The sequence below is a fragment of the Zingiber officinale genome, chromosome 4A (assembly GCF_018446385.1).
Source record: "Zingiber officinale cultivar Zhangliang chromosome 4A, Zo_v1.1, whole genome shotgun sequence".
NCBI classification, from domain to species: domain Eukaryota; kingdom Viridiplantae; phylum Streptophyta; class Magnoliopsida; order Zingiberales; family Zingiberaceae; genus Zingiber; species Zingiber officinale.
In genome coordinates, this window is record NC_055992.1 from 3,427,490 (window position 1) to 3,497,641 (window position 70,152).

General features: G+C 39.2%; 8 protein-coding genes across 10 annotated transcripts; 5 read left to right on the plus strand and 3 right to left on the minus strand.

The window, feature by feature from the left end:
• The first annotated feature begins 10,613 nt into the window (after positions 1-10,613).
• Positions 10,614-12,648, plus strand: LOC121973066 (cationic amino acid transporter 1-like). Its single transcript, XM_042524662.1, has 2 exons — positions 10,614-11,187; positions 11,264-12,648. Exons 1-2 carry the CDS (start codon positions 10,770-10,772, stop codon positions 12,592-12,594), a joined length of 1,749 nt encoding a protein of 582 aa, XP_042380596.1. The 5' UTR covers positions 10,614-10,769; the 3' UTR covers positions 12,595-12,648.
• A 3,689-nt stretch (positions 12,649-16,337) lies between these two features.
• Positions 16,338-18,544, plus strand: LOC121969307 (protein NOI4-like). Its single transcript, XM_042519328.1, has 3 exons — positions 16,338-16,507; positions 18,051-18,245; positions 18,331-18,544. The coding sequence occupies exons 1-3, from the start codon at positions 16,499-16,501 to the stop codon at positions 18,352-18,354; spliced, it is 228 nt and encodes a 75-aa protein (XP_042375262.1). The 5' UTR covers positions 16,338-16,498; the 3' UTR covers positions 18,355-18,544.
• On the minus strand, positions 18,498-19,550 carry LOC121969305. Its single transcript, XM_042519325.1, has 2 exons — positions 19,344-19,550; positions 18,498-19,148 (listed from the first exon to the last, which is right to left on the minus strand). The coding sequence occupies exon 2, from the start codon at positions 19,105-19,107 to the stop codon at positions 18,661-18,663; it is 447 nt and encodes a 148-aa protein (XP_042375259.1). The 5' UTR covers positions 19,108-19,148; positions 19,344-19,550; the 3' UTR covers positions 18,498-18,660.
• A 36-nt stretch (positions 19,551-19,586) lies between these two features.
• LOC121969304 (WPP domain-associated protein-like) lies at positions 19,587-25,676 on the plus strand. 2 transcript variants are annotated; one of them, XM_042519324.1, is made up of 7 exons: positions 19,606-19,743; positions 19,827-19,871; positions 20,320-22,466; positions 24,134-24,260; positions 24,332-24,433; positions 25,242-25,324; positions 25,441-25,676. In XM_042519324.1, exons 3-6 carry the CDS (start codon positions 20,335-20,337, stop codon positions 25,293-25,295), a joined length of 2,415 nt encoding a protein of 804 aa, XP_042375258.1. In that variant the 5' UTR covers positions 19,606-19,743; positions 19,827-19,871; positions 20,320-20,334; the 3' UTR covers positions 25,296-25,324; positions 25,441-25,676. The 2 variants fall into 2 exon arrangements, with proteins under 2 accessions (XP_042375257.1, XP_042375258.1); XM_042519323.1 differs by lacking the exon at positions 19,827-19,871 and having other exon boundaries at positions 19,587-19,743.
• An 89-nt stretch (positions 25,677-25,765) lies between these two features.
• LOC121969306 (photosystem II 10 kDa polypeptide, chloroplastic-like) lies at positions 25,766-26,697 on the minus strand. Its single transcript, XM_042519327.1, has 4 exons — positions 26,472-26,697; positions 26,341-26,399; positions 26,191-26,246; positions 25,766-26,102 (listed from the first exon to the last, which is right to left on the minus strand). Exons 1-4 carry the CDS (start codon positions 26,635-26,637, stop codon positions 25,955-25,957), a joined length of 429 nt encoding a protein of 142 aa, XP_042375261.1. The 5' UTR covers positions 26,638-26,697; the 3' UTR covers positions 25,766-25,954.
• Positions 26,698-43,380: 16,683 nt separating this feature from the next.
• LOC121969308 (lysine-specific demethylase JMJ18-like) lies at positions 43,381-52,141 on the plus strand. 2 transcript variants are annotated; one of them, XM_042519330.1, is made up of 12 exons: positions 43,381-43,628; positions 45,157-45,386; positions 45,806-45,877; positions 45,956-46,036; positions 46,165-46,668; positions 46,741-46,962; positions 47,433-47,594; positions 48,148-48,513; positions 48,592-49,969; positions 50,059-50,162; positions 50,724-50,921; positions 51,367-52,141. In XM_042519330.1, the coding sequence occupies exons 1-12, from the start codon at positions 43,619-43,621 to the stop codon at positions 51,760-51,762; spliced, it is 3,723 nt and encodes a 1,240-aa protein (XP_042375264.1). In that variant the 5' UTR covers positions 43,381-43,618; the 3' UTR covers positions 51,763-52,141. The 2 variants fall into 2 exon arrangements, with proteins under 2 accessions (XP_042375264.1, XP_042375263.1); XM_042519329.1 differs by having other exon boundaries at positions 43,382-43,628; positions 45,074-45,386.
• A 1,928-nt stretch (positions 52,142-54,069) lies between these two features.
• LOC121969110 lies at positions 54,070-55,242 on the plus strand. The gene has a single exon (XM_042519034.1). The coding sequence runs from the start codon at positions 54,070-54,072 to the stop codon at positions 55,240-55,242; it is 1,173 nt and encodes a 390-aa protein (XP_042374968.1).
• Positions 55,243-56,732: 1,490 nt separating this feature from the next.
• Positions 56,733-60,563, minus strand: LOC121969309 (3-isopropylmalate dehydrogenase 2, chloroplastic-like). The gene is made up of 11 exons (XM_042519331.1): positions 60,274-60,563; positions 60,034-60,163; positions 59,827-59,938; positions 58,820-58,895; positions 58,656-58,744; positions 58,263-58,349; positions 57,883-57,999; positions 57,689-57,796; positions 57,551-57,604; positions 57,310-57,462; positions 56,733-56,997 (listed from the first exon to the last, which is right to left on the minus strand). The coding sequence occupies exons 1-11, from the start codon at positions 60,488-60,490 to the stop codon at positions 56,914-56,916; spliced, it is 1,227 nt and encodes a 408-aa protein (XP_042375265.1). The 5' UTR covers positions 60,491-60,563; the 3' UTR covers positions 56,733-56,913.
• Between the last annotated feature and the right edge of the window lie 9,589 nt (positions 60,564-70,152).

Here is a 70,152-nt window from a genome sequence, read left to right on the forward strand (position 1 = left end):
GGAAGGCCTCACATTTCCAAGCGACTGGCGGACGCCCATCATAGAGTTCCTCCGCTCGGGCGCCACACCATCCAATGAGTATGAAGCCCAGCTGCTAAGGAGGAGAGCCGGTCGGTTCACACTCATCGGCGATCAGCTTTATAAAAAGGCTTTCTCACGCCCGTTGTTGAAATGCGTGAGCTCGGAGACCTCGGCTTACATCCTCTAAGAAGTAAATCAAGGATCATGCGGAGGACATCCGGGCGGACGAGCACTAGCTAAGAAGATCCTGCTAGCTGGATACTTCTGGCCGACTTTACAAGCAGATGTCGCTCGGACAGTGTCAACATGCCTTTCATGCCAGAAGTACAATAATTCAACCACCGACTGGCAGAAGAAATGAAGGCATCAACAGTTTCATGTCCGTTCGATCAATGGGGAATGGATATTGTTGGTCCATTCCCGATGGCGACCGGGCAGCGAAAATTTTTGCTAGTGGCGGTTGATTATTTTTCCAAGTGGGTGGAGGCCGAGCCGCTAGCCAAGATTACCGAACAGATGGTCAAAAAAATTATCTGGCAGCACATCATCTGTCGGTTCGGCATCCCTCGCCGATTGGTCTCAGACAATGGGCGGCAATTCACAGGGAAGATGCTAGAGGATTGGTGCAAAAGCTACGGCATCGAGCAACACTTCACGTCCGTGGCTTATCCTCAAAGTAACGGTCAAGCCGAAGTAGCCAATCGGGAAATTCTTCGTATTCTGCGCGCTCGGCTCGACCATTTGGGAGGAAGTTGGCCGGATGAAGTGCCGGGCGTCTTATGGGCCATCCGAACGACTCCGAAGGAAGGGACAGGTGTCACACCGTTCCATTTGGTGTATGGCGGCGAGGCGGTCATTCCGGTTGAAGTCGGTGTTGAGTCCGTCCGGAGGATGAGCTATGATGATGGCAACGCCGAACGGAGGAATATGGAGCTGGATTTGGTTGACGAGGAACGAGCCAAGGCGTCCGTTCGGCTGATGCCGTACCGGCAGCGGATGAAGCAAAACTATAACCGTCGCGTAATCCCCAGATCATTCCAGGTCGGCGATCTCGTCTGGAAGAAAGTCAAGCCGGTCGGCGACGTCGGCAAACTGGAGGCACCGTGGGCGGGCCCCTTCAAGGTTATTGAAAAACTCCGCTCGGGCGCTTACTACTTGGAGGATGAAGGCGGGCGGCAGCTGGACCGACCGTGGAGTGCAAATCATCTCCAGCCTTATCGAGCTGGATGAAAGGTGCACGAATGTAATTCATTGTTGTGTATATGCTAGTCGCCTATGTACTTGTAATACAGGAAGCAAAAAGATGAAAACACATTGAGCATTCTCGGCCGAACGGCTTACTGCGTGAAGACCCCTTGCCGTTTGGCCGGGGCATATAAATGTACGAGCCGAACGCTCGATATCGAAGGCCTCGGACCGTTAGGCCGGAGGTATATTGTACGAGCCGCACGCTCGATAACGAAGGCCCCTCGCCCCTCGGCAGGGCGTATATAATCAGTTAAAGTTAGCCGTAAAGGCCGTCGAGCTCCGACGTTAAATATCGAGAGACGAGCCGGCGTCTATAAACGTCCGAGCGGAAGACCGTCGAGCTCCGACGTTAAATATCGAGAGACGAGCCGGCGTCTATAAACGTCCGAGCGGAAGACCGTCGAGCTCCGACGTTAAATATCGAGAGACGAGCCGGCGTCTATAAATGTCCGAGCAGAAGACCGTCGAGCTCCGACGTTAAATATCGAGAGATGAGTCGGCGTCTATAAACGTCCGAGCGGAAGACCGTCGAGCTCCGACGTTAAATATCGAGAGACGATCCAGCGTCTATAAACGTTCGAGCGAAAGGCCGTCGAGCTCCGACGTTAAATATCGAGAGACGAGCCGGCGTCTATAAACGTCCGAGCGAAAGGCCGTCGAGCTCCGACGTTAAATATCGAGAGGCGAGCCGGCGTCTATAAACGTCCGAGCGGATAGCCAGTCACATGATACAATCAACGATAGCCTGGTTATACGGCTGAGCGGCTCGCTCATCAAAAATGTACGGAAAACCCCTTTGGGCGTAAGGCACAAAGAAAAAGTTGGTCAGTGAAAGTTAGGGATATTAGCATGTAAATGCCGAGCGGCTACGTTCGAAAGCCTAGCGGCTGCGTGGTCGCATGATAGATGTCATTAAGACGATCGAATTGAGCCGGACAGAATCGTGGTGCCGAGCGGAAAGGATATAAAGAACACTTTGGCGTGACGAGGGAAAAATGCCTTGCTAAAACAGAAGTGAAAGGAGCAGAAGGTCATCTATTACTCATTAGGTAAATCAAACAAGTCATTACAGAAATAAGTTGGGCCGAACGGCGAGAATACAAAAAAGTTCATGAAAACGCTCCTCACACATCAAAATCAAAAAGAGCGTCGGGGATGGAGTCCATCACGCTCGCGAGGTCCTGGGGGGGGGGGGGGGATGGTCAGCTCGGCAGGCAGGTGGCCTTTGGTCTTCAGATAGCCCACCGCCGCCTTGATCGCCTCCTCGAAAGTGAGGGATATCTTGTCGGTAAACTTCTCTCCGAAGTCTTCCGAGTGGAGGAACGCCTTCCTCCCTTCTTCGGAGCGAGCCGACTCCCCCTCTTGATATTCTTTGAGCGCGGCGTGGGCAGCGTCGCTGGCGGCCTGAAGATCCTTCAAATCTCCATCAAATCTTTGGAGATCGGCCGAGCGGCTCTCTTTCTCGGTGGCTAGCAGGGCGTCCAAATCTTTGATGCGTTGTTCCAGCCCCCTGATCTCCACCTTCATGCGGTCCATATCATTGATGGTCTGTTGCTTCCGAGTGATCGCCGTTTTGATCTCCTTATCTCGTTGCTTGATCATCGTTTCAAGCCGAATGACCTTGCTCGCCAGATCGGAAGCCCTTTTCCGTTCGGCATCCAGTAGTTTTTTGGTCTTCTCCAGAGCGGTCGTCGACTGCTCGGTACCCCCCGCAGCTTTTTGTTTTTTCAACTCGTCCTCCAGTTCGACCAATCGATCGCTAATGGCGATCTGCTCCACCCAGTTCTGCTAGCAAATGTGGACAGGTTAAAAACATAATTTAAATACGCAAACAAAGAAACAGAGCATACCCCGGTGGCCTGTTGTAGATTGCTGTCGCCGAGCTGCCAGGGAGTCAGCCTGGCTATTCGACGCCGAGCGTCCACCCAAGCTTGGGCCAGAGGGTCTGTCAAGGTAATCTGCTGCTCGGGGACCACAGGCCGATCAGCAGCAGCCATGTACGCCTCCGAAGGAAGGCGCAGAACGGTTTTAATTAAATTCGGGCCGCTCGGCTCGCTCTTGGAAGCGTCGGCCTTACCGGACGGCCCACCGGTGGACCAGGAGGGAAGCTCGCCCAAGCGCCTGATACGGCGCAAAGTTCTTGAAGGGCTGGACGGCGGCACCTCAGAGCTGGCCCTCGGAGAACCACGAGGGGTCGGAGTACTCTCGAGGGAAACCGTCCCGGACAGCACCGGTGCATCCGTGCCCCGCTCGGGCTGTGACTCATCAAGTGTAGTTGAGGCAGATGCGGATTCCGGTCGTCGGCGCTTCCGAGTGCGTAGCGGCACGTCATCGGCCGAACGACCCTCCACCTCGGCTTCGGTAGGAGGTTCTATGTCGCCCGCGGCCTCATCGTGAGAGGCAGGGGCGTCTGAGGCTTCGGGGACAGTTGGTGTCCCCTCACCTTCTTCGCCGGCCGGATCAGCTGGAGCAAGGCCCCGTTCGGCGGCCTCCTTGTTCGTCACCGCCTCGATCTGAGCGGCCTTCAATTTGAGCTTCTCGGTAGCTTTGGCGCGCCACATGACTTCAGCTGCAGAAGCAAAAAATAAATCAGTTAGAACAAAACAAACGGGAAGATAAGGGAACTTACTCATGCTGCAGGGCAGGTCGGCTGTGATAGAGGACAAGCCGAATATGTGCATTACTCCCGAGAGGAGTAGCTTGTCAATATGATAGCGCTGGCCAATTAGCCGTTCGGCTGCATAAAGGTAGGCCGCGTCGCCTCTAAACTTGCCGAGCTCCGGTTGCGCTGGCATAGCCGTCTGCCACTTGGTGCGAAAAGTTGGCCGCTCGGGAAAACGTATATAGAAAAAATGCTCATTCCAATGTTTGTTGGAGCTCGGCATGTTATCGAAGAGTACGAAACATATCCTAGATTGAAAAACAAAAGTACCCCACTCGGCCTGCTTGGGATAAAAAAAGTAGTGGAAAATTTTTGGTTCTAAGGGGATGCCGTTCAGTTTGAATAAAACTATCACTCCGCTCAGCAGCCTAATAGAGTTGGGAACTACCTGGCCGAGCGGAATGCGAAAATAATTGCAAACTTCTAAGAAAAACTTGTGGGGAGGAAAACGCAGTCCGGCCAGAAATTGGTCTCGGAAGAAAAGAACAGTGCCGGACGGCGGTTCGTGAGGCCGATCGGCCGGTGTGGCTAACACTATTTGGTGGTCGGTCGGCAGGTCATAGGCTCGAGTGAGGCGCAAGGCGTCCTCTTCGTCGAACCGGCTTTCCATGTTCGAATACCAAAGACCCGGAGCACCGTCGGTCGACTGCGAGGTGCTAGTCATGGTCGACAGACAAGGATACGGGACTAAAAGGGAAGGTTCAAGCAAGGAATGGAGGAAAACCGACTGAAGGAAATGATTAACAGAAAGAAGAAAACGTTGGGAACGAGAAGGAGGGTCTTACGAGCAAGAAAGATGATCGACGGGGGCCTGGGGGTTGCCGAAGAATCGAGGGGCGAGGTCGTCGGAGAAAAAAAAACGAGCAGAGGAGTGCCGGATGAAGACGAAGCAACAAGGCGGCGGAAACGGAGTCGCGGGCTTTATATCGCCGCCCGGGAGCAACCTCCACCGTCCGATCCAGGTCGTCGATAACGAGGTCATCATCCAGCCGTCCATTTCAAACGGCGGCTGTCCCATCGGAAGTGACGCCACCGCCATACGCTGACAAACGCATGATCACCACGTGTCAGCGGGATACTGGCCGCATTTAATAAGCTCCCCTTACCGTGCGCAGTGCACGTGATGAACAGTAGGGGAGAGCATAGGACATGGAGTTCAAGAGACCACAAGGCACGGACCAGATATCGCCGAACGGACGAGCATCATTAGGCCTGGCCGAGCGGCCCAATGCAATGATCGTTGTTCTATCAGATCGGCAGTCCAGTCAGTCGGACTTCACCTCCTTCGACTAGACTCGAGGGGAAGGCAAGTGATCCAGTGGTAAGAGCCCGGGACCCCCTAACGAGGGGTCAACGCCACGTGGAGGTCAAATGGCCAGGGAGCCCGCAGGAGAAGGGTGAGCCGACCGGACTTGGAAGAAATGGATAAGACCGATCGGCCGACCAATGGACATTCGGTAGTAAAAGGCGCCCTGACCGGGTTGGGGTTCCGACGCTCAATGAAATAATGTCTCAGAGCCGAGTGGAAATCACTCGCCTAGAAGTCTCCCCGGCATCTCAGCGCGAGTCGACAGGCGAGACGTGAGGGGCATGCCGTCCGGCCGGCGGAGGGGATGAAGGTCGTCCGGACGATGTTCTCCATCCAGCCGGCCGGACGTACGTCCCGGCTGACGGTGAAGGAGAACAGGAACATCTTCTGACAGCCGTCAAGTCATATGACTAAGTCATACTCCTAGTCTGACAACGGGCTGTCTTGCTGTCCCATCGAAGGCGCGATGGGACTGTTGCAGTATAGCGTCAGGTAAGTTTTCTGACAAGCACACACCGAGGCATGGGCTGCGGATACGCACGCGCCTCGATAGGCGTGCAGGAGCTTTTTCAGCGCCCTATATAAAAAGCCGTAGACTTCGCCGGAGGTACGCATTCTACAAGCTTGGGAGCTCCTTTTTCCACTACTTACCTGACTTGAGCGTCGGAGGGTCGCCGCCGGGAACCCCTGCCCGGCCCGACTTCTGTGCAGGATCGCCGGAGCTTCGGAGGCCTATGTCATCGACTAGAGAGCGCCACGTGCCCAGCGTCCTTTGGTTCGGCGATTCGGACAGGATCAGAATACTTTCTTCGTTAGAATTTAAATGTCTCTCTTAGATCAGAAGGGGTCAATGACATTCTTGAAACTAGCACTTTTATGACCCGCATTACTTTCAATGAGAATTTGTTCTTTCGAAATATAGTTTTCGAGCCTTGTCATGATTAATCTAATGTCATTGAATAATCCAAGAGAATGATCTATGTTCCACACCAGTATACTGTTGGAACCGTAAGGTTGTTTTGATGTGATCAAACAAGTTAAATTATGTCTTATTGATTTTTGATCCCTGTATCTAAGTGTGTAGGAGCTTAGGAGCACAAGAAGTTGAGCGGAAGACGCGGCTAGCGAGAAGGACGACACGGGAAGGGAATCGACAGGCTCGGTGCATCCGAGGGACGGAAGGGTTGTGGAAGAGTACACTGGTGGACGAGAAGAACGTGCACGACGTTCGAGGGATGAGAAGTCGAAGCGGAAGTCTGTTCGAGGAGAAGGCCGAAATTGAACTCTGGTGAGCCTTATTTCGGTTAGCCGAAATCACCTAAGTGAGCGGAGCCAGAGCGGAAGACCCGGACCGAGACGAGCAACACCGGAGCAGAGGGCCCGGACAAAAAAAGTCAACAATGTTGACTTTAAGGGTTCGAGCGCCCATAATCAGTCCGGGCTCTTGGATTAACAACCTCCCCGGCCCGGTTGTAACCAAGTAAATCCCTTGAGCCTATGTTTTTTTGTTTATTCTAATTTTATTTATGCAAGTGTTCATTTAAGTACGAGAAAAGTATTTTCTGTTTTACTTTGTGAAGGACTATTCAATCTCCTCTAGCCGACCAACTGGGGACCATCACATACCTTTAAGTTTAACTCGTGATTCGGTACTTCAAGATATTTGGTTTAGAGATATCATGTATTCATTTATGGATTGAACGATATCAAGAGTCAGCACCAAAAATAACCCTCTGTTGAAAATATACAGTATTGTGTTGGACCCTTGGGTGACCAGCTAGAGGGGGGTGAATAACCCTGCAATCAAAAATCGAACCTTTCTCGAACTTTTATAGCTTAATTAAAATGAACACTTGCATAAATAAAAATAAAAGATTAAAAGAAGAAGCACAAGAGATTTACTTGATTACAACCGGGGAGGTTGTTAATCTAAGGAAGTTGAAAACGCACTAATCTTTTCTTTAGGCGGAGAAGCCTCTTTACAGCAGTTAACACATTCAATTACATACCAGAACTCAAGGGGATTCAATTACAAGTGCTGTGTTTCATTTCATAGGTCTAGGAATATTTTTATAGTCCCTTGAAAAATCTTATCCTAGGCTGGAAGGTGCCTCCAACATGCTAGAAGGTGCCTCCATTGGTATGGATAAAAAATAAGCTAATTCAGTAGCTTTTTGTTCAATTTCTCGTGGAATCAAATTCTCATCAGTACAAGTCAAGGGAATGACTCCTTGGCCCCTGATTTCCATATACAGGGCACGACGAGTATAAAGACCCTCTTTAACCTCTATTCTGATTGATTGAATATCTCTCATAAGGAATCGAAGGAAGATTCGACGATTTATTCTAGAAAATCCCTAACGAAAAATACACTCTTCCCTCTTTTCTATTGAATCGGTCATAACAGCTACCTATATTCCACGAAATAGTGCATCACAAATAGAAGCTAATGAACAGACATGCGATCCCATAGAAAGACATCACAACTCCCTAAGTAAAAAAAAATGTTTTGCTGAGATGAAAATACAGAGATTAAATTCCTACTAAGACAACTAGAAGTTCCAACCACTAAGAATTCTAGTAAACCTAAAAAAAGGATACAAGCCAGCAAAAATTACTAGTTTTCGAGATTTCGTTATAAGTTCTATCCATGTATGTTTTGATCGCCAATTCATACTATATTGCATTCAGTTGCATTCGACTGGAATTGAGTGAATAACCCAAATAAATTTAACTTTACCTTTTTTTTTTTTTTTTTTTTTTTTTGACCCTCAAGTAACTTTCACCAACTAGCACTATTATTATGTGAAACATCGGGAGTAATTAGTTAGATACATTGATTTTTCATTTTTTATGTTCGCTAATTCATTTTGAACCAGCTATATATATATATATATATATATATCCGCATAAAAATTATTTCACTTATGTGTTTGGCAAAAGACATATATCATACCATATTACACGAAATAAATATTATCATACAATGTTAAAATTACTTGCTAAAATTCATTATCCTTGGATCTAGATAATCTTATTTTTTTAACATGAAGAAATAAAGAAATCATTGCAATTATCAGAAATACTAGACCCTCTATAGGTAAAAAATGGAGGATAAGTTAAAATATGTCATAGAATAGATATTCTATGCCTCGAAAAAATTAAAAAGATATCCTCTTATGTTTATTTAGGATATACCTATAGTAAGTAATATCATGTTATTATTATTTTATAAATAATATTATTTATAAGTGGTAAATAATATAAACTAGAATTCTATTAGCTATATGATTAGATTATATATATATATATATAAAATGACAATTTCTATTTTTAGCCGCCAATGTTTTTAATAGACTCTGCTTTTATTTAGACTAGTCAAGGCGCATATGAATGTATATGTAAATGATAATGAAAATCACTTTTATATATATATATATATATATATGATAATGAAAATAATAAGTGATGTGGCAATAGAGGGAGGTTTACTTGACATGAGGTCAACTGCCAAGTTAGAAGTCAAAGTCAATATGGTGAACGCCCAGATATCAAAGAGTCGAACAGAGGACAATTACAATCGTCGATCGGGCGGTTAAGCCCCGACCGGTAAGAGATGTGTCCGAGTCAATCCCCATTCCAGCTCGGGATGATACACAGAACAACTGACGCTCAATATGGAGCAGCAGGACGTCGAAGGAGACCGCATAGTTGGTTTGAACGGGAGAAGATATGTTATTACACAGTCACCGCATAGAAAAACCACGGAGGCCGACAGAGCGGAGGAGTCCCAGTCAAGCGGCCATCCTCGCTCTACCAAGCAACGAGACCTGGCCATGGACGGAGTGAAGTCCCGGTTGAGCGGCTACCCCGCTCGATCAAGCAACAGGACCACTGTATTATCTCTCGATATTTTTTTTGGAGATAGTGCCGTTGACACGAGACATTGTCAACAGGCGGATCGTACGATAGAAACTTATACTGTCACATTAGGGATATGAATGTCCTGTTGAAGTATGGTGCCAGAGGTATTTTCCTGACAAGATCCTTTCATGGGACACATGGAAGAGCGTGTCCATACCTCGAGAAGCTCGTATGCTGTCCACCGAGGCTCTATATAAAGGGGGTTTATCACCGACAGAGGTATGCGTTTTTCTTGAGTTCTACTAGTGCTATTGTTGCTCTACTTTTCTCCATACTCCGTTGATTAACTTGAGTATCCGAGGGTAACAATGTCAGAGACCCCTTCTCTGACTCTATACTAACATCATATATTTTACAAAGTGGAATGAAGTCCACATATGATTAGTGAAATTGCCATATACCAACTTTTCAACTTCACTCTTCTAGATAGAATCAATAAGTATCATATTTTTAATCCAATTAGGTTTATTTTTGAGTTGCCATAATAACCTAAATTAATATTTTTCTTAACTTAAGTTTTTAATTTGGTTACGTTACTTTTGGTTAATTATTATTTTTTAGCTAAGTATCAATCAATTTGTATTACCTAATATATCACTAGCTATCTTACCCACGCGAATATTTATGTCAAATAATTAAAAAATATTATTACGATTTATTCTATAAAAATTTTAATTTAAAAACAAAATAGAAAGGAAGTTATTAATTATACCTCCAATGAATAGATGCAATTATAATTTTTCTAATAGATTAATGTAGTTATATTGATATATTGAAGACTTAAAATAGATGAATTGATGTGTTATAATATAAAAAGAATAATAAGTTAGAGAGAGTGAGAGGAGAGAATGATAGAGAATAAATAAGAATTAAGATGAAAAAAAAAAAGTAATGCAGATAATAAAAATTAGACTATACCTTTGTGTTTTGTGAATAAGAAAAAATTAAAATAAATAATAAATTTTAAAATTATTTTTATATAAAAAAATATTAACATAAATAATTTTTGTATTGATTTTTAATTAAATATCTAAGATATATACAGATATATAGATGAAATAAACATTGGAACACTTTTTTTAATATATTTTTAAACAAATAATCCATTCATGATTATGACAGATTATGGCAACAGACCATAATTGACTGACCGAGAGCTGGCGCCTGGCGGCCTAGGGCCAGAATTAGTAGGGCTCATATTTTATGTTAACTATTAAATACGAACAAAAATGATCTTAATTAATAATTAATTCATAAAAAAAGTTATGAATTGATTTTCGAATCTCATCGGATTAATTCTATCCAGGTTTGACCAGCTGCCCTTTGAACCGGGGCGGAATCTCCAATTTCTATTTTTGCCCCGTGAACCGCTGCTCCACCCTTACTTAACCTATCCCTCACCCCTTCTGTATTTATATCAGCAAATTGACCCTTGCCGTTTCCGATCGGCTCCTGAAGCCGCCGTCGTGCTCCCGTTCGGTCTCCTCTCCTCTCCCCATTTCCTCCCTTGTGTTCTTCGTCAATCGCTCTTCTGCATGTCTGTTTGATTTTAATTTTCGTGAGTAGTTTTCTACGATTTGCCTGTGACTGAGAAGTATTTTGGCAATGGGAAGTGTTTCGGAAACCGAGGGGGGCGGAAAGATGAAGAGGCGGTGGTGCTCTTGCAGCAAGGAAGACTTCCTGCCGGAGGAGTCGTTCCAGAGCTGGGCCAACTACAGAAAGGCCCTCGGCGAGACGGGCCTCCGCCTCAAGGATCGGATCACCGCTCGCTCCGTCGACAAGTTCGAGATCACCGAGATCAAGGCCCGAAGCGGAAACGAGATGAAGAAAAGCCTCTCCTGGTGGGATCTCATTTGGTTCGGGATCGGCGCGGTCATCGGCTCCGGCATCTTCGTCCTCACCGGCCAGGAGGCTCGTGATGAAGCTGGACCCGCCGTCATCCTCTCCTACGTCGTCTCCGGTGTCTCCGCGATGCTTTCTGTGTTCTGCTACACCGAGTTCGCCATCGAGATCCCCGTCGCCGGTAAGACGCCGCTCTTCCTCACCTGGGAATCGACCCTGTTTTGAAGTTGAACATAGATTGAAAAAACTGTGGTCAGGTGGTTCCTTCGCGTACTTGCGGGTGGAGCTCGGTGACTTCGTGGCCTTCGTGACGGCCGGGAACATCATCCTCGAGTACGTAATCGGAGGCGCTGCCGTCGCTCGTTCGTGGACGTCCTATTTCGCCACGCTCCTCAACCACCACCCGAACGATTTCCGTATCCACGCCACCGGCCTCGCCGCCGATTACAGCCGTCTCGACCCTATCGCCGTCGTTGTAATCACCGTGATCTGCATCGCTGCCGTGATGTCCACAAAGGCGTCCTCCCGCTTCAACTACGTGGCCTCCATTGTCCACCTCCTCATCATCCTCTTCATCATCATCGCCGGTCTCATTCAGGCTGACACCGAGAACCTCACCGCCGACTTCGCACCTTATGGCGCCCGCGGCATCTTCGCGGCCGCCTCCGTGCTTTTCTTCGCATACATCGGCTTCGACGCAGTCTCCACCATGGCGGAGGAGACCAAGAACCCGGCGAAGGATATTCCGCTGGGGCTCGTGGGGTCGATGGTCATCGTCACGTTGTGCTATTGCTTGATGGCGGTCACGCTCTGTCTGATGGTGCCCTACAACCATATCGACCCCGATGCCCCTTTCTCGGTGGCGTTCTCCGCCATCGGTATGGATTGGGCCAAATACATCGTCGCCTTCGGCGCGCTCAAGGGGATGACGACGGTGCTACTGGTGTCAGCCGTCGGCCAGGCACGCTACCTAACCCACATCGCGCGTACTCACATGGTGCCCCCATGGTTGGCCCAGGTGCACGGCTCCACCGGCACCCCCATCAATGCCACCGTAGTTATGCTCGTCGCCACTGCCGTCATCGCCTTCTTCACCTCCCTCGGCATCCTTGCCAATCTCCTCTCGATTTCCACGTTATTCATCTTCATGCTCGTCGCCGTTGCCCTCGTCGTCCGCCGCTACTACGTCGCCGGTGAAACGACTGAGGCCAACCGGAAAAAGCTCGTGGCCTCCATCGCGGCGATCCTGGCGGCCTCCTTGGCGTTGGCGTTGCTGTGGGCGACGGGAGTCGAGTTGTGGGTCTGGTACGTGGTGGCGCTCGTCGTGTGGCTGGCGGCGACGGGGTACTTGTGGTGGGCAGTCCCGCAGGCGAGGACGCCGGAAAAATGGGGCGTTCCTCTGGTTCCGTGGCTGCCTTCTGCGTCCATCGCGATCAACATCTTCCTGCTCGGGTCGATTGACGGGCCCTCGTACGTGAGGTTTTCGATATGGACCCTACTGCTGCTCGTCTACTACTTCTTCTTCGGCCTTCACGCGTCCTACGACACGGCGAAATCCTCCGCTGCCGCCACCGGAGTGGGCGTTTAGTCATTATAGTAGGGATTGCCTCCAGCGAATTTGGAGCTGAATAATTTATCTAGGATCTCAAGATTATTGCTAAGTGTTTATAGACATCTATTTTACTGTGAAATTTATTTAAAATTTTGAAAATAAATAATGATGCAAATAATTTCACAAATATTTATTACTAATATTCAATTATCAGTAATGTACATTGATCCTGTCCGAACATGACTCAACGGACGCTGGGCATGTAGCGTTCTTCAAACTGCTGACGTGGATCTCCGACCGGTCACACGGGTCTTCGATGAACCTGCAAAAAAGTCGGGCCGGGAAGGGGTTCCCGGCGACGACCCTCCGACGCTCAAGTCAGGCAAGAGGAAATGTAGAAGTGGCTTCGAATACGAGAGAGAATGCGTACCTCCGGTGAAGTATGAGAACTCTTATATAGGGCTGTGGAGAAGCGAGTGCACACATACCTAGGTGAATATGTGTTCTCTATCCATACCTCAGTATGGGCTTGTCAGAGGAGCTTGCCTGACCCCATACTGCTACAGTCTGAGCATCTCTTTGATGGGACAACAGAACCTTCCATTGTACGATTCTGCGTATGACCTAGCCGTCGAACATGCCTGCTATTAGAAGATGTTTCCCGATGTCCCTTAATCCTTGTCTTTTCTGTTCCTGCGCCAAGCGTTCGGCCGCTCGGCAGGTACCTTTGGTCTGACAGGATCGACTCCCTGTCGTGCGCTCGGTGGAAACTGTTCGCAGTATTGCTACTTTATGCCTTCGGCTGAGCAGGCTACCCGCTTGGCCATACGACCCTGTTCAACGAGCGTCGGAACCCGACTCCCCGTCGGGGTTTCTTTGCTTCCGTTCGGAACATTCGGCCGGTCGCCCCAATCTTTATCCGCTCGGCCAAACCTTTGGTTGACCTTTTACCTTTCAATCTCCACGTGGCGTTGTCTGCTTAAAGGGGGGGGGTCCCCCCTCCTCACTGCCGGATCATACATAATTTTTAGTGGGTGGATTTCCTTTAGAGAAAAGGAGTATGTATTCCTCCTAAATGAAATAGGAAAGGAATACAATCAGTATTCTTTATTTAGGTTTAATAGAATATAATTAATTATATTTGATGGATACAAACATTAAAAGTTGATCATGTTCAAAAATGGTAAAAATGGTTAACTGAGAATATGACTCTTTGGTTGAATATATGAAGACTTTGTTCTATTCTATAACACAAAGAATGTTCGGATCAGAAAAGGGGTCCTCGGTGTTGATCCTTTAATGTTAAAGTTAGTCATCATAATAATAAAAACACGGCGGAGAAATGTAATAACAACGAGAGCACAAACTCAAATAACATATAACACAACACATATCTTGGCCAGTACATGGATGTCCCTTTATATAGTGTTCTAGTAGGCGATGTGCATGCTTCTCTAGGCACGGACACATTTTCACAATTGTCCTATGATAAGATATGTCAAGAAAGTTTCTCTAAAACCATACCTTAACAAAGCGTGCAAATTCTTAACATGATACTAAAAACTTTTGTCGTACGATTTGATCAGAGCTTCATGGGTGGAGGGGTGTAGAGGCTGTAACCGTAAGAGGGCGCATAGCTTTATGATGGAGGGTGCAGAGCTTATAGTAATATACTATACTGAGGAGCTGAGTTCATAATCCTTGATCGAAGAGCGATACCCTTAGTCTATGATTCGACAGCTAGGCCCCTATATCCTTATCGAGGTGTTGTATCGCTAATCTCTGATCGAGGAGTTGTGCCCCTAATCTATGATCGGGGAGTTGTGCCCTTACTCTCCGATCGAGAAGTCTCAGCGAATCCTACAATTGAAAGGAAAAATATAATAAAAAAATTGACCTGCTGACCGACTGAGGATTTGAATCAATCTCTCAATTCCTGAATACCCGTGAAGTGAGGAGAGAATATAATATGTTTGTCGAAATCTTTTGAGACCATGACGATGACAAAGAATTTCTTGATATCATTCATCTTCACATTCCAGATCTGGCAGAGATTTCCACATACGGTGCTAAATATGATCCTGTTTGAAAACGACAAAGACGATTGGCTGGGGATATGCCTCCTTGATTGACCACGTGAAGACTTCCCAGAGAACGTCAATGCGGGGGCAGGGAAGGGGTCCCGGGTGTTGGCCCTCCGATGCTCAAGTCAATTATCGAAATAGTATAAAGAGGCGGAGTAATGTAACATCAACGAGAGCACAAGCATAAAAAACATATAGCACATACTCCGTCGGTACATCCCCTTTATATAGTGCTCTAGTAGGTGACGTGCACGGTTCTTCAGGCACGAGCATGTTTTTTTCCAACAACCCTATGAAAATACATGTTAAGAAAGTGTCTCTGACACCATATCTTAACAGGACGTATAAATACTTGATACGACAGTAGAAGCTTCCATTGTACAATTTGCCTATTGATCCCTATTGTCGGTGGTACTACATCCCAGAAGGATATGACGAGATATAGGAGGGGTCCCACTGTTTGCCCAAGTGGGTGAGCTGCTTTGTCAGGATTCCCATGCCCGGTCGCTCAAGGTTGTTCTCCATAGTCCCTCAGCTCAATAGGCTATTTCGTGCTCGACCGGACAAGCGGTTCAGTCTGCCTAGCATTCACTTGATCAGTTTTGAGCATCTAATGTTCTCTTTGTAGTGACCCCGCCTGGACGAGCGTTCTACTCAAATGAGTCTCCTTGTTGATTAGACCCTTCAAACTCGATCGGAAGTTAGCACCCGCTTGGCCAACTTTGATAAGCCCATTTGTTCCTTGATGTTGATCATCTTGATTTTAACCTCCACATCGGTCACATTTCTTGTCTCTGACTCATCCTTAGTATGCCCCTTTTACCGTCGTAAGTAATTTTTAAAGAAATAAGATTTAGGTTCATAATAAATTCGGTGTAAATATTTTATTGGACTTAATGATATAATTTATCAAATTTAATGTTATTGGACTGCCGAGTGAATAGGGGTTGGCGGATGATTTTTTTAGATTGGCCGTGTTTTTTTTTTAAGACTATTCATATCAACTTCATTATTCAAAATCTATAATTTAAGATAAAAAATTTATTTTATTAAATTTAAATATTTATTTTTAAAAAGTATATAATACATCCTTATTTTTTTAAGTTTATATAATTTTTTTTAGTTAATCTATTTAAAATTTAGAATAAAATTCTTAGATGAGACAACTGTGCGATGTGATGCTGTAACAAATTAACAGGAGCGCTATTGGATTTCTAAGAAATTTTTTTATTAAATATATTTTTTTTAGAAAAATAGGGACCTTTATAATAGATTTGGAATATTCACAATGGCAGATGTTTTGAACTGTACGATAAAATGGAAGAGTCCTTAACATAACTTATGGAAGGTCATTTTCCACTGCACGATCTGGCCAATTTTAAATCGTAGCCATTAATTTGTTGTGAAAAAGGAGCAATTGATTTTTTTAATCGATCGAATTAACGGCCAAATCCTCCGCACCATGCATTCCACGAGACAGCCAACGCAACACGAAATGACGGTGGACCCGCCTCATCGTGATCTGGGACACGTTAATTTGGAGTGCACTTCGTACCCGCATGGTAGACCCGGTGTGAGTTGGCGGCTTTTTCCAAATACTGGAAGGTACTCAGTGGGTAAATTAGATTTTTGTACCGGGATTAATTTATTAATATAGAACTGCCGGGGGGTTTTACGCAATAAAGCAAACGGTTCGCTGCTTCATCATTCTCGTTGCCTTCTTTTTTCTCCAATCGCGAAACTTGCTCTCGTCCTTCTCCTTTCTCCCGACTTCCCGATCTCGCTCGGACGATTGATTCGGTGTAACTCTCTTCCGCCTCCGTCTCCGGTCGTCGCTGCTTCTTCTTGGCCCGATCATGGCGTCGGTAATATTGTCTCCCTTTTTCTAGCATCCTCATATTTTCTTTCCCCCTGTCGGATGCCCTTATTTCGGCGACTTGTGAGGGTTGGTAAATCTGCGGCTCTTATTCTATGAATCAAGTTATTTCCCCCTTTTATAGATGCAATTTTATTAGATTTTGGTGGATCATGGCTTGTGGTTGTCAAATGCGTGCCTTCGTTCTCTTTTCCAGTATAGGAATACAATTTCATGTGTTCCTGGCGGTCACCGCCGATGAGTGAGCCATTGGTGAACTGTATTTGTGTTGATTGAGTCGAACTTCAAAAACGAGCAAGAAAGAGAGAGTTGAATTAATTGGAGTGCGAATTAGCCTGAGAGGAAAGAGAGAGTTAGAATAGAAGTCAAGGGTGTCTCGGCTTAACCAATCGGATACTCAAATCAAAGTTTCCGGCGAAAGAGAATGAAGAAGAATAGTGAAAATAGATGTAGATGTGAGTGAGTGTGCGCAGATACCTCCATCCGCATGAGTTAACTCCTTTTATATCATAGATATATCCCTTTCCTCGTATTCTGTCCTACTTATGTAAGGAAAGTGTCAAGGTCATGCCGTCCATATTTTATGTTATGGAATGCATATTGGCAGATGGAGTCGGGGGATCTGAGCATATTTACGTTGCAGAGCGTTAGACTATCAAAATCGAGTCTAGTCTAAGTGTTGGTTGGTAAGAGTTGAGTTGAACAGGACTGTATGTCGGTCGGTGAAGGCTAGTCGAGTGGTGTCGGCCTATCGGATCGGTAGGATCGAATGAAGATGAGCAGAGCATTAAGCTAGTGGAAACTAGTCGAGTAACATTTGAATTGTCGGATCGGTAGGCTCGAATGGAGATGAGTAGTGCATTAGGTCGATGGAGACTTGCCGAATAGCATTGGATTGTCGGATTGACAGGACCAAATGAAGATGAGCAAATCATCGGGTCGGTGGAGACTAGCCTAGTGACATTGTGTCAAGTTGATGGAACTGAGCCGAGCGGAGTGGTGTGCCAGATCTTTCTATGTGCAATTGCAAAAACTAGATGTGTTTACACATTTTATCTTTGGAGTTGCTTTGCAGCTGATGTAATTGTGCTCCAATTATCTATTTTTCCGAAAGTTTTTTTTTATATGAAAAACAAGGGTTTTGAAGCACAGAAATAATTGCTTTTCATCTTCCTGAAAATCCTTGAATAACTCCTCCACCCTCACCATAGTAGTAGCTAAACTAAATAATTTCTCTGTTTTCTATTTGCTTATCTTACTATGAGTTCTCCATGATACTTACCTGGAAGAAACATTAGTTTGTCTAGCATCACGCATTGGCGAAGCTGTGGAAACAGGAATAAATTTGGTGCATGTTCCTTTTTGAAGATTAAGAAATTGTTCAGCCACTTTTAATTGAATTTCTAGTAGGAGAGATGCTTAACTTGTACCATAAAATTGTTGTTCCTTGTTTCTGAACGAGTTCAGCAATGACATGCTCGATCCATTATTCACTCATCTGTTTCTCCCCATAATCTTTTGGCATGCAACAGGGTAATGTTCATCCACTGCCCAAGTTCGGAGAATGGGATGTCAACAATCCTGCCTCAGCCGAAGGGTTCACTGTCATATTCACCAAAGCTCGGAATGAAAAGAAGACCAGCAATTCTAATCCCCCACTAGCCCCAATAAGAGACGATGTAAATGATCTCAAAACAGAATCACCCCACCAGAGTCCGAGAAAGAGTGTATGCATCCTCATGCTTGTTTTTACCTCAAAAATGTCTTATTGCACAAAGTTATCTAACTATTTCCTTGCAAACTTGAATCCAGAAGAAATTGTTTTGCTGTTGTTGACTTCTGCTGTTGCTGGAGCACTGTACGTGCACATCTGCTGCCTTGTGGGGATGTCAAGTCCTTAATTTATCTGTTTATTGTGGTGTGAAGCATTTTAATTGAGATCTTTTAGCTCTTCTGTGTATGTCGAGTAATTGTCTGTATAGGCTAACAAGGATTAACATAATTTATAGTTCTTCCTGTTTGTTTATTGCTTGATTCATGACGAATGAGTAAAAATTAAACGATAACAACAGAGGCTTTCGACTTAGCTCTGGACATAAAACAACGAACGAGATTTGCTCAGTTCATAATCCAACGGCGCGACTACGGAGTTCCCAACCGGACCTCCGGGCCGCTCCTTCTACGGGCTGAGCCCATCGCCCAAGCGGGCCCGCTCCCTGAACCGCACCGGCGGGCGTGGGCGGCGTACGCCGCCGCCGCCGCCGCCACGGCGAGAATTGCGGCACCGACCGCACCGAAAGCCAGGCCGGCGGCAAGGAGGCCCGTCCTCGGATGGCGCCGCTCTTGCGGCCCCGGAGGAGTCACCTTCCACGTCACGTTCTGCGCCTCCGGGAGCGCCTCCTCCTCCGGCCGGGCACGGAAGAAGGCAATCATGGCGGGCGACGCCGGCCCTGGGTCCTTCTGGTTCGCGAGGCCGTGCTCCGACGGACGCACGTCGTTATCCGCCGTTCCGGAAGCGCAGATCGCCAGAAGACACAGAACCAAGCGCTGTGTGCGGCCTCGTTGGCTCCCCTGGTTCTTCGGCGCCATCCCTCTTCCTCCTGCTTCCTCTGCTTCTCGTCTATTAACACCTAGCAATACCCAAATCCAAAACGAATTTTCCTTCCAGAACGCCAAATTTCAGCTAAGATTTCGGTTAAATCTTCAAAATTACTCTTCGACACAGATCTATCGTGCAAAATTGCAACTTTCCAAGCGAAGAGCGATCCTAGTAAACTCAGACTCCTGAAAGGAAAACAGATTCTGAAAATTAAATTGCACTATACCTTTATGTCTTCTGCTTTCTGAGATGTCAGCGACTGTGGAACAGGCGAAAGTCCCTTCTCGGCGAGGTGTAAATTTTAGTATTAATTGTCGTCGCGAAATGATAAGTTGTATTTTGAAAAGAAGATGAAGTAGTGCGGGCGAGGTGTAAATTTAATGTTTTTATGGACTTATTTGACAAAGGCACACAAGGGCATAACATAAGCTCGCTACTCCCGCTCTATTTACTTTATCGCTTTCTCTCCGTCGCCGAAAGGTGTACTGTTTTTTTCCTTTCATCTTCTCGTCCCCTTTCTCTCTCTCCTTTTACAGCCGGGGAGATCGATCAAGCTTTCTTAAAGGATCAAGCTTCTCGTCGTGGACCACTTCCGGAGTTCCTACGCTAGGGTTTCGTAAGAATCGGTATGCGCCTTTTTTTTTTTTTTTTTCTAATGCATTCATTATCGCCGTGTAATTTATTTAGGTTTTGGATGACTTGTGTGCAGCTAGTGGATTCCATTGTTGGGGTCTCAAGCTGGGTGATTCATATTGTAGGTCTCGATGTTGGAAACTAATTTTTTACTAGTTAGTTTTGATGATATTGGCGTTTTGGTTGGAGCAATGTGTTCATCAGTCATTCATTTATTATTGAAACTTGTTTTTTTCCGCTCTCTAGGAACCTGGCGGATTAGGTATGTTAATAAATATAGTTTTCAGTTAATTAATGCATAATAGCAACCATATTCTTGTCGGTGTGATTTAAATTTGTTTCTCTGTACATGAGATGGACATTTTCCCTCCATGGATGTGGTTTTCTGAATCATTGGTTTTCCTTGACTAGCACAATTTTCTTTTATAGTCTGTCGAGTTCTACAATAAACTTGATCTTTGGTACAAAAAAATAAAACAAAATCTTGAACTAAGCTCAGCAGCATCTTATTTTCTTATATAAAATTTCTGAATATTAAGTGTTCTTCTAAGTTCATCTACCATTTTCAGCCTGTACTAGGTTCCATGGAGAATAAATTTTTGGAGTTAGAGAATGAGCTTTCAGTTGATCATGACGTTGCATCGTTGTGTGAGAAATTTCTACTTGAGGAGTCAGATTCTTATTTTGATGACGTGTATGCTCGTCTTACCGTCTCAAGAATGGTAAGTGATTCTGTCATCAGAGGGATAGTCCGTGCAATAGAAGCAGAGGCAGCTGAGAGAGTTGCCTTGAAGGAAGCAGAGATATTGGCTATGGAAAAGAAGTTGCAATTATGTAAATCAAATATGATTGAAGAGAACTGGCTAGACATGAAGATTAGGAAAGAAACATCAATCATAGATAAATTAGGTTTCTATCAAAACTATTTGGGTGAAAGAGTGGGACCGGATTGTGTTGCTTGTCTTAGTGAATTAAAGTTAGCGCTACAAGATCATCTTACGAGGCTCAAGGAGGAAATTAAGGACTTGATAGATTCCCACATTTTACCTAGACCAGAAGTTTGTCCAGCAGATAAGGAGTTCTGTAACATTCTTGTGCATAAGTTGAATGTTATGGATGGATTTGCTGATGCATTGAAAACATTAACTGTTTCAGTGCAACAGCAAATTGATACATTCCTCTTTTTGAAGGATATCATAAGTGAGCAGGAGTTGGAAAAGAAGTTTCAACAAGAAGTCATTGCCACTGTGCTCCAGAGTCTAATAAAGGAACAACAAGATGATTTTGAAGCAAATCTGTCTAAGCGAAATGTTCTTGTAGACACATTTATAGATAAGTGGAAGAAAACTATGGATCGCCTTTCCACTATGCGCCAAGAGCTTGATGCTATTTCTGCATCATTACTGAGCTCAGAGCCGGCGTTAGCATTCTCACACCATAGTCCTGCTGTAGATCTGTCAAAAGTAATAATTGCTGACTCCCCAGAGCTGAAGCATCGGAGCAAGGATGATCAAATTGCCTATTATAAAACTGAAATAGCCAAAATGAAACTACAGCATGAGTTGGCATTGCGAGACAAGACAGAAGAATTGTTCAGACTTAAGCGTGACTACCTTAATGAAAAGGGATCCCATGCTCATTTTAAGAGAGACAAAGAGAATGAACGGTTAAAGAAGAATCTCCTTAGATTTATATCGACATTGGATAATGTTCTTTTAGAGAATGATGAATTGTCACTTGTTCAGATTCATGAGAACATTTTACTTGCTTTAAATCAGAGGTTTGATTATGAAAATCGACAACTAATAAGCTTGTTAGCAGACAAGAAAAAGGAATTAATGTGCATTACAGCACAAGTTCCCAATGACATGAATCAATCAGCAACATTTTCAAAGATAGACAGAGACTTCTTGGAGCAGAGAACAATGGTGAAGTTGGATGCAGAAGATGTGAAATTAGACAGCATAATCAGAGAAGAAATACAAAAGATTGTATTTAAAGATTTATCTAGTAAACTTGAAGTTGAAATGATGCATTTAGACTTGGAATTCAAGATAGCACAGGACATAACACAGGACATCTGTTTCAGCTCGTGTAGAGAGTTTCTAAAAGATGTTATTTCTAGTGTTAATCCATTGATGGAGAAACATCACAAAGAGAAAGATTATTTTGCAGCAGCAGTTCTGGAAAAGGAGAAGACATTATCTTTGAAGATGGAAGAGAATAAAAAATTGAAACAAGATAAAGAAAGGTTATCGACATTGATTAAGGAAAAAGAGGAACTTTTGTTGAGCTCTGAGATAAATATAATGAGGCAAAAGGGGGAATTGGACAAGGTATGCAGTGAGATCAATATACTAAGAGGCCAACTTAGCGATCAATCACTTTGTCTTACAGCTATAAAGGAAGAAAATGACTCATTGAAAGAAACATTGGCCAAGACATTGAAGCAAGTTCAACAGTATGAAAATGAGTTGAAAGATGTGACTCAGAACCATAAGAATGCATCTCATATTATAAAGGAACTAGAGAAACAAAGGAAATTCCTCCAAGACCTTGTTGCAGAAAATCAAATGAAACTAGCAACATTTGGTGCTAGAGAACAAGAACATTTGAAGTTCATGACGATTGTAACTAGTTCTATAACAGTGTTATCAGAAAATGTCTTGCAACTTGAATGCAGATTGGCAGACAAGCTAGGGTTTTATAAATCAAGGTGATTTTTACTTTAATTTTTGCTAGGATATAACATATCTTTTTTTAAAAAAATAGTAGCTGTAGGAAGCGTGAAATGTTGTCCTGCTCCTTGTGGGTCAATAGTGAACAAGAGATCTTGAATCATCAGTATTTAGGATTATCCCAATTCTTTAGAACTGATTGCATGGATTTTATTCCTCCATTGAGCTTCATGCAAGACTGTCTTACTAGAGTTTCTTCAGTTTCTATCTTTTACACTTTCCATTCTAATTGATTCAACTTGCCTAACCATTTTTTTTCCCTTTAAACATGTTAATCCAATCTCAACCCATTTTCACTTATTTTTTCTTCAATTAGAAATTCAGAATTATATATAATTTATCTTTTAATAAGATGTTTTTATTTTTTTATAGTAACTATGGAAATCTATCTTGGCATTCTCATGTTTGTTTTATCAATTTTGTATACATATTTTGTTTTCATAATTGGTCTACACTTTAATCCATCAGGTAATATAAGTGTTGTATCATGGTCTTATAATTTTTTTTTTCTTTTAATGATTATCACACAATACTCTGGAACCTCCTCCGTTTCAACCACCGAATTTTATTCTATTAATGATATCTTCATTAATATTTCCTTTTAGTTAAATTATGGATTCAAGATATTGAAAACTCTTTCTTTAGAGTTTGTATATCCATCATAATTATTCCCTTGATTCTTTATATTTTATTGAAATTAGATTTTTTATATTTAGTCTTTGTTCTAAGTAGCTTAAATCTTTAGTTTCTAAAGTTATTCTCCAAAATTCAAATTTTAGTTTAATCTATTTCCATTCTTCAATTAATGCATCATCAAAATAACATACAAAAGGAGGAGGTTTATTTGGATGATTGGTTCCTTATTTTAACCTTCTCTAAAGCTCACCACAACACTTGTCTAGTGACTATCATATTATTGCACATGTTGCTGTTCTTATGCACATGCAACCGGGTTAATTATTAGAAATGTTTATCTCATCTTCTTTTCTCTGCTCATGAATACTTTTTAAAGGTTTTATGGTATGCCTCATTTATTAGAAAATTTGACTCCTTTTGGCATCTGCTAAATTCAATTTTATTTTTGAATAACTTTGCCAATTGAACTCAGGACATCTCAATAGGAATAACATCTAAACTTGCACTTTTACATTTTTTTTTCATTTTCTGCGCTGTTTGTTTAACCTAATTTGAATTATTCATAAACAAATATATTATTCCTTAATTTATCATAATTTTAGCCCACAAAATCTGAATATGTGAAGAGTACTCATTAAATGGCTTATAAAACTAAATGTTTCCATTTTTTTAATTGCCTTATCATCAATAAGAACCTTTTGATACTCTGCATTATTTATTTAGCTATTTGCTGTAATACTCTAATCTAAGCTTTAGATCACCGAATAATAACACAATTGTGAACATGACTTGTTCAGGAAGTCCATTTCCTGGACATTTCTAGTTCATCCAATCTTCATGTTTTATCATAGCCACCTGTAGTTCAAGCTATTATGTACCTTTGGTCAGCTAGCTGCATCAGACTAAAAAGTTAGGCAATACATATTAGATTCTTCCAATGATCGATCTGATTTTGCTTGTGAATGCAATCCTATGATACGAGAATGTAACATTCTTTTGTTGACTGTAGGTTGGAGTTTATCATCCATCAATTCAGCGACCTATTTCAGCTGGCTAACATCCTTAAAAATAGTGCTTTCTGGTACAAGCAAGGATTTGAAAGAAAATGTTCTGACCTTCAGAAAGCAGAAACTGAGGTATTGAACTAGAGAGTGCTAATTAAGTATACTTAAGAGAACCTGCTTGATATTTTTTGCCTGCAACACAGGTTGATCTTTTGGGTGATGATGTTGAGATTCTCTTACGTCTTCTTGAGAAGATATACGTTGCACTTGAACATTACTCTCCTGTTTTACAACACTATCCTGGGGTAAGAGGAATAATTATCCTATCTGTTTCTTCTGATTGATTTGATGCTCTGATAATTCTTACAAGTTCTGTCCTGCATGCATTTTGAATCTTAGCAGAAATTACACCACTTCCTCTTGTAGTCTTGTGGTTGGGATTAATACTAACATTGTTTGTTTTGTTAATAATGATATTGGTTAATATCTTAAGCTTACTCTTAACCTTCATTTATTTATGCAAACTCATATTTAAGCTTAAGTTATCCGACTATACTTTCTAATGAATTACTGCACTTACTGCTCTGTCCATGTAGATTTGTGTTAATATCATTTACTGCATGTTGAACTCATACATGATTATTTCTATATTCTGGCTAATGCTTTCTTGCTTTTCTCATATATGAAATAGAATAAAGTATACACCTATCTTACTCAGCTCAATGATCAAATAGTGCTTTCTGGTTCTTTTTGCACTATCACTGCTATTGAGCTATGATGACATTAAAGAAATGCATGTCGTCAATACACCTTTTTTTGCAAATTTTTTGAATTATTTTGTAAGATGGTTTAAATTAGCGACATATAAAAATGCTGCTATTGTTAAATATCATTATAGAATTACTGATGCAATAAAGCATTACTCTCTAGATTAGGACTGATAATGTGACCTTCAAGTGCACTGAAGGAACTGTCTCTTCTATGTAGTCTCAGAGAATAGGATCGATCTTTTGGCTGTAGAAACCCATGAGTCCATTTAAGAAGTTAATCTCTCATTTTTGTTTTTCCTGTTTGTTAACCTTTGACTAACCAGAAGTATCTTCTTTCTAACAGGTAGTCGAGATTCTGAAATTAATCAGAAGAGAAATGAAAAGTAATCCCATCTGACGGACTCGTCTATTCCCTTATTTTAGACGGTGAGTGTGCAATCCTTCTTCTATTAAGTTGATATCAGAGCAAATCGATCTAGCTCTTCTGAAGCTAACACTTGATCATCAAAGTACTTTCTCCAATTTCACTTTGAATTATGTAGGTAACTTTTGACACCGAAGACAATCTCTGCTGGTTTCTTTGCGAGTGAAAAAAGTGCTTGGATTTTCCATGTATGAAGCTGTAAAGCAAAAGTCAATTACCAGACCGTAGACCTCTAGAAGTCAATTTCCGAGTAAATATACTGATCGAACAATTATTATCTTTAACATGATATTGCAACAAAAGATCATGCCTGAATTGTACATTTATTGGCTATGCATTTTCCCCAGTTTATCATGTCTTTGGATAAATGGCCCTTAGCCATATAATATAAATATTTTGATTGTTCATAAAAGCTGACAACTGGGGCATGCGTACTCATTAAATGAATTTGTAATAGATTTAGGTAAAGTGGTTGATATCCATGATGAGAAATAACCAAAAAAAAAAAACAAGATTTTTTTTTTAAACTTTTAAACTTATATTAGGCAAAGGAGACTTGTTACATTGATATACAGTGGATGAGCGAAGTCTATTGGAGAAGCATAATACAACCCATTTATTTATAATTATTTTTACTGCGCGAGAGCACTGGTGTTGTACACGAGCAAAGCGCCGCCGGCGAGAATTCCGGCGAGAGTCACCGCCCAGATCAACAGCCCCGTCGATCCTCCAACGTAGACATCGCCACTGGGAGACCAGTCATCTGTGTTGTAGATTGGGCTGCAATAACATAAGAATCTTCAAAAAAACTAGCACCATTTTGTTAGAGCAAGACATGAAGAAGAAGAAGAAGATTAGAATAGAAGACCTGTAGCCGTCGACGTTGGCACCATACTTGTCCACAAACTGGTAAACACCCTTTCCCTGGACCGAGATTCATCATCAAGATCAGATTTTTTTTTTTTTTTCTTTCATACTTAATACAGGGAGGAGTTAACTCTATCTAGCTAGCTTTCACCTTTTGCTTTCTCCCAGATGCATCGAGGCCACTAGGCAGAGCCATTCCTCCATTGATCCCTGCAAGGTTTGGTCTCCGAGTCAGTAAAAAGTTTACTCAAAGCTGCTACTGAACACAGGGCGATCACTGACCGTAGGGCTTGTCAGTCTTGAGCTTCCCTCCCTTGGCTTCGACCTTGAGGCGAGAGGAAGATGATGACCTGCTTACGAGAGCAGGGACGCCGTTGACTCGGAGCCTCTCGAGCGACGCTGGAGCAGGAGGCTTCAAGGCCGAGGAAGACATCAAGGAGGCCGCCATTGATCTGCAAGCTCGCAGGCTGGGTCTACTCTACTCCCGTCTCTCTGTTTCTGATGTCCTCTGTGGAATAAAAGATCTGGAATGAGAGGTAGATTATGTATGCCACGTGGCGCCTTCATATTCGTGGATGGTGGATTTGCCAACGTTATCTGGTGAGGATAAGGATGAAAAAAAAACCAAGACAAAAAACAAAAATAATGCGGCATTTTTTGTTTGTGGGGAGGATAGATTTGCATTCCAAATTTGGAATTGGTTGGGATATATATCACTATTTTTCTAGAATTAAAAAAAAATATTTATTTATTTTAGAAATGTCAAAATTAAATTTGATCCATTCGAACTGAATCGATATGAAAAAAAATCATATTTGAATTAGGAGTTTTTGAGTTCAGATTGTGAATTTTTAGGTTGATTTAATTTCAGGATAGGATTAGGATTGGATTCATCCCATTTGATTTAAATTTAGGATCTATGAGTTTTTTTAGTTTAAATTAAATTTTATTTTAAAAATTAAAATATTTTATATAAAAAAAATGAAAGAATATATAGTATAAGAGCAACCACAACGTTGTGTTATAGCCGCGTTATAATGATATTGTAGCTTTAACGCGACGTTACATATGGTCGCGTTAATGTTCATCGCTTGAACGCGTTTAGAACGCGTTCAAGTCTGCATGGGGTGGGCCAGGGTTGGCCCACCCCATGTTATATATATAATTTTTTAATTTTATTTATTAAAAAATTTATAAATTTTAAAATTAAAATTAACAAATTTATAAATTTTAAAATTAAAAAGGTAATAAAACGGTTAGTTTTGTAACGGCTATTTTTTAACGTCTAATTCGAAATTTCATCTATAAATATCCATCAATATGTACACATATTTCATTCCAACTCACCACTCTTTCAATTCTACTCTCTAAATTCTCTTCCCATCTATTTTTTCAAGTTTCTACCATCTTATTTTCTATCTGAAATGGATGAAAATAATAGAGTATTTTTTACAAATTTCTTGAATTCTACAAACAACTCGCAAGAATATTCATCTTCCCAAAATCCACAAATTCCACCAAATTATCAATACTCACATTCATTTCCCAATATGTCGTTTCCTCCACAAAATCTTCAAAATTTCCAAGGTTTTGGAAATTCTATTAATCATCTGAATTATGCCCCTCGAGGTCCATATCAACCGCTTCCAACCAAATATTGGCAAAACATGCGTCATCCGTATTTCACGCTGTCGGTTGTTCATGGATATGGTACCCTACTCACAATTGGTATGTCTTTCACTCCTTCGATGTCGAATGAACCTGTAACTCCGACTTTTGTCCCAGAGACTCAACTTTCCGACCGTTAATCCCCAATTGAGGTGGTCAATTTAGAAAAGGTGGTTTCAAATGCTGAGGGTATACGAAAGCGTTCAAGTTGGACAAAGGTTGAAGACGAGGTCTTAGCAAGAAGTTTTGTTACTATCAGTGATGCTCCAATAATCGGCAGTGATCAAAAGGCGGATGCTTTTTGGGGGCGGGTTGCAAGCTACTATAATGAGAATCTTCCCCTAGGTTCAAACACCAGAAGTGCAAATGTTATACGATCACATTGACACAATACAATCCAAAAGAAGGTATATCGATTTAACGCAAATTACAATAGTGTTTATAGTTCATATCGAAGTGGTCACAGTGATGAAGATATATTGAGGTTTGCATACAAAAAATATCGATCCGAAAACAATGGCGTTGCATTCAATCTCGAACATGTGTGGAGAATTGTCAAAGATCGTCCAATGTTTACTCTACAGTTCGCTGATCACTTTGTGGCCACAAAGAAGACGAGGACATCAAAGTCGGGAGCAAGCAACACTTCTTCCAACCAAGATGTGAGTATAGACTAGGATTATGAAGATACTCGTCCAATGGGGCAAAGACAGCAAAAAGAAAGGGAAAAGATAATAAAATCGACCATGGAGGATCTGACAGTAAATTCACTACAAAAAATAAAGCCTTTTGGGACGAATTTTAAAAAAATATTCGTTGCAAAATTTTTTGGGACGAATTCAGGGACGAAAATTTTTTCGTCCCAAAATGTTTGATGCTAACTTTTGGAACGAATTATGGTTTGTTGCAAATTTGATAATGAATTTGGGGACGAAATTGGCGACGAATAAAATTTTCGTCCCCAAATTCGTCGCAAAAAAGCATACAAATTTGGAACGAATAATTTTTTTGTTGCAAACTTAGCAACGAATTTGGGGCAGAATTCAGTGACGAAATAATTTTTTTTTGCCAAATTTGCCATATTTTTGCAACAAATTTGGGGACGAATTCGGTGACAAATTATTTTTTGTTGTCAAGTTTGTCCCTAATATTGCAACGAATTTGGGGACGAATTCGGTGACAAATTTTTTTTTGTTACCAATTTTGTCCCTACTTTTGCAACGAATAATAAATTTGTTGTAAAATTGCCAACGAATTTGGCAACGACTTAAATTTTCGTTGCCAAATTCATTGATAATTTTCATAAGCATTTGCGACGAATTTGGCAACGAAAATACTAATTCAATTAATAAATAATTTTTCGTCCTAGAATTCGTCCCAGAATATGAGACAAATTTTAGGACGAATTTTGTGGATTCGTTCCAGATTCTAGGACGAATCCACAGATTCGTCCCAGATTCGGGGACAAATCCACAAATTCGTCCCAGATTTTGGGACGAAATCTGGGACGAAAATAAATTTGTTGCAAAATTATTGAGGTACAGTAGTTACGATAGAATGGGGGCAAATCGTTTTCATCGCCAAATTCGTCCCTAATATTTAATTTTTTTTTCCCAAATTCAATTTATTTCTGCAATTCAATCCATAGATACATAAACACCAAATTCAAATAACAGATTATATACATTCAACACATCCTAATTTCACATACAGTATTAATAATTGAACTCAACTCATAATTCAACAAATATAAAGATCTCAACAAATTTTACAAGATCTATCTTGTTCAAGCTTCTAGAAAATATTATACAAGTTCAACAACCAAATGTTATATAAGTCCATCATCCATCCAAGAAGGTAAATAAACTAAGAATACATCAAGTCATCTTCGTCTGCCACAAAAGCTTTGCTCCCCCTCAAATCTCCTTTGCCTATATAACAACAAACAAATAAACTAGATCATGTGTAACAAGAAAGATTGTAAATATGATACGATATGCCCATGTAACAAGAAAGATTGGAAACAAGACATAACTGTGAAATTCCTTAAACATTCAAATAAATGCCTATTTACCAACGATATGAACCATCCATGTCATAGCAACGGTAAATAAAATTATAAGAAGTATCTTGAAGCTAAGTACAAGTATCGTAAATATGATACAACCTAATATAATTGACACATCAAATTGTTATGATAATACCTATTTCACCATATCAATCAATAGCTACAAATATTCAATGTCCATGTGACATGGAAAGCATGAAAGGTATTTTTAAAATTTCCTAACATATGAAAATAGCTCAAATGAAGAAAATACAAACTAGTTAAGCTTAATTTGGTGATACTAGTCTTTTAGTACTCATGGTTACTTGGTTGCTAGGTAAACTCTAATCATAATTTGGAATTTGAACTAATAATGCAGTAGTAACAAATTTCAATAAATTAAAAGCAATTAGAAAAAAATAAAGAAATAAATAAAATTAAAAGTTTAACATGTTATTTAATATTTACTTTTTTCTTCGACCTTTAGTTCGTCTCACCAACCCGGTTAAAAACAAATTGACAATATTAATTAAAATAAAAATTAGAAAAGTTAACAAGCCATTGATTAATGTGTAAAACAGTAAACATGAGACAAATAATCATCATCATAATTAAAATCATCAAAAACCATCACCACCATCATCGTTATCGTTGTAGTCATCATCATCATCGTCATTGGGAGGATTCTGCATTTTACCTGAATTCAGCTATTTAGTTAAACATTATTAAAAGTAACTACAGATAAATCTTATCATTGAAGACAAAACAACAAAGAGCAGCTTATCAAAAAGAAGGAACGCAATTAATCAACTATAACATAATTATTTAAAGCTAACTTTATATACAGATCAGTAAATGCATATTAATGAACTTAGGAATGCCGAAAAGAGGTGAACAAATGCAGCTGTCTTCAACTACACTGAGATCACGCCAAATTGAGACCTGCACAAACAACATTATCAATTCAGACAGTAACTTCCGAATATTAAATAAAAAATGAAACAATGATCAACCTCATCCTGCCAGGCACTGCCACGCACCCACCCGCGGCCAAACGTGGCCACCGATGGGACCGGCAGCCAACCCCAGCCACCCACATCCAATCGAGGCCAGGGACGTGACTCGGAGCAGAGTCGGCTAGCCACACGACGGCGGCCAGCCACGGCTAGGCCCACGCCAACGGCGGCCAGCCCGCGGCCAGCACGCGGCCAGCCCGCGGCCAGCCCGCGGCGGCGGCCAGCCCACGGCTAGCCCGCGGTGGCGGCCAACCCGCGGCCAGCCCGCGGCCACCCCGGAGATCACGTCGTCGCCGAGAGAGGGAGATCCGAGAGCAGCGTAGAGAGATGGACTTACCAATCGAAAAGCTTCCACAGTCGGAGATCACGCGGTCGTCACAGATCACGCTGTCATCGGTCGGAGATGTGGTCGAAACCCTCCTGGAAATCGCAGGTTGGAAGGGGGAATGGGGGAGAGAGGAAAGAAATGGGGAAGAAAATAAGAAGCGTGGTGAGGTATAGATCTAGGGTTTTTAGCATCAAATATTTTTTGTTCCCAATTTCGTCCCTATTCGTCCCAAATTTAGGGATGAATCCTGGATTTGTCCCAAAATCTGGGAGAATTCAGGGATTCGTCCCAGAATTTATTTATTTTTTAAATAAAAGAGGAAGAAATTCAGATGGAATAAATATGGACCTACAGATATCAAAATTTGATGAAATAAGTTTTTATGCGTTCGTATCATTGTCCTAATCGTAAATATATCCATAAAAATATTTTTTACCAAATATATTGATTTTTAGAATTTTTTAATCCCAATTTGACCTATTTTTGGTGTTAAAAATTTGAATCACTCAAAATAATAATTCAAAATTATGGATGATGGTATATTTACGATCAGGACAACAATACGAATGCATAGAAACTTGTTTCATGAAATTCCGATATCTCTAGGTCAATATTTAAGGTTTCGGTCACTTATTTACAACTATTCGTTGTACAACACCTTTTTAGTTAGTAGCAACCTATATATGTTTTAAAAAATATCTACCTAGAGACATCAAAATTTTGTGAAACAAGTCTCTGTGCATTCGTATCGTTGTCCTGATCATAAATATATCCAGAAATTTTTTTTTTACCAAATATATTGATTGACGGAATTTTTTAATTCCAATTTGACGTAATTTGTGTTAAAAATTTGAATCACTCAAAATAATAATTCAAAATTATGGATGATGGTATATTTATGATCAGATAACGATACGAACACATAGAAACTTGTTTCATGAAATTCTGATATCTCTAGATCAAGATATAAGTCTTTGGTGTTTGATTTTCTTTTTTTTTTTTAAAAAAAATTATTTTCAGTTTTGGGACGAATCCAGGGATTCACCCCCAAATTTGGGATGAATCAAAAGAGATTCGTCCCAAAAATTAAATTATTTTAAAAAATAAAAAAATGGGACGACTTAAATATTGACCTAGAGACATCGGAATTTCATGAAACAAGTTTCTATGCGTTCGTATCGTTGCCCTTATCGTAAATATATCCATAAAAATATTTTTGACCAAATATATTGATTTTTAGAATTTTTTAATCCCAATTTGACCTATTTTTGGTGTTAAAAATTTGAATCACCGAAAATATTAATTCAAAATTATGGATGATGACATATTTACGATCAGGGCAACGATACGAACACATAAAAACTTGTTTCATGAAATTCTAATGTCTTTAGGTCCATATTTAAGGTTTCGGTCACTTATTTACAACCATTCGCTGCACAACACCTTTTTAGTTAGTAGCAACCTATATATGTTTTAAAAAAATATCTACCAAGAGAAATTAGAATTTCATGAAACAAGTTTTTATGCGTTTGTATCATTGTTCTGATCATAAATATATCCATAAAAATATTTTTTTTTTTACCAAATATATTAATTTTTAGAATTTTGTAATCCCAATTTGACCTATTTTTGGTGTTAAAAATTTGAATCACTCAAAATAATAATTCAAAATTATGGATGATGGTATATTACGATCAGGACAATGATACGAATGCATAAAAACTTGTTTCATGAAATTCCGATGTCTTTAGGTCAAGATATAAGCCTTCGGTATTTGATTTTCTTTTTTTAAAATTAATTTCAGTTTTGGGACGAATCCTGGATTCGTCCTAGATTTTGGACGAATCCTAGATTCATCCCAAAACTTGGGATGAATCCCAGGATTTGCCCCAAAATTTGGGATGAATCCAGGGATTCGTCCCTGATCCGGCAGTAAGAATGGGGGACCCCATTTAGCAGAGTCAACGCTGCGAGGAGGGCCAAAGGCCTTGGCCGAGCGGATAAGGAGGGCGACGACCAGCTGAAGCTTCCGAGCGGAAGCAATACACCCCGCCGGAGTCGGGGTTCCGACGCTCATGATGAACAGTAGGAAAGGCCGAGCAGAGGGCCTGCTCGGCCGAAGGAATAAAATATCAACGCTGCGAACAGTCCAGAGAGCACATGACCAGGAAGCTCCCGCGCGGATCAGAACACCCGATCGGCCGGACGCGAGGAAACTGCCGACCGGTCGGACGATCGACGGGGAGTAAGGAAAGGCAAGGATAGAAACATCTTCTGACAGCAGATGATATGCAGGATCTTAGGACATGGGCTCACTGTTCCATCAAAGACGTGCTCGTACTGTAGCAGTAAGGAGTCAGGCAAGCTCCTCTGACAAGCCCATACTGGGTATGGGTTGAGGACACGTGTGTGTGCCTCGGTATATGTACATCAGCCTCCTTAGAAGTCTATATAAGGCCTCCACTTCTTCAACCGGAGGTACGCGAGTCTTTATCCGACAACCACTTTCATCTATTCCTTCGCCTGACTTGAGCGTCGGAGGGCCGTCGCCGGGACACCCCTCCCGGCTCGGTTTTGTTGCAGGTTGGCCGGAGCACTCGAGGATCCAGCAGGGAGCGCCACGTCCCCAGCGTTCGTTGACCCCTGGTTCGGACAGGATCAGTCCCAAAACTTAAATTATTTAAAAAAAAGGAAAAAAATGGGACGCCTTAAATATGAACTTAGAGACATCAGAATTTTATGAAACAAGTTTCTATACGTTCGTATCATTGTCTTAATCATAAATATATCCATAAAAATATTTTTTACCAAATATATTGATTTTTAGTATTTTTTAATCCCAATTTGATCTATTTTTGGTGTTAAAAATTTGAATCACTCAAAATAATAATTCAAAATTATGGATGATGGTATATTTATGATCAGGACAATGATACGAACGCATAAAAACTTGTTTCATAAAATTCCGATGTCTCTAGGTCAAGACATAAGTCTTCGGTGCTTGATTTTATTTTTTAAAATTAATTTCAGTTTTGGGACGAATCCTGGATTTGTCCTAGATTTTGGGATGAATCCTGGATTCGTCCCAGATTTTGGAACGAATCTTGGATTAGTCCCAAAATTTGGGACGAATCCAGGAATTCGTTCCAAAACTTAAATTATTCAAAAAAATAGGAAAAAAATTGGACGCCTTAAATATGAACTAGGGATGACAATTTTCCCCACGGATTTGGGGCCCCGCGGGGAAAACCCGAAATGAGGATGGGGATCCCCGATTTTTCGGGGATGGGGCGGGTTCGGGGCGAGTATGGGAATACTATCCCCATCCCCGAACCCCCCCTGAATATTATTATTATTAATATTAATAAATAATAATATGTTTTTTTTAAAAAAGTATTAATAATAGTGTTAATATTAATATTAATTTTTTTGAAAATATTATTATTAATAATATTATTAATATTGATATTAATATTAATATTATCATTAATAATAATTATTAAATAATAATAATAATATAAATTAAATTTGGGAATAAGGCGGAAATGGGGGCGGGGATGGAGATTTGATCCCCGTGGGTTCGAGTTCGGGGAATCCCCAAATCCGAAAAAATGAGAACAGGGCGGGGATGGGAATGACAAATCCGCCCCCGCCCCGCCCCGCCCCATTGTCATCCCTAATATGAACCTAGAGATTTTGGAATTTTATGAAATAAGTTTCTATGCATTTGTATCATCGTCCTGATCATAAATATATCCATAAAAATATTTTTTACCAAATATATTTACTTTTAGAATTTTTTAATCCCAATTTGACCTATTTTTTGTGTTAAAAATTTGAATCACTCAAAATAGTAATTCAAAATTATGGATGATGGTATATTTACGATCAAGACAATGATACGAACGCATAGAAACTTGTTTCAAGAAATTTCGATGTCTCTAGGTTAAGATATAAGCCTTCGGTGTTTGATTTTTTTTTTATTAAATTAATTTCAGTTTTGGGATCCTGGATTCGTCCCAAAAATTATTTTTTTTTAAAAAAAAAGGAAAAAAATGGGAAACCTTAAATATGGACCTAGAGATATCAGAATTCCGTGAAACAAGTTTCTATACGTTCGTATCGTTGTCCTAATCGTAAATATATCCATAAAAATATTTTTGACCAAATATATTGATTTTTGGATTTTTTTTAATCCCATTTTGACCTAATTTGTGTTAAAATTTTGAATCACTCAAAATATTAATTGAAAATTATGGATGATGGCATATTTACAATTAGGACAACGATACGAACATATAAAAACTTGTTTTATGAAATTTTAATGTCTCTAGGTAAAGATATAAGTCTTTCGTGTTTTTTTCTTTTTTTAAAAAATAATTTCAATTCTGGGACGAATCCTGGATTCGTCCCAGATTTTGGGACGAATCCTCGATTCATTCCAAAATCTGGGATGAATCCAGGATTTGTCCCTAAATTTGGGACGAATTATGGATTTGTTCAGGATTTGGGGACGAATTTAGCAACGAATTTTTTTCCTGTTGCAAACTTGAAACCAAATTTTTTTGTTGCAAATTTCGTTGGTCATTTGGGTCGAAATTTATGTTCGTTGGTAAATTTGTCCCAATTTTGGAATGAATTATTTTTGTTCCTGACTTTTGTCCCCAAATTTGTATTTTTTTTGTAGTGAAACTACAACAATATTATCACAAAGTTCACTGAGTACACAAGCATGAAGAAGTCCAAAGTCGATTTGAAACAAAAACAACTCGAAGTAGAGGAGATTAAGGCAAGAACTGCATTGTCCAAATCTGAAGCTAAGAATTATCGCTTGAAGTTGAAGGAGTACGAAATATTGAACAAAGACACCTCGCAGATGACAAAGGAGCAGCTTATCATACATGAATGCCTATGCCAGGATATTAGGTCGAGATGGAATATCTAATTTGTTTACTCAACGTTCATTTTCTAGTATTATTATATTTTCGAGTGATTGTAATTTTTAATTATTGTATTTCTCATTTCGATTAATGTGATTTTTAATTATTATAATTTTATAAAATAGTCGTTATAAACAAGCCTTGGAAACTAGCTGTTACAACTAGCAATTGCAAACTAAGCGTTACAAACTAACCGTTGCAAATTAGCCGTTGCAAACTAACCATTGCAAACTAGTCATTACAAACTAGCCGTTGCATGAGAAAAATAATATATATAGACACATTGTGCTACAAGATTTTCATTGGACTATCATACCATTTCTCAAACACATATACTAAAACGTGTTTCCTCCAAAAATGTCTTATTCTATAGGCAGCTCTAGCTTAAGTTCCAGCTCGATAAGCGAAGACGAAGTCCATGTTGAAATCGATGAGCAAGCTTATGATTCGGGTGAAGAATTGATGTTATTGATTCTTCAACAACACCAACAACTTATGAAAGTATATCAGAGGAGGCACACACGCAGAAGAAGGTTTGTCTAAAGAAATCATGAAGCCGGGCATGAGAGGTTCGTCAATGATTATTTCTCTATAACCCCGGTGTATCATGATGAAATATTTCAAAGACGATTTTGAATGCGAAGAGAGTTATTCCTCCGCATAGTGAATGCATTAGAGAATCATCCAGCATTTTTTCAACATAGGGACGATGTTGTACGAAGAAAAGGGTTGTCACCACTACAAAAATGCACCGCTGTAATTCATCAACTGGCTTACGGAGTCCCTGCCGATCATCTTGACGAGTACCTACGTATGGGTGAATCAATTGCCATCAGGTGCCTTTTCAAGTTCTGCGAATACGTGGTTGAAATATTTGGTGATATGTACTTGAGAAGGCCAAATGCTGATGATGTTCAACGTCTTCTTCAAATGCATGATGAGAGACATAGCTTCCCTGGCATGTTAGGTAGCCTTGATTATATGCACTGAAAATGGGAAAATTGTCCAGTTACTTGGAAAAGTCAATTTACAAGGGGACATGGGTCACCAACAATTGTACTTTAAGCGGTCGCGTTTTATGACTTGTGGATATGACATGCATTTTTTGGGGGTCGCCAGTTCATGTAACGATATTAACGTATTATATGAATCTCCCATATTCAACGTCTTGCAAGGAAATATGTCGGAGATTAATTTCACAGTGAACGGGCACTACATATACGAAGGGTTATTATCTAACAGATGGAATATATCTTGAGTGAGCTACTTTTGTTAAGGCTTTTCCTTGCCCGGAGGATCCCAAGAGGAAGTTGTTTAAGGAAATACAGGAGTCTTAAGAAAAGATGTTGAACGGGCATTTTGGGTGCTCCAATCTCGATGGGCAATTGTCAGAGGTCCAGCTCATTATTGGTATAGGAAAAAGTTAAAACAAATCATGTTAGCATGCATTATTTTACATAATATGATTGTTGAGGATGAGGGAGGTTACGTGACAAATTGGTACAACGATGAAGGTGACGAACCCGCACAACTTATCCATGGCTCAAATCGAGGATTTCAGGATTATCTTCGAACAAATTCTGAGTTACGTGACACTGAAGTTCATCACCAACTTCGCGCCGACTTAGTTAAGTATATCTGAAGGCAATACAACAATAATCCGTGAATTAGTATTTCATATATTATTTTTAATTTCATAATTGTATGATTTATTTAAGTGATTGTTACATTTCAATTTCATAATTACATGGTAATTTAAAATAAATTTTGTTTTCCCAGCTTTGTAATTTTTGCCGCTCAATTGTAATTTCATTTTCCCAACTTTATAATTTTATTTTCCTAACATTGTAATTTCGTTTCCTCACAACCATCTATTTTATTTAATAAATATATTTAAAAAATTAATATTATTTTTTTAAAAATAATAAAATTATATTTTTAAAAGTAATATTATTATTAAAAAAATAATAATAATTTAAATATTTTAAAATATATTTATTTAATATGATATAAATTTAAGATGGTTGAGTGGATTGTGGAACCCATAAATAATGAGTGTTAATGTTAAAAGGGATGGGATGTGGGTGAAAAAAGGATGTTGTTATAACGAGTATGTGGCAGTGGACCCTATGCTTTTTGATGAGGTGGTGAGTGTTATAATATTATAGTATTGTGGATGCTCTAATGAAACATGTAAAAAATTATAAGAAAATAATTAAAAAAAGTTTTTTTTGGGTTGGATAGATTATTTGGGTTTAGATTTAGGTTTTTTTTTTTTTTTGGTGTGTTGAGTTCAGGTTCCGATCGGATTAGAATTGAAATTTTTTTTAGTAACTTATTTTTAATTCAATCAAACCTATCTAATTCATCAGAATTGACATTCTTAATTTGTTTAATTAACAATTCAAGCACTAGATTTCACCCAATTAAGTATTATTTTAAATTCTTGATAAGGAAGGAATACAGATTTACATTTTTGAGTTTTTTTTTAATTAGTAATTTGTTAATTAAGAGAATCTGTTAATTTATCTTAAATTTTAAGAAATAAATATTGTTAGTTATTTTATTCTAAATTTTAGGAAAGAAGTCTAGTTAGTTATTTTTCTGTTTAGATTTTTTTTGAGAGTTTTGAGAATCATATAAATCTATACTTGGATGATATTTATGATAAGTTATTTTGATATTGAATTAATTGTTTTCACTTAAGCTACATTATGGCTACGCCCCTTTTTCTTTTGCTCTTGATTTTATAATAGATTTAAGCATAATTTAGGCTATTCTTTTATTTTGTGTTACTTCTAACTTATTTTCTTGTTTATCTCTCTGTAACTTCACGTCCCAAAATACATATTTTGTTTGATGTCAATTAGTATCAGAGCCTATTAAGATCCAATAGAGGGTCATCATGGACATGGTTATGGTCAAAACAGGTAGGTTCTGAATGAGGAAGCCTAACATTGTGATTGTAATATCCAGGATGTAATGATGATTAAAGATTTACAGAAGCAAGTTGCGGAATTATCCCAACATCTAACGGCACAAGATCTTGAAGATAGTGAGGTGCATGGTCGAGGTCGTGATAGATAGGTTCTGGTTGAGGAAGTCTCACATAGTGATTGTAGCTAGTGACCGAGATCTTAAAGGTCATAAGTTATTTTATTTTAATTTGAATACAATTTTCTTGAGAAAGATATAGACAACAACATCGACATAGTCGGTGATTTAATTTATGACCAAGACGAGACCGAATTAACTTATGAGTCAATTTATGATGATGAAGAAGTGGATGAAATTGATAGGGATTTTCAAATTGAGAAAGAAACAAAACAAATTCATGGTTTTAACATGAATGGTACTGTTGTTTGCAATACCGAACAAAAATGTGTCATTAAAAAATGTGTCATTAAAACTTGTTCCTAGTTTTTTTAAAAAACAAGATGTAAATGATTAGTATGACGCAATAGGTTCTAAGGATGTCGCTGATAGTATAAAAGAGATTGATATGAATATTACAAAAAGTCAAATCATTATCTACTGTCCCATCCAAATTAGATTCCTTCAATAGTGGTTCTTCTTCAACAAAGGTAATGGAACATCAGTAAATTAACAAAGTTGAAGAGCCATGATTCTGTGGAAGCAATCAAATTCAAGCTGGACCTTACACGCAGTCGTTGGTGATAGACGCGATATCGCCTTTGGTTCTGAAGCAAAACCCTGCACATCATCGTTGCAATAGTTCTACGATGGTAGATCTTTTGTTGTATCCTTCAACGACTCCTTCCTCATTTGCTCCTACGGTGACTGTTGGGACACTCTGAGAGTTAGAGGGGGAGGGGCGAATAGCTCGCTCGCTGAGTCGATAATGATCTTTTACAATGAAAAACACAAAGCAAAGCTTCCCAATACTAACACGAAAGATTTACCTAGTGTTATGACCTTTGGTGGCCGACTAGAGGGGGGTGAATAGCCCCTGCACAAATCAAGACAAAAACCTTTCTCGACTTATAACTTAAATAAAATAAACATTTGCATAAAAATAATAAAGAAACTAAAAGACGAGGCTCAGCAGATTTACTTGGTTACAACCGGGGATGTTGTTAATTCAAGGAAGTTGAACCGTGCTAAGAATCTTCTTCAGGCGGAAAAACCTCTTACAACAATGAACGTACATAAAAGAAGCTAAACAAAAACTAAAGCGCACAAGTGTTGTTTCTTTGTATTTCACGTTGTTCTTAACTTCTAGGAGTAGGGCTGCTTATATAGCCCTGTTCGAGGCGCATGGAAGTGTTCCATGTGCCTGAAATGGGATAAAACCTTATTCCCGAATCCCGACGCGTCAGTCAAAGTCCATGTCTATCTTGATAAAACTTGAGTTCCGGGCGGCCCGAAGGGGAAAGTCAACATTTTGTTGACTTTCTCTTCGAGCCTCCAGCTTCAGCTCCACTTACTTCGGTTCGAATTTTCCACTCCGATTCCGTTCGCTTAGATAATTTCGACTATCTGAAATAGGGCTCACTCAACTTCCAATCTACTTTTTGAACATGTTTACATTCTGACTTTCTTAAATATTTTAAAATAATATACATATCTGTTTGGTGCTAATTCTTAAAATAGTCTTGATATTTATGCAAGTTCAATTAAAGATGGAGAAAAAAAATTAAATGGAATGATGTTTATTTTTAATGATTAAATATATTAAAAAGATACTTCACTTTAATTTTTCTTCTCGAATTCTCATTTTCATCCAAATCTTTTTATAATTTTAATTAAAATTGATATATGTGTAAAAATTTGATGCAAATCTAATTAAGCGTAGAAACTTCGGTTCTCTCTAGTCAGATTCGAATCCTAAATCTCATTATGATAATATTTTATGCACTAACCACTAGACTCATTCGAGGGGACATTCTATGTCTTAATTATTGTACCATCTTAATAGGGAGAGAGATAGATAGTAGCCAAGGACTTTTATTTCCCATCAGCCCGTGATCTACCGGGCAGATCAACCCGGGCTCCGCCGTTATATAATAAGGGGAAAAAAAATCTGTATCCTCTGTCAAATTATGAAACCTTTTTCACGAAAAAGCATAGAAAACTAATTAGTGATGACCTTTAGAATGATTAAAGAAGATGTAGTAAGATAATGATTTTATGATTGCGATTAGAAATAATTATCCATTTTAAGAAAAATATGAACTAGATAACATTGAACTTGGAATTATCGATTTAGTTTTTTTAAATTTTTTTTACTAGTAATCAAGATAAATCTGGAAACGTCCAACATCCCATGATTATACGTCTTGATTAAAAAAAATTATTTACAAATGCGACTCAAATACTTAGCTATTCTATTGTACCATAGTCCTGGGACAATAATTATCCATTTTAAGAGGTAATTAGTTTTTTTAAATATATATGACTGGAATGAAAAAAGATTAAAATGAGAAAAAAGAGAATGCAATAGATCCGTAAAAAAAACATGAATATTGGAAGTCCTTTATTCATGGATCTTAGTGGATTCGTTTTTTTAAATTTTTTTTTTTACCCATACTCATCCCTTCCGCACCAAATCCAGTTCATTTCTTTAATAATTCTCAACTATAATTTCTGAATCCGTTCTTATAAAATTAGAAATTTAAATTAAAATAAAATAAAATAATAACTTGCACTATTTTTAAATGAAATTAATTTGATATTATATCTAAAAATAGAGATAACTTTACGATATACCGACCATTCTTCACAAAACACAATGATAAATTTGCTAAATTATTTTTTGAAATAGAAACGGACAAAAATAATAAGAATGCTCCTCATTTTCTAAATACTCAAAGTAGCGCCATATTTTATTTTATTTTTAATAAAAAAAATACTCCATCCCTCTAAAATGATAGAGACACCCCTTTACATATGTCATACCGTCATTTTTCTGTTTCAATCTTAAAATATTATATCAACTATGAGCACGTAACCACTATAATAACGACAACGATAATAATTATAAACTTATAGTTACTATAATATTATCATAATTATGAAATCTTAACTGTTACAACTATAATATTATAGTAGCTACGAACTAATAGCTATTATAATTACAATCCATGCATAAGGAGTATCAGAAATTGAATTTTTAATTCAAGAAAAGAGTAACAATTCCATAGATAAGTTGTTTGTTGAGACATCTTAAAGTTTAAAATTATAAATGCTAAAACGTATTAGTTGGCTTTTGTTGCGTGTACAAGTGATTAAGTGTTTATTGAATAGTTATGATATATCATTCTCTAAATAAATTTCATATTTGAGGTATATCTTCCTTATTAAACATCTCAATAATATTACTACTAAATGAAGGAAAACATTAAAAGAGAATATTTCAAAATGATTCAGTAATTAATTGAATAATTATGATATATTAAATTTATCATTATCATTTGTAATAGCTACAAAATTCTATTTATTATAATACATTTTATTATTCAATTATAATAATTTTATAATTACTATAATTTAGATAAAAAAAATAGACAAGTGTATATGTAACCCATAAGAAGGATATATCATTTTAGATGCTATTTTGATTATTCAAAAAATAAATAAAAATGAGACACTACTATGATTTTTGCTCATAAAAAAATTCCAATCAATTTTTGTTTTCCCACATAAATTTGCACGCCAGTTGATTTCCCACGTTCTAAGAACTTTAATCGAAGGAGGCAGTGTGATAGGAGACACCCTAGTCAAACATCGATTGACCGTTGACTTTCCATAAAATCTATTTAGCGACTCGGTCAATTCTATCCATTAGATCCCCTGTCGTACACGGTGCACTCGGTTGCAGCACACCGTTTGAATCCTTCCTCTTCATTTTTTTTTTTTTTTTATAATTTCAAACTCTATTTTAATCAAATAAAAATCAATTTGAGGGTAATAATAAAGTATCTCCAAATTACATGCTGAAATTAATTGCTTCCCTAAAATTAAGATACTTCACCAAAATCCAAGTAATAACAGGTAATAATATTTCCAGATTTAAATATTGGAATAATTCACATAAATTTGTCAAAATTTATGTTGATACGGTCAATTAGCAACAGAGCTACGATGGCATAGCTGAGAATTCGGTAAAGGTTTTGGGGCAAATTCGTCCTGAAAACTCTGCGCCCACGGAACAGGGAACCCTCTTTTTCCCTTTCGTTCGTTGGATTCGGATATGGATTTCAGTTAAAGCTTGTGTTTTTATGGTGCTATTCATCATAAAAACGCCTGCTTTCTCCTCCTCCCACTTGAATTCCTCGTGTGGTTGCGATTGATTTAGCACAGAGCTAGTCGCAATTTGCTTGGATTATTCGATTGGAGTTGGAGGGGGGTGAACACCGGCCTCGAATCCAGCTTGCTTCCCTTGGGGGTTCTTTTGCCATCTCCGGCTCATGCAATCAGGTGCTTTTGGCTCTCCATGTTTCAACTTTTGTTCACCCATTTTAACATTGTGGATAGTTTGTTGTCGTGCACTGATCTAGGTCTTGAATCTGATTCCGGCATATTTGCACAATTGGTCTGGTAATTGTGCTAATTATGATGCTTGGTTAGGGTTACTGATTTATTTCTCTGGTGGTTGTATCTCAGTTGATTAATTGGTTGCTTGCTCTGACGAGCATTGCCCTTGATAGGATGTTTGTTCAATTCATGACTCTGATTTTGATCCGAGTTTTGTTTTATTTGGAAAGCTGTTTCTTTTTGTGGTTTTATGAAGACAGGTTGTGTTTGGGGGTTTCTAATTGTGGCATTATCATACTCTTTTGTCAGATCTGTTTAGGGTTTGGTGTGAACTTAGCTGTTGCTGATCCTTGTCTTGGTAGAAGTTGTGTGTGAGTTTAGGGTTTTTCTTTCTTTCCTTTTCCCTTTTCTCTTTTGAGCTTTATGGTTAGGGTTTTGTTGTATTATGATCTTTGTTTTGTATATTCATCACAGGGGCAAAAGATCAATGATTTATCATTTGATCTTTTGGTTTCGGTAAACTATGGATGCTATTGCTGACTACTTTAGATGTTATTTACATTTTTCCCATCAGTTAATTTTTAGGAGAAAATCCATAGGTTATTAATTACATATCAAAATTTTCACATATTCCCTTGTAAACAGAAATAACTATCTCTTTAATATAAGGAACAAGTTATTATTATCATCATCATTATTATTATTGCATTTCTTTGTCTGAAGTAACTATATTAGTTTGATTCAATACATTTCTGTTGTTGAATATCTATTGGTATGTGCAATTGGAATTTAGAATATATTTGTTGATCTAGATAAATTTTACAGTGCATTATATTCTATTTTTGAAGATGAATATCATCCAATATTAAGCATTTTAAGAACTTATACTATTATACTAAGAGGTCATAGTCACAAACAATCTAGCTTTTGTGTTTGGAATATTATGAATATTTAACCATAGTATTCATGGTGGAATTTCTGTTCATATCCTGATTGGTTACTGACGTTATATAACGCTATGAAACCATGGAATATGGTATCATTCTTAAATAATATTTCTGGACTGATTGCTTTTGAAATTGAATCCTCTGTGAAGTAATTGAACTCTGCTAATGTTCAAAACTTCAAATAACTTCCATGTATTGTATTTTAATTAATCATTTTTTAGCTGAGCTGTATATGCTTGGGCACAAGTTTTCGGTATTGTCTTGATAGATATGATTAGGTTAATGTCTGACCCTAAATATGGTAGCTAATGTGTGGAAACTGCCATAATAAATACATCAATTTTGTTAAGCCTTCACTTATGACATTTCTTATGCAATTTATTTTTTAAAATGCAGAGGGTATCCTGCATCTTTTCATTAGTAATCTTTGGCATGCTTCAGGTACATGTGGATTGAATGCTGTACATAGGATTTTCATTTACCTAGTGAAGAAATAGTTTCATAAGATATGCTCTCCTCAAAAGAAGGGCCGGAAGATATGCCTGTCGACGCCAGGGAGGATGCAGGCATTCCCGTTGTAAATGCAGGTTTTGCCAATGAACCTACAGTCTCTCCAAGGAAGCAGTTGGATAGCGACACTTGTGATCACACAGAAATGAAGTTTAAGCGATCACTCAGGCGGCGAAATGGTATCTACTATGGCGTGTTTGATATTAGCTCTGAAGAAGAATCAGAATACCAACTACCTGCCCAAGTTTGTGATTCTATCCCTCCAAATCTTATATTTTTGCAGCCTGAAAAGCTTATCAATCCTCTGTTGTGTCCATAGTACTCCAAGATCTAATTGTTATTCTTTATCACTGTGTTAGTCCATAATACTCCATACTTCATTTTATTGTTAGTGTTGAGATACAAGTTCAAATAGTGGATGTCTAGTAGTACACTTTAAGGATAGGTTTGCCTTATTAGTTGAAGTAGATTTAGCAATGAAGATGTCCTGTCGTCGTTCTAGGGTTGGCAGTTATTCAACACTGTTGTTGTCATATACATATTTCTACTCATAAGATCATTATTAATTTCTACTGTCAGTTAGTCTTTATTGATTTTCTCATGTGTAAAAAACCTTGAATTTATATCTCATATGTGATAATTTCTTACTGGATTTTCTTTTAGGATCATCCTATGAAGCGTCCACGACAAAGAAATGATGCATCCAGAAGCATAAAAAAGGCCAAATGTGAAATGGTACACATCTAAACAAGTTAATCTGTTAATTTTTTGCTCAGGCAATCCACCTATTATTGTTTGATATGCTATGAGCAGGAGCCTTCAAGATGGCATCCAGATGAAGGGCAAAAAAGACCTGTCATTGATGAAGCTCCTGTGTTCTATCCAACTGAGGAGGTAGTCCTGAAATTCATGATTAGGCTATTGCTGATTTGCCATCCTAGTCCCAACTGCTGGAGCTTCTGCCAGTAATTTATATTTCATTCTATATCTTTTTCTAATGAAGTTTATTGGTCTCTTCTTAGGAATTTGCAGATACACTTGGCTACATTGCTAGCATAAGAAAGAAAGCAGAAAAGTATGGCATCTGTCGTATTATTCCTCCTCATTCTTGGTCACCGCCATGTCCTTTGAGAAACAATAACTTTTGGAGTCGCACTATGTTTAACACCCGAATTCAAGAAGTTAACAAGCTTCAAAACAGAGAACCAATGAGAAGAAAAGGCAGGAATCGTTGTGAGAAAAGAAGAAAGAGAAAAAGACGCCTAAGATTTGGGATGACACGCAGGAGAAATTCCTCTGCTGTTTCTGAATCCAATGACTGTGCTGGCTCAGACAATGATGAGAAGTTTGGTTTTCAATCGGGCTCGGATTACACTCTTGAGACATTCAAGCAATATGCTGATGAATTCAAAAGAGAGTACTTTGGAATGACAGATAGTAGTGAAAAAGATGAGTGTCAACCTTCAGCAGAGGATATTGAAGGAGAATATTGGCGGATTGTTGAGGATTCAACTGATGACATTGAGGTATGATCCTCTTTATCCTAATTTAAGACATTAATATGTAATTATTCATTGCAATATCTCATTCAAATTCAGGTACTTTACGGTGCTGATCTTGATACTGCCAATTTTGGTAGTGGATTTCCTAAAACATTCTCTGAGAACAAGGCTGAATTGGACCCTTATGCACTTTCTGGTTGGAACTTAAATAATTTACCAAGACTTGCTGGATCAGTTCTTTCATTCGAGAAGGAGGATATATCTGGTGTCTTGGTGCCTTGGCTATATGTCGGAATGTGTTTTTCATCATTTTGCTGGGTAGGTTTATAGTTGAATTTTAAAAGATTTTCCTTCTCACCATGGGTACTGTCACTAGTAAAATAATTTCTTGAGTGTTTTTTCACCGCTCATTCAAAAGCTTCAGAAATGCATTCCAACAGATTAAATAAAAGATTTCAGAAGTTTGCTTTTTCTAGATCATTGAAGTGAATGATAGTTAATTCTTGAAGGAAGCTTATATTAACTACTACTTTATTTGTATTTCTATTCTTTTGACATTATTCTCAGAGTCTAGTAATTGACATTACTCTTCATAGAGTTGAATCATTCAATATCCACAGGACCAGCAGCAGATAGTTGCAAATGCCATATCTTATTATCTTGATGGACTCTTCCCTCAACAAATACTAAGCTTGTTCTTGGTTTCCTTTTTTGTTCGTTTCTTCCTCCCAATGTTCCTTAGATCTTCTGCTGAACCTCTAACTTAAACTGTCATTTTGCTTAAACAGCATGTGGAAGACCACCATCTTTATTCTCTAAACTACATGCACTTTGGTGATCCAAAAGTTTGGTATGGGATTCCAGGCATTGATGCAGTGAAGCTGGAGGATGCCATGAAAAAACATCTTCCTGAGTTGTTTGAGGAACAACCAGATCTGCTGCATGAACTGGTAAGTTTATTGTTTTTAAAACTTCAGAAGACTTATGCTCTGTTTACTCTAAAGCGTGGATGAGGAAGGGAAAGAAATTTATGGTGGAAAATTATCCTCGGAGGAAGAGAAGAAAAAGGGTGAAGAAATCCCTTCCTTTGCATATTTGTTTATCTTAATAGAAGAAGGTAGATACATGCAACGTAATTTTGTAAATAAAAAAGGGTACATGTGTCATTTTTTAGGTACATGGTGTAATTTTATGAGTTAAAAAGGCTACATGCGTCATTTTTTTTTTGTATATGGTATAATTTTGTGAATGAAAAAGGGTACATGCGTCATTTTTTTTTTCCATTCGCTGCTTTCCGTCCGATTTTGAGGTAATCTATTTTGGCTCCAAAACTATCTGTTGATGGATTGCGTTTTTCTTCTATCTGAAAATTTTAATGAAGTAAACGACGAAAACTTTTCCACTGCGGAAACTTTTCCTTAGTTTTGATATCCGCTCTCCCAAGTAAACTGACCATTAGTGTATACGTATATTAATTCTTATTTTTTTTCATGATCTAAGCAGGTTACACAGTTGTCTCCTTCCATCCTAAAAGCTGAAGGAGTTCCTGTTTACCGTGCCATTCAAAAGTCTGGAGAATTTGTTCTTACTTTTCCAAGAGCGTATCATTCTGGTTTTAACTGTGGCTTCAATTGTGCTGAAGCAGTAAATGTTGCACCAGCAGACTGGCTTCCACACGGTCAATGTGCTGTTGAGTTGTATAGTGAACAACACCGGAAGACTTCGTTGTCCCATGATAAGCTATTGCTAGGTGTTGCATGGGAAGCTGTCAAAGAGAAGCTGGGGGAGTCTCCCATGTACACCAATGCAAAATTCAAGACATGGCAAAACTTTTGTGGGAAGGATGGAGTACTAGCTCAGGCGGTTAAGGTAAATGATTTTTTTTAACATAAGTTATTCTTAAAGTAATAAGGTTCTTATTATTAATACTAAGTAATATTGTGGCAGGCAAGAATCACTCTGGAACATAAGAGAAGGGAGAGTATCTCTAGTATTTCATCTGTGAGAAAGATGGATAGGGATTTTGACTACTCAACCGAAAGAGAATGCTTTTTGTGCTTTTATGATTTACACCTTTCTGCTGTTGTTTGCGAATGCAATTCTGATCGATTTGCATGTCTATCTCATGCAAAACTAATGTGCTCCTGTGATCCTAGTAAGAGATGTCTACTTGTTCGATATAACTTGGAAGAATTAGATGCTCTTGTGGCAGTTCTTGAAGGCAACCTCAGTGCAAGGAAGCTCCCCAGATTAGACGGCATTGAAATGCTATTGCCCACACAGTCAAAACTCTTAGATCGTTCTAAAGATTCCATGGAACAAAGCCTATCTGAGTACAAAAGTTCATTGACGGATGTAATTGCTATGGATGCTGATGCTGGAGAACATTGCAAGGATAATGCTAAACAAGTATCTGGCGCACTCTGTTCTCGACATCGAGAGTGTAAGAACTCCAATCGTTTACAAGAACCAGAACAAATCTTCAACATGAATAACCCATTTGAATCCAGAAATACTGATTCTACAGAAAGTAGTATAGGAAACAGACGGACAAAGGCCTTTTCTGGGCCTGTAAAAGAAAGGAATAGCACGATAGAAAATTCTGCTGCAGCCGAGCTAGAAGTGAGATCAGATCTAGTGCTGTGTAATGATGTAGGATTTGCAAACTCATTAAAAGGAAAAGATAATTTCCTGTCCGGCCATAATTTGAGCAAAGGTATGAATCTGGATTTGAACATGGCACAACCATCTATGGAGCCCAAAATTGAAACTCAAGATAGTGGTTATGTTGAACACAAGGAAGCAATGATAAGTTCTGTCATGGTACATAAGAATTGGAACTCTGACATGTCTAGACAGGACCGCTCAAGTTTCAGTGTTAAGTGTGTAAGCGGTAAAGGTAGAATTAGAACTCGAATCGAGAATGATAATATGCTGACAAATAAGGGCATAACAAAAATAGATTCTGATTGTGTCTCATCAAGGGCCCTCAGTCCCTTGCCTGATTTGATTTCTTCGCATGCTTGTTCTGAAGGACTTTGGAATAAAGCATCATATTCAAGAGAGACTGACTTCTCTTGTAAATCTAGTCCTAAACTTTTCGGAGTGAACCTTCAGCATCAACTCTGTAGTGCATCTACCCTTTCAGATAGTCAAGGGAGTCATTCTATGAGGGATAGTTCTAACTATTCTACTACATTTAGTCAAAATTTTCATGGCTTCGAAAGGAAGCATGATATGCTGAAATATAGGATAGAGCCTCTTAACTTTGGAAAGTTGATGCTTGGGAAGCAGTGGAGTTGTAGGCAAGCCATCTTTCCAAATGGTAATCTTCTTTTATTTCATTAAATAATTTTATTTTCCTGTATAAACTGTATAAAGATTTCTTAGTAATTTTATTTGTAATGTTTACAGGATTCAGATCCCGCATTAACTTTTTTAGTGTGCTTGATCCAACTAAGCTCTGTAACTATATTTCAGAAGTACTTGATGGTGGTCTACAGAAACCTTTGTTCAAGGTTGGAACCTTAGGATATAATTCATCTTTCATTTTGCTGATATATTGTTTGATTTTCGTGTTACTTTACCTGTGTCGTTTGATTTTCTGACTCAACAAGACTTTGTCGTCTTGTTATCTTTAGCCATACATTTTCAAGTCACTTTCCTTGACATCAATGCTGGACAATGCTGGAGCAGTCGCCATTAAGATTAGGTTTCATTAATGTTATTTGGTTCAAATTTACCTGCATATTCAATTATAATTCTGATTTGTGGAAGCCAATTTTCTTTTCTCGTTGTGATTGTAGTTTGGATAGTAACACGTTAATTGCTGAACATAGAAAGATGTTTACTCTTTCAATAAAAACAACAAACTTTGTCTTAAACCACTGTGATTATTCATTTATTATGAGTTAATCTGTGACAATGCATTATAAAGAACATGAAAGTATAGCCTTTTTTTTTTTTTTTTTCATTTTTCATCTTATTTTTTTAGCTAAATAAGTTCATTTTTGAAAAAAAATTGTCTGAAGTCACGTCGACTATTTAATTTGATTATCTGATGCTTGTTTTTGGTTTAGGTGTCAGTGGAAGACAATCCAGAGATTTATTTTTCAAGCACATCTGCTTTACTATGTTGGGAAATGGTTCGAGAAAGACTCAATCAAGAGATTGTTCGACAACGTAATCAAGGAAAGATTGGCCTTCCTGAGTTGCAATCCCCTGAGTCCATAGATGGGCTTGAAATGTTTGGGTTTTCGTCTCCAGCAATCATTCGCGTAAGCACGCTGCCTAGTTCAAATTTGCAATCGATATCTCCTGTTGTTTGGCCGCCGATCAAAATCAGCCATAGATTCAACACAATATTTTGACTAAGTAGTTGTGAAATATTATTAGATTCAAGTCTTTTTCATAAAATTGTGAAGGCGAGAATGTTGAACACAAGTACTAAGAAAGTTAGAAGAGAAAAAAGCTGATATTGTTTAACAATTAGGTATAGTTCCCCAATAGAAATTAAAATAAGGAAAAACTATTCACTATTAGAAGTTGAATTGGATGGATCAATGATTCAAGGAGAAGCAGATGGCGAAAAACACTTGGGAGGTTTACTCATTTAAGTAGTTGTAGCTGTACATGTTTATTTCAGTTTGTTGATTTCTTTCGCAGACTTGCACGAAGTTGTTAGTTCTCGGATGTGTTACTTACTAATTTGAACTTCGGCAGGATATCGAAGCCCTGGATCCCCACCATCAGACTTCAGAATACTGGGAGTCTAAGTTTAGTTTGTCTTCAGTATCTGAGCTGAACGATGCGAAAAATGTGGCCGCAGAAGCTCCAATGACTTTAGACACTGATGTCAACAGAAGTGGTTGCAGTCTCAACAAAGGAAAGTTGTTCGGAGTCGATTTAACTAAGACAGGAGAGGATGCGCCGTCCCATGGAAACACCAAGGAGTCGGTCGAAGAGGTTCATAGCGTATTAGGACGCCTCTTCGAAAAGGCCAGCCACGACGAATTAAGCATGCTGCTGAAAGTTTTCTGCAGCAAGTCCGGGAGCAGCTCATGGAGTGCAGCCTATGTAACTCTGTTAGACAAGATCCAGAAGAAAGTACATAAATAAGAACAGAAGCGGCATATGACCAGTTCCCCCCCTCAGTTTTCTCGTAAGCTGGCTGCGCTGAAGAATCTGGAATCAAGATCGAACACTGCTTGTCCCATCCGCTATTCTTTTCGTCGAGTCTGACTCATTGAATTCGATTAGTGCATCATCATCAAAGCCCCCATTTGTTTTTTTAGATAACAAAAAAATCACTGGCTCTCGCACGGTTGAACTGACTGTGCACCGAGATTATGTTTCTAGTGTTCTTGGCCATTGCCTGAGAGGTTGCCTGATGTGAATAATTGGTCGCGACACAGACCATTGTAAAAAAAGATAGCTTAAGGCTAACTTATACATCCAAGACCTCTTGTTTTTCTAACATATGATAGATGTTGTTTTAGATCCTCTCGATGTCTACTGTTTTTACTTACAAGAAGAAATGGTCCCCTTAACATGCACAAATTGCTCAGATTCAACTACAATATGCGACATTTAACATGGATGTCGACTCAAAGGAATGAACATATGTTTCATTCAAAAGCTTAACACAATCAAGGACAATTTGAGATCTGTTAATCCCAACAATTAGGCTTCTGACACCACTGATTAATCTATCCAAAGAACAAAAACCAAAAAAAAAGCTGAAAACGATTGACTCGACTACCCAAACCAATCCATCCATCCACATGATGCACACCCAAAAGGGCCAAAAAATGATTGCACCAACCACAAACACATCAGGTCTCTCACAATTTGTCCACATGCTTCTTGCAGGGGACATGGATAGAGTTACAAGCATCAAACCCTATTCTTCCAATTAACCTAAGCATATGGTGAGGAGAACATGTGGGGGATTGATTAGGGTTACATGGCTAAGCCCCCTCTATATTTTTTTGCTTTTTTTTTTTTTTTTACATTTCTAGATAAAATTTAATTAGCTTCTATCTTGATTTGCAATTTGCTATTTAATTTTGAAAAAAAAAATTTTTTTTTTTGAGAAAGCATGCTATTAAATGGTGCATGGGAGTGAGTGTGGACCCAAAGTGCTCATCATAATTCACTACCATACTATCACATGATGTGTTGGGGGGCAAAGGATGAGCTTTTAGGGGTGGAAAGAAAGAATGTAAAGATGTATCTCCCTTTCGCTCCTCTATCACAACTAGGCATTTCTTAAAGACTCCATCGTCCAAAAATGTGATACGGTACGGGAGGCGGTTGCCTCTCCCTTTTCTCTTTTTCGTCTTTGCCAATTACTTTAGATTGAGGTCGTCGTGCATGGCCATTTTCATGATCAAGTGAAGGAAAAGAAAGAAAGAAAGAAACATTCGTGACAAATTGATGTATCTTCTCTTTGATTAATATACAATTCCCTAAGGTATGAGGGGGCATTTTCAAAAATAAGAAAACATATAGAGGGGAAATTGAAATTGTCCATTCTCTTTATAGTAATATGCTTGAGAATAATTGTCTCACAAATAGACAAGAACAATGTATCACAAAAACAGCACTAAAAGTACAGAGCAAGTAGACATGGGTGATGGCTTCTATATCTAAGTCAACATGATTGAAGGTCAATGGGAAATGATAGTCCCAACTACTTGGGACTAGTTTGCCTACTACACCTATGTAGTAGTAGTAGTAGTAGACTTCAATCTTCTCAAAAATAAAAAATAAAAAAAAAAAAAATTGAAAAAACCACATTAATCAAGCCTTTTAGCATCTTCCTCCAAACGCTAATAGCTATGGGAACCGCAACCGTTCGATGATTCATCCAGAAAACGGACGGTCTAACAATAAAAATGATTTGCAGCCAGTCTACCCACTCAATTATCCACGACCCCACCTGTCTCCCTATAGTAACTCGGGGACCCACTTGGCATCCAATCAGATAAAGGCAAGTCGAGGGAATGTAGCATTCTCGGTGCTCGGCAACAGTTTGCAGAAAATGAGTTCGGATAGCGAGGGAGGGAGACCGCGCGACTGACCATGTGAGTGAATAAATAAATAATTAATAAATAAATTGGATAGAATTTATTTATTTTATTACGAAAGGAGTTTAAAGTACTCAGTTTTTTTGAACTTGTCCGAGCTGTTGAATGTACTACAGCTACTGCGATGCTGCCCAATATTTACCGATTACTTTACCCAACAGTTACCCGAATTAGAGAAAATGGATTTTTATTAATTGAAATTTCGTAAAATTATAAAATTAATATTTTAAGTTTATAAATGAAACCGTGATCTGCTCAGTCGAGCAGTTAGTTGCTTCGTCTTCCTGCTGGTCTCCTCTCTCTCTCTCTCCTCTGAGTTTTTCTGGTTCGATTGATGGCGTCCGCGTTGGTAAACAGCGTGGCCCTCGCGCCGACGGCTACGGAGGCGTTCTCCTGGCTCGGCCCCCGGATCTCCTTCAGCCACGATGCGGTTGCCGTTGACGCTCCTCCTCCCGCGGCGGAGGGCCGCCTCGACGGCTCCCACGATGATTTCGAGTTCCGCCTCCATGACGACCCCGTCGCCATGCTCCCCGCCGACGAGCTCTTCTCGGACGGGAAGCTGGTGCCGCTCCAGCTGGCGGTACCCAAGCCCGCGGAGGCGGAACCCCCTGCGGCTGCGGAGATTGTCTCGCCGGATCCTCCGGAGACGCGGCGGAAGGCGGAGATCTCCGGCGTAGATCCGTACCCGTTTTCCCCCCGCGCGCCGCGGTGCGCTGCTCGCTGGCGCGAGCTGCTTGGCCTCAAGCGCGCACGCGCCGCGAAGGCCAGCGTCCAAGCGGCGATCGGTGCCGCTCCGTCCGTGGCGGCTTCCGTCGCGTCGAAGAATGCGATCCCTAGGTCGGCCATCAAGCATCTGCTCCACCGGCACCCCAAGGCTGCCTCCGCCGACGCGTCGCTTAGGCTCCCCCTCCTCCGCGACTCGGATCAGGAGTCTTCGCTCCTCGTTTCCCGTCTCTCCCACTCATCCTCCTCCTCCTCCTCGGGCCCCGATCACGAGGATATCGCCAGGCTATCCATCGATTCCGATAAGCCCGGCCACGTCCCGTTCCGGATCCCCCTCGCCTACTCGCGCCCCGCCGTGCCAGCGTCATCAAGGGTGGCATTGAACCACAGCAGGCGGACCGCCGATTCGGCAGCGCACCAGCCTCGAGCTGTGTCGGTGGACAGCCCACGAATGATCTCTTCGGGTAAGATCGTGTTCCAGGGCCTGGAGCGGAGCTCGAGCAGCCCGGGGAGCTTCACCGGCGGCCCGAGGCCTCGGACGCGCGGCGTGGAGAGATCCTACTCCGCCAACGTCCGAGTGGCGCCGGTCCTCAACGTCGTCCCAGTAGGCTCCCTCCGCGGCTCCGGAAAGCCAGTATCCGTCTTCGGCCTCGCCCACTTGTTCTCGCCGCAGCAAAAGAAGGAGCGCGAGGGCTCCGCCTCGAACCGGCCTCAATCGGCCCGCTCCGCCCGGTGTCAGCGGCGTCAGGATCAAGATCGCAGCCCTTGCTCAAAGTCAAATTAGCAATTCAAATTAATTTCCAAGTGAATTCGTCGTGCCTTTGATTTGTTTAATTACTCTTTCCTGTAAATAGTTGTAATTTCTAAATTTATTTCTTTAATTATGCTTTTTAGCCATTTTTTTTTTTAAATTAAGCAATCGAAGGAATCTGAGGCCGACGAACAGCGTAGGTTAGCGCGTGACGATACAGCGAGCTAAATCTGCGCCGCTGGCCTAGCCTAAAACTACATTGCGCCTCTCTTACTCGTTGGCCGCGCACGTTAGCCTCCGCTCGACGTACGCTAGCGCGCGAGGAACCCTGCCTCCCTATCCACGCGCAAATTAGCCATGCGCCAACCGCGGACTAAGGTACGCCGTTCCACACGCCCCCGTTCCCGCCCACTATTCGGATCAGGTGCGCAGGTTAGCCTGCGGTCCTGATACGCCGTACAGTTGTCCCCATGTGATGCCTCCGCATGGCATCGCACCACTGTCCAGTTAAATTATTAATAATCATATATATATATATAATATTAATATTTCTAAAATTTCTTCGGTCAAACGTCAGAATTTTCCATTTATTTATTTCATTTCGCATTCAATTTTCCAGGGGGCAAAAAGAAAAAGGCCGCTTGAGAGACCGACAATGAACAGCTGGGCCGCCGCCGCCGCGTCGTCATCTCAGCGGCCGGAGACGGTGAGCCCTGCGCTCTGTCGCCGACGGCGATGTGATCCAACGGACCGCAGTCTCCCGATCGACCGCTGCCGCTTCCTCCGTCAGCATCTGCTGCTGGATCAGCAGGCAAAGATTCTAATCTCTGCGACACTAACATGCCTGCTTCCCGTTCTTTATTGCCACCCTGATGAATCAATGCCCGCCGTGCTCGTTTGGCACCTAGCGAGTGAAGATCACTGAGCAGACACAGCCAATTCCTGAGCTGTTCTTAGCGTGTTCTATCGGAAAAAAAAAAATAAAGAATTCAAGGCAGGCGAATGGCGTCGGAGAGCGTGTGCGAGTGTGGTAGGGGAAACCATGTGATTCTTAGTTGTACTTTGATGATCCGGAATCAGAGGAAGAGATAGAGATAGAGATTGCATTCCAATGCACGCAGTAGCTGTATGATGATCTAGCTGTGCGCGCCTGCGCTGCTACTCGAGTTGGTGTTGCCATATTCGAACAAAGAACATGGATGAAAAAAAAAGAAGTTAGTTTCCTGTCCAGATGGTGATGGTGCAATTGCATTCTTTGGGAAGGTTTACCTCGTTGGAATCCACTCACCGAGACTGGTTGCCATGAAAGAGCAGACAAGCTCTTCGGAGAGAAAACTGGCGTTTAATGGCAAGAGCTGAGCTACAGGGACATAGCTCGACATGGGTTGGGCTTTGTCGTTCTCACTGGGGAGGCCCATTAAGTCATTTCAAAAGGTCAATCGAACTGACCAAAATACCCCTGGACAAAATCAGCTATTGCGCTTCCAACCTACCACAGATGACTTATAAGTTGGCCATAGGAATATCAATAAAACATCCATCAAGTTTGCTCAAACTCAGCCAAGGCTTGACAAAAGTGAAACAAGAATCCTCAAAATTATTGAAATGCTACTGCAACAAGGATAGAAAGGCTTAAGCCAACCAACTCTTCACTTGGTTTAAGAATGGTCCTGGAGTTTACTACAATAACATTGACATAGACCATCAGTGGAGAGCCGCGGCAACGGTAGCTTGGGAGTCGACAGATTTCAGCACTTCTGCACCCATTCTCTTGCAACCAACCAGTGTCTGGAAAATAAGGAACATTAGAGAAATATTGTGGCAGAACGGTTAATATATCGAGCCAAAGTTTGATTAGACAAGCTACAAGTGGGTTCTCTTTTCACCGTCCACAAATTGGTAAAACTTGCTGCTACTTGTTTCTATTTAAAACCTATTTTAGATTTCACAACTACTGGTTTCTTGAATATACTGATTCGCAAGCTAACAAGATAATGCCTGATTTATTGAGGGAAGGCCAATGCACAAAAATGGCGTAGACAAGTTGTTTACGGGTAGAAATATAACCGACAGTACTATTAGCGTAAAAGAATTATATACCGTTCCTTCTGAAAAAATATCACCGGTTCGGAACCCTTTATTCAGAGTATTAATCACTGCATCTTCAATCCGTTTTGCGGCCTGCTCTTCGCCGAGTCCATATCGCAGGAGCATCGCGGCACTCAGTACTGTGGCTAATGGATTTGCTTTATCCTGAAATTAAAACACACTAAGATCCCACATAAAGAAACGTATAATGGCACAGAAACATATGGAAGTGGAAAGATTTTGTAGATCAAACCTGGCCAGCAATATCAGGAGCCGATCCATGGATAGGTTCAAATAGCCCGGGTCCCTACAGGTTTGGGGAATTTATCACTCAACAAGAATCCTTATGTCAAAATACTTAAATGAACTAACAGGCTGTAGGTTTGCATACCGATGCACCAATACTAGCAGATGGAAGCATACCAATGCTGCCAGTGAGCATGGATGCTTCATCAGACAAAATGTCTCCAAATATATTATTTGTCACGATTGTATCAAACTGTGAATCATGTTAAGAAAGATTATCTAAACAGGATGCATTATACTCTTGTGTTCTCAACCAAGTGCAAAAGGAAATAAAAACACCTGTTTTGGGTTCCTGATAAGTTGCATTGCCGCATTGTCCACGTACATATGGGAGATTTCAACATCTGAGAATTCAGATGCCAAAGCAGTGACAGTCTTCCTCCACAGCATCGAAGCCTAAGTGAGATTCAAAGTGCACCAGATTAACACACTATTTTTCAAAAATTAGGCCGAGTAATTCTGAGAACAAATGAACTAATACAAAACTATGGTATGAATATAACAATGTGATTTAGCCAGCATTAGGCATTAATTATATAAAAGTGCACAACCAGATAATGCAAAATTTCAAAAGCCTTTGTGTTTCTGAGGTAACCTTTCAGGTAAACAGTTGAAAAGGAATCAGTAAAAAAGATTATACTTTTCTAAGCTTTCTTAACTTCCAAAACATTTGCTTTGTCAACAGAGCACAATTTTCCCCTTCGTTTTCGAGCGACTTCAAATGCTACTCGTGCAATTCTGTCAATCTGTTGAGAAATTGTCAGAGATGGTTAAATATATTTGCAAGAAACATAAGGCATATAAATTATCAAGGAACATATATGACACAATGGTTGTCAAAAAATCATAAAAATTATTGATACACATGTTATCACCTAATAATTAATAACTCATCAGTAGTGACATTAAAGTTAAAAAAATTATGTGTCTTGTATGAGGGTGAGAGGTTACGGCTTCAAACTATGACATGAAATTTGGGTTTTGAGTTCTTTGGAAAACGAGGGTGGAATACATGAGGGAAAATAAATAGATATCATTCTAGATTTGAGTACCTCAGGAACAGAATAGATTTCAGTGTTGAAACCAATGTCTTCACCTTTATCATTGGATCCAAAGCCTCTAGGCTTTCCAAAGTAGATTCCTGTGGAAAGCAACTTTTGATGGTTAAATATCATCTTTACAATCAAAATTGGAATTAAGTTGACAAAGCATCTACCTCCAGTAAGTTCTCTAACAACCATTATGTCAACTCCTTCAGCCACCTCTTTCTTCAGAGTCGATGCGTCAACAAGCTAATAGAAAGAATACAGCCAACATAGAAATGATCAATGCTGATAAATATCACATGTCAATATGTCATCAGATTTTTCTTATTGCAAGATCAGCAAAGCAAAGAAAAATCTCTGATTGAGAAAAGATTGATGCAAAAGTTGAGTAATATGAAATTATCAGACAAATACATGAAAAAGGGAATGAATTTTTAATCTAATGAAGCTATCAAGAATTTAATCAATATGAAATTCAAGAAAGATGGAGTTGAGAAATTTATAACTGCGTACTTGTATGCCTATATGTGGGTTGAATTTAAAAGTAATCTTTCTTCATTTCCATTTCACTTACAAACAAGTTATTTGCAATTAAATTGAGATGATATGACTATGATCTTTTTATTAGTTTCACAGAATAGAAGCCATGAACCAACTTGTTTCCTAAAACTCTCACACCCACAGAAAAAGATCAAGATTTTAAAATATATAAAAACAAAGCAAAACAATATTATTGTGATGTCAAATTTTCATACGAGAATCCAATGATCAGAAAAGAAACTTACGATAGCACCACTATAGAAAGCAAACTGTTTAATTTGCTGAGACCAGCTGAAAAGTAATTTAAGTCACTCAAAACAGTATAATTTTTTGCATATTAATCATCACATAGAACTCAATATATGCATTGTTTGAGCAATCATCAAAAATCCACAAAATAGACAATTGAATCATCCTCTTCTGAAGCAAAATCTCACTATCTGGTCAAAATTTTACATATGAAGCTGTGCAGTTATTATCTCAAGCCTAAAATGACAACTATTTGCACAATCATTTCACTTATTTGCCTCTTCAATACTTAGTTACAATGCACAATAAGATCTGGCAGCCTAAGTGATGGAATCAGTCAAATAAAATGCCAGTAGACACATAGATGTGCCAACTGCTTTTGCATTACCTGTGGCAGAACGGTAGCTGGCCTCAGGTTTGCAAAAACACCTAGTCCTGCCCGAAGCTGAAGTAACCCAGTCTCAGGCTTCAGATGCTTCTCATTAGCATCCCACTTATACCTAACATTTCGCACATTAATTCATGAAATTAAAATCAATTCCTCTAGAATTCAATCCTTCAGCAATCCGCCAGGAAAATAAATGGCAACACAAACCCTCCTATAGCTCCCAGAAGGACAGCGTCCGATTCCTTAGCAGTCGTCAGGGTTTCCTCCGGAAGCGGGACGCCGGTAGCGTCCAACGCAGCGCCTCCAACGGGCACCTCCCGGAAACGGAATTCGATGCCTGCACAAGATACCGACATAAAGGAAGAAACTTTATGAGCCATCAGACCAAGGAGATCATGAACCCTACGTAGAAAAAGAAAAAATGATTTTGCTGATTGGATTTGGTACCTTCGAGAGATCCGGCTAGGTAGAGCACGTCCTTGGCGACGGAGACGACCTCCGGGCCGATTCCATCGCCGGGGAGGAGGGTAATGCGGTAGCTCCGGGGTGGAGAGGGGGTAGCCGAGCAGCGGACGCGCACCGGCGGCCGCCTCGGTGAAGGTCGTCTTGCGGACTCGGAGATTAGGGTGCTGGAGGTTCGTGGGTTAGCTTGCAAAGCCGCCATCTCCTGCAGTGGGCGAGGCCCTGGACCCTCGAGACAAGATCTCGCAAACAAAATCTTACGGTGCAGCTAAAAGACCCTCAGTATCTTGATGTCGATTTATTGGTCTGACGGCTTATTCAATCCTTGGTCTGATGGCTCATAAAGTAAAAAATTTGTCTCCTCGAATAGGTCTAGTGGCTAGCGCATGAAATATTATCATAATAAGATCTGAGATTCAAATTTCAATAAAACCAAGATAAATATCTCCCTTATGTGTTAGTAACTATTCTAAAGATTAATAGTCATCTTAATATATTCACCTTTTGCCATAATAAAAAAAAAACTTACAATTTAATAAGTTTGATTTTGTTATAATTTAATAGTCAAATAAGAGAAAATAAGTTTTATTTTGTTATAATTTAATAGTCAAAGAAGAGAAAATTGAAAAAAGAATTATCTTATTCAATCCTTCTATCAGGAAAGAAATTAAATTAATTATTTATTATAACACTCCTTAATCAGGAGAATCCAACCTCACTAAAATCTTGTCAGTAAAATTTGATGAAAAATATTTGAAGGAAGAAAAAAAAAGTACAACAGTAGATATTCTTCTGTTTTTAGTCATTGATTTTTTTTTATCTTTATCTTATGCGCTAATTTATTGAAATATCAGAGTTAATGTTTTTTTTATCAAATCAACTATATTATCACTATAACAATTTTATTAGATATTAATATCACATTTCTTTTAGAGTTTATGTGTAAAAGAACTTTGATAAAATATACTTTGTTTTATTCCTTTTAATATAACATTTCTTTATTTGATTCTTGAATATGTAAAGTTATAGATCTCAACCATATACATTCTCGGCTTGTTTCATATATTGCAACAATTTCAGAGTGATTTGATGATGTCCCTCTCAAAGCTTATTTTGCTACCTTGTATGATATAATAATGTATCCTTGTATAAACACATAATTTGTTTGTGATATAACTTTATATGGATTTGAAAGATAATCTGCATATGTATATTTTATTAAAGATAAAATTTGATCTTATCGAATAAAATAATCTCATGTCTATTGCACCATAAAGATAATAAAATATGTATTTTACACCATTCTAATGTCTTTGGATTGAGCAAGAGCTATATCTTGCTAGAAGGTTACTATAAAATGTAATATTTGGATGAGTGTAATTGGTAAGATATCATGATACATCAATTGTATTAAGATATGATACTTTTGGATCAACAATATTTTCTTCATCTTTGAGTGGACAAAAAAGATTTTTTTTAATGCTAAATGATTGAACAACTATTGGCAGAGACGGATTTATGTAAGGGCTGGGCTGTGCTGTAGCCCAGCCCTTTGACAAAATCATTGAAAAATTTGAATTTCACACCTCTATCTTAAAGCTAACTTTGGTCATCTCACATAAGAAGAACATCTTTCTACCGTACATAACAATAACTAATAAATTTAATTACATAAATATTTTAGACACATATTAATTCACCCTATCAATAATTCTTTCCCTATAGAAAATTAGAATATATATATAAAAAAATTTCCGTCTAGTAAAAGTCCGTAGTTAATTTTGAGATAAAAATATTACATTTCTAGTTGGATTAAAAAATTATTTATATATTTATTTTAAAATTAATCAGATAAAATTAATTTCAAATAGAATTTTTATCTCTAATCTTATTTTAAATATGTTATTAATCTACCTCAAATAATATATCAAATATAATTTTAATTTATTTATAAATTATTTACAGTTTTATTTATAAATTCGTATATAATTTTGTTTAAAATTTAATAAAATATAGGAAAAGGTAAGATGATAATGTGCTCGTATAAAGTAAACTCGGACCCCTTCTATAATATCCTTGGCAAACTCAATCAACTCAGAATCAGCCCAGTCCACTTTTAATTCTTGGATCCGTCCCTGACTATTGGTGAAGGCAATAGATGTCCATTATCCATATAAAAGCAGTTTATTTTTCTCTGTGTATGAGAACGGATGAATAAATATTACTTCCAATAAATGTTCAATTTGCAATCCAAGATAAAATTTTGTCTATCTTAAGTCTTTCATCTCAAATTCCCTTTTTTAATAATTGACAGTCCTGTTAAGCTCCTCAGTAGTCCCTATAAAATTTAAATCATCGACATATACTGCTACAATTGTAAAACGTTCTTCATCTTTTTTTGTAAAATGCATGAATCAATAGCATTATTTCTATAACCTTCTTATAATAAGTATTCACTTAGAAGATTATACCACATGCGTCCTGGTTGCTTTAATAGATATAATGATTTTTACAACTTTATTAAGAACATGCCCTTGGGGGTTACATCATTTGCTTCTAGTGGTTTGAATCCTTTAGGGATTTTCATGTATATATCACTATCGAGTGAACCATATAGATATGCAGTGGCTATATCCATAAGTTGTATGTCAAGTTGTTTTGATACAACCAAACTAATAAGAAAATTTAAAAGTAATGACATCCATCACAGGTGAATATGTTTCCTCATAATCGATTTCAGGTCTATGTGAGAAACCTTGAGCTACAAGTTTGGCATTGTATCTCATAATTTTATATTTATTTATTTATTTATTCATACAGAGACCCATTTATATCTTGCTGGGATTACATCTATAGGAATTCAAACTACAGATCGAAATACTTTACATTTATCTAGAGATTCTAGTTCAGCCTATATAGCTGCCTTCCATTTTGGCCAGTCATTTCTTTCTTTACAATCTTTGACAGATTGCGATTTGAGATCTTCATTACCTTGCACGATGTCAAGGGCCACATTGAGAGTGAAAATATCATCAATAGTTGTATTATTTCGATCTCATATTTTATGAGACATCAAATAATTTATTAAAATCTTATTGTTTTCATATAATTGTGATTCTTCAGGAATAATATTATCCACATTTGGTTCATTAATTTCTCTTACTTTATCACCTAGAATTACTTCTTCTAGAGTTTTTGATTATTCCTTTTCTTGTATCTTTCATTTTCAAGATATAGTGTCTTTCGAACTAATTAGTCTATCACACTTTTGGCATATTCTAGATATATTTGTAGGTATAGTAATTGATGGTCCTATAGAGACATCAATTTTAATTTACTAGAGTATTCTCTATTTATATGTATGTCTTTGTCTCATTTTTTGTATTAACAAAAGTATAAGACAATTGATCGATTTGTAATTCTTTACAAGTCAATGATTTTTTTCACTTCTTGCTCACATTGATTATTGTGGGGATCAAAATGAGATAATTTTTTCATTCTAATATTTTTTTTTTATTATTCTTCAAGATACAAGTTTCCTCCCTCAACAATGGAAAATTCATTTCATCAAAGTGGCAATCTACAAATCTTGTAGTAAACAAGTCACTTGTCAAAGACTCTTAGTATCTAATAATGGATGATGAATCATTCCCATGTAAATCCTAAATTTACATTGTGGACCCATTTTGATTCTTTGTGTAGGTGGGATAGGGACCTGTATTGCACGACCAAATACTTGAAGGTGAGAAACATCAGGTTCTTGACCATAGACAAGTTATAATAGTGAGTATTGGTGATAATTAGTTGGTCTTACATGAATCAATGATGCAACGTCTATTATAGCATGATCAAAATAAAAGATGGAAGTTTTGTTTTCATGAATAGTAGTCTAGACATTAATTGCAATCGTTTAATAAATGATTCTATTACTCTATTCTGTGTATGATCATGAGCATTGCAATTGAAAATAGTCGTCGTGAAAGAGCTCTCAGTAGTAATGTCTCTCCCTTCCAGTTTAGAGAGAGAATTTCTCCCTCTCTCTATAATTTTTAGAGAGAGGATGGTCAGAAGTTGGTAGAGGCGTCAAACTCCTTCTCAGATGGACTTGGGTAAGTCTTTTTTCTCCATTAACATCTCAATGAGTGACTTCTTGGTGGCGGTCATCCTCCCGTGGTGGACGACCTCTCCCTTGAGGTTCTTGGGTGGAGTTAGAGAGTGCAGAGAAGATATCCTACTATCTATATGTGTTCTTCTCTGGTATAGGGGATGCCTTCTCATTGGTGATATCGTTCATCTTTTCGGTAAACCTCTTCCTCTCTTCCCTCCTTCGTGTTTTTCCTCGGTTCTCTCCTTGATTTTCTTCGGCTTTCCCTTCCATTCTATCCTGGTTCCCAAAGGAAGGATTTAATCAATCAAAATTCCACTTCAATCAACATATTGGTGGATTTTCCTTGGTTCTCCGCCAAGCTAAAGATTTGGTGAAACTTCTGGTGAACTTGCAATAGAAGTCCTGGATTCATTAATTGCAAAGGATTTTGGCTTTAATTGGAGTGTTGTTTATTTGTATATTTTGGTTGACATTGTTGGTTGATCCTAGGAATATCGTACTGGTTCCACTGTATAAAAATTTTGTACAAGTGTTTAACATTTCCTAACAACTTATTGTGTTCTTTAGAAATTAAATTCGGAATCGCAAACAGAACTTAACATTATTGATTCCAAATTTAACTTATCTGTTCTTAGTGGTTTAGACTTGGATTGCAAACGATGCTTAACATTATTGATCCAAATCCACCCATGTTACAAATTTAATTAAATATTAATTTCAGAAATTGACTTTCAGGTTAAATATGGCGAGGCACTAGGCCTTCTTGGATATGGGAGCAACCACCATTTCCTAGACAAAACTTTTCAATGAAATCTGATATTTAATTTCCTTATATAACCCTAGGTTTAACAAAAAAGAACAATCGAATCACAAGTTCGAAAAAATAAAAAAAAACACAAACTCGAATCACAAATTCAAAACCTAGAATTATATGTCTCTTGTGTTTGGTATTTTAAAAACTATACAAAGAAAACTATTATGATGCGGAAAACAATTACTAGTTATACCTTTCTTTGTAAGCAACAACCTCTTGATCTTCTACCGTATTTCTCTTCTTATCTCGGGCGTCATGTGGGCGACGATCTATCGAGATGAGAACCACCCAAGTTACCTTCTTCTACTTGTGAGTTTCGTCCACCACAAGAATTCCAAGAATAGATGAGGTTCGACCACACCACCAAGCTCCAAGAGATGCTAGAAACAAAACCTCCTTTCTCTTCTTCTCTAAGCAAAATCCGGCCACGACCACCAACAAGCTCGTTGAGAGTTGATGCCGCCAGCCACCAATGAAGAAGAAAAGGAGGAGAGGAAGAAGATGAGGAGGACCGGCCACCAACCAAAGAAATAGAAGAGAGGAAAAACTAGAACACAAGTTGTGTAAGGTGAGGCACCTCTACCCCTCTTTTATATTCCTTGGTCTTGGTAAATAAGAAAATTTAAATAAAAACTTCCTTAATTTCTTTGCCATGAAAGGAAATTTAATTGGCTAAAAACAATTTCCTTTTCTTAAATCAACATGGTCGGCCACCTCATAGCTCCAAGGAAGGAAAGTTTTAATAGCATAAGAATTAAAACTTCCTAATTTGTTTCCGGAAATTTTTAATAAAAATTTCTCTAATAATTTTCCCTTCATGGTTGGTTATAAAAGGAAATTTTATAAATTAAAATCTCTCTATTAAAACATGTGGATGATTTTCAAAAAGGAAAGTTTTCTCTAAAATTAAAATCTTCCTTTCAATATACAAATAAGGAAAGATATCAAATCTTTTCTTAATCTTTTGTAGAAACTTATAAAAGGAAATATTTAATTTTAAAACTCTCTTTTTAAATCATGGTTACAAAAAAGAAAAGTTTTATCAAAAATTAAAATCTTCCTTTTAACTACAAATAATGAAAGATATCAAATCTTTCACTTAATCTTTTGTAGAAAGCTATAAAAGGAAAGATTTAAATTTTAAACTCTCTATTTTAAAAACATGATATCTATATAAGAAAAGATTTTTAAAATCCTTTTAATTTTATTAGTGTAGGACCGTTGGGCCGGCTAGAGGGGTTGGTAAATAACCTGTCAATTAAAAACAAACAACCCTTCCTCGAACGATTAAGCTAACACTTGTAAAATGAATTAAGCAGATAAATAAAAGCATAAAAGAAGAAAACGAGGCACCAGATGTTTACTTGGTTACAACCGATGTGGTTGTTAATCCAAGGAAGATTAAGCTCAAAAACTCCTTCAGGCGGAGAAGCCTCTTACAGCGTTTAGGCACAGAAAACAGAAGCTTAACTACAACTAAAGCATACAAGTGTTTGGAAATAGAATGATCGTGATTGTTGAAAAAGCTTCTGGACCAAGGCTATATTTATAGCCTTGGTCGGGGCGCCTGGATGGGTTCCGGGCGCCCTGGGGGGATAAAATTTATCCCCCAACGGTTGGATCGAGTCAAAGCTCGATCCTGTGAAAAAGTCCCTTCCGGGCGCCCCGGATGGTTCCGGGCGCCCCGGACAGCTCCGGGCGCCCCGGATAGTTCCGGGCGCCCCGGATAGTTCCGGGCGCCCCGGAGCCAAAAGTCAACCCAGTTGACTTTTGGTCCGTGCTCTCTTCTCTGGTTCAGCTTGCTCAGTCCGGGTCTTCCGCTCCGGCTCCGCTTGCTTGGGTGATCTCGACATCCGGAATAGGGCTCACCCGAACCCATCTTCTGGTCTTCGAGCGTGCTTCCTCGGCTTCTCGTCCCTCGGAAATGTCATATGCCTCCTTCTCGTCCACCCACATACTCATCTGCAGCACCTCGTCCCTTAGACACACTAAGCCCATCAACTCTCATCCGAGTCGTCCTTCTCACGGAACCAGCGCACGCTTCCTTCTCGTTCACCGGTGTACTCTTCCGCGGCACCTTGTCCCTCGGGCACTGCCCGTCGACTCTTTGTCTCTTCTCGCTAGCTGCGTCTTCCGCTCGAGTACCTGTGCTCCTAAGCTCCTGCACACTTAGACACAAGGTTAGAAATAACGCAGGACCTAACTTAACTTGTTGATCACACCAAAACAACCTTGGGGTTCCAACAATCTCCCCCTTTTTGGTGTGATCAACCCAAGTTAAGCTAGGGTCAACAATAGATATGAAATTAAACAGTTTATTGCAATAACATGCAACATGATAGAAAAAATTAAATTTTAAACATTCCAAATTTTAATTTTCAATATTTTCTACCTCCCCCTAGACTTATACTTTCCCTTCTTCCCCTTGGATCACAATAAAAATGGGGTACAAACGAAATCTAAGGGTTGAAATAAAAAAAATTTGAAACTATATTTCAATAATTTTCAGGGAAATATTTCTAAGTCAAGACAAATTTCTAAGTCATTCGACATCAAGATTAAGAAGTTTCTAAACAGAAAGCTTTATGCAAGAAAATTTCAGAGAATTAATAACATAAAGAGAAATTTTCTATGCATTTATTTATTTATATATTTTATGCTTTAATCAGAAGGTTTAAATTTCCATTTTAATTTATCAGAAATTCTTAAGTCACACTTTTTCAGATTTAAAGCAAAAAATATTAAACATGCAACAATTTGTATCATGTTAATTTCTATTATTTTTTGAATTTCAAGTTCACAAAAATATTTCGATAGCATAGATTCTAACTTGATAAAATTTTTCGATGCTATAAAATTTTTTTTCGACAATGTGCAAAATTTGTTTGAAAGAATATTTTGTAATTTGCAAGAATTTTTTAATAAAAATTCTAATTTGTAGGAATTTATTAATAATAGATTTCTTAATCCGAAACACTTTTTCGATGACTCATTTTCTGAATTGCAAAACTCTTTTGAGAAAGTAATTTGTAATTCGAAGAAAGTTTTTGATATCATTTCTAATTTGCATAATTCTTTTGAAAAAATATTTTGCAATTTACAAAAGTTTTTCGACAAAATTTCTAACTTGCAAAATTCTTTTAAGAATAATTTGCAAGGCAAGTTTGACAATTGATTTTCTAATTCGAAAAATTCTTTCGATGATTCAATTTCTGATTCGAAAGACTCTTCAGGCAATTTTTCGATTGAATCATTTAATTGATCAGAGGTTCGAGTCCATACCTGACTTACCTTGTCAGTAATTGATTCTCCCCCTATCGAGTTGCTTTCTTCCGAAGATTCTCCCCCTTCATCGATCTCGGGATGTACTTCGGCTGTTGTAGTACTTACCTCGATTTCGGACTCTTCTGTCGGTGGCTCGGTGTCTATTGAGGTGTCAGCTTCTGAAGGTTCTTCGTAGAGTTGCAAGAACTTTTCCCAAAGTTCTTTTGTGCTTTCATAATCTGCGACCTTTTTGAAATCTTCCTTTGGTATTACATTCAGAAGATAATATTTTGCCCGCCCATTTGCCATAGACTCCTCACGTTGCTTTTCGTTCCAGAGGCGTAGATCGAGTCTTTCTCCGTTCGTGTTCTTTGGTTCTTCATAACCAAATTTCATTATTAAAGAAATACCAGAATCTGAGTTAAGGTATACCTACATTTTTTGTTTCCAGGAAGCAAGCTCCCCCTCGAATGCTGGTGGGTAGTCGCTAGCTCCGGCCATTGTTTTGTTGCGTCAGACGGCGGTTAGTCCTTCTGAGGCGTACTCCGCTCTGATACCACTTGTAGGACCGTTGGGCCGGCTAGAGGGGTTGGTAAATAACCTGTCAATTAAAAACAAACAACCCTTCCTCGAACGATTAAGCTAACACTTGTAAAATGAATTAAGCAGATAAATAAAAGTATAAAAGAAGAAAACGAGGCACCAGATGTTTACTTGGTTACAACCGATGTGGTTGTTAATCCAAGGAAGATTAAGCTCAAAAACTCCTTCAGGCGGAGAAGCCTCTTACAGCGTTTAGGCACAGAAAACAGAAGCTTAATTACAACTAAAGCATACAAGTGTTTGGAAATAGAATGATCGTGATTGTTGAAAAGCTTCGGACCAAGGCTATATTTATAGCCTTGGTGAAGCGCTGGATGGGTTCCGGCGCCTGGGGATAAAATTTATCCCCAGCGGTTGGATCAGTCAAAGCTCGATCTGTGAAAAGTCCTTCCGGCGCCGGATGGTTCGGCGCCGGACAACTCGGCGCCGGATAGTTCCGGCGCCGGATAGTTCCGGCGCCGGGCCAAAAGTCAACCAGTTGACTTTTGGTCCGTCTCTCTTCTCTGGTTCAGCTCGCCTCAGTCCGGGTCTTCTGCTCGGCTCCGCTTGCTTGGGTGATCTCTGACATCCGGAATAGGGCTCACCCGAACCCATCTTCCGGTCTTCTCGAGCGTGCTTCCCTCCGGCTTCTCGTCCCTCGGAATTACCGCGTGTCCCTTCTCGTCCACCAGCGTACTCATCCGCAGACTTCGTCCCTCGGTCGCACCCCGTGCCGACCTTCGCGCTAGCTGCGTCTCTTGCTCCCCGAGCAATCTTCCGCTCCAGCTTTCGTACCTCGGAACCACCGCGCGCACTTCCTTCTCGTCCGCCGGTGTACTCTTCCGCAGCACCTCGTCCCTCGGACGCACAGTGTGCCGTCCTTCTCGCTAGCTGCGTCTTCCGCTCGAGTACCTGTGCTCCTAAGCTCCTGCACACTTAAGACACAAGGTTAGAAACAACGCAGGACCTAACTTAACTTGTTGATCACACCAAAACAACCTTGGGGTTCCAACAATTAGGGCCGACCACAACAAGCTTGGACTCCAAGTTTGCTTGGCCGACCACCTAAGGGTGGGTAGGAAGTGGGTATGCGGTG

Coding starts and splice junctions, on each gene's coding strand:
- LOC121973066 (XM_042524662.1), top strand. CDS start 10,770: ATGGGAAGTGTTTCGGAAACCGAGGGGGGCGGAAAGATGAAGAGGCGG. Junction 11,188..11,263: donor CATCGAGATCCCCGTCGCCG/GTAAGACGCCGC, acceptor AACTGTGGTCAG/GTGGTTCCTTCGCGTACTTG.
- LOC121969307 (XM_042519328.1), top strand. Junction 18,246..18,330: donor ACCAGAGTCCGAGAAAGAGT/GTATGCATCCTC, acceptor ACTTGAATCCAG/AAGAAATTGTTTTGCTGTTG.
- LOC121969305 (XM_042519325.1), bottom strand. CDS start 19,107: ATGGCGCCGAAGAACCAGGGGAGCCAACGAGGCCGCACACAGCGCTTG.
- LOC121969304 (XM_042519323.1), top strand. CDS start 20,335: ATGGAGAATAAATTTTTGGAGTTAGAGAATGAGCTTTCAGTTGATCAT. Junction 22,467..24,133: donor CTAGGGTTTTATAAATCAAG/GTGATTTTTACT, acceptor TGTTGACTGTAG/GTTGGAGTTTATCATCCATC. Junction 24,261..24,331: donor TTCAGAAAGCAGAAACTGAG/GTATTGAACTAG, acceptor CCTGCAACACAG/GTTGATCTTTTGGGTGATGA.
- LOC121969306 (XM_042519327.1), bottom strand. CDS start 26,637: ATGGCGGCCTCCTTGATGTCTTCCTCGGCCTTGAAGCCTCCTGCTCCA. Junction 26,400..26,471: donor CAAGACTGACAAGCCCTACG/GTCAGTGATCGC, acceptor CAAACCTTGCAG/GGATCAATGGAGGAATGGCT. Junction 26,103..26,190: donor GCCAACGTCGACGGCTACAG/GTCTTCTATTCT, acceptor ATGTTATTGCAG/CCCAATCTACAACACAGATG.
- LOC121969308 (XM_042519329.1), top strand. CDS start 45,141: ATGCTCTCCTCAAAAGAAGGGCCGGAAGATATGCCTGTCGACGCCAGG. Junction 45,387..45,805: donor AATACCAACTACCTGCCCAA/GTTTGTGATTCT, acceptor ATTTTCTTTTAG/GATCATCCTATGAAGCGTCC. Junction 46,963..47,432: donor GTTTTTCATCATTTTGCTGG/GTAGGTTTATAG, acceptor TTGCTTAAACAG/CATGTGGAAGACCACCATCT.
- LOC121969110 (XM_042519034.1), top strand. CDS start 54,070: ATGGCGTCCGCGTTGGTAAACAGCGTGGCCCTCGCGCCGACGGCTACG.
- LOC121969309 (XM_042519331.1), bottom strand. CDS start 60,490: ATGGCGGCTTTGCAAGCTAACCCACGAACCTCCAGCACCCTAATCTCC. Junction 58,745..58,819: donor TGTTAGAGAACTTACTGGAG/GTAGATGCTTTG, acceptor TGCTTTCCACAG/GAATCTACTTTGGAAAGCCT. Junction 58,000..58,262: donor ACAAAGCAAATGTTTTGGAA/GTTAAGAAAGCT, acceptor AATCTCACTTAG/GCTTCGATGCTGTGGAGGAA.